This window comes from Danio rerio, chromosome 16, assembly GCF_049306965.1.
Source record: "Danio rerio strain Tuebingen ecotype United States chromosome 16, GRCz12tu, whole genome shotgun sequence".
NCBI classification, from domain to species: domain Eukaryota; kingdom Metazoa; phylum Chordata; class Actinopteri; order Cypriniformes; family Danionidae; genus Danio; species Danio rerio.
In genome coordinates this window covers 6,774,545-6,846,633 of record NC_133191.1, presented here as the reverse complement: position 1 = coordinate 6,846,633, position 72,089 = coordinate 6,774,545, and the positions used below count along the sequence as shown (strand labels likewise).

Here is a 72,089-nt window from a genome sequence, read left to right as displayed (position 1 = left end):
GCAACCACTTAGGACACCTTAGCAACCGCCTAGCAACACCTTAGCAACCACCTAGCAACCACTCAGGACACCCTAGCAACCGCCTAGCAACGCCTTAGCAACCACTTAGAATACCCTAGCAACCACCTAGCAACACCTTAGCAACCACTTAGGACACCTTAGCAACAGCCTAGCAACGCCTTAGCAACCACTCAGAACACCATAGCAACCGCCTAGCAACGCCTTAGCAACCACTTAGAATACCCTAGCAACCACCTAGCAACACCTTAGCAACCACTTAGGACACCTTAGCAACCGCCTAGCAATACCCTAGCAACCACCTAGCAACCACTCAGGACACCCTAGCAACCGCCTAGCAACCACCTAGCAACCACTTAGGACACCTTAGCAACCACCTAGCAACACCTTAGCAACCACCTAGCAACCACTCAGGACACCTTAGCAACCGCCTATCAACACCTTAGCAACCACCTAGCAACCACTCAGAACACCCTAGCAACCGCCTAGCAACACCTTAGCAACCACTTATAACACCCTAGCAACCACCTAGCAACCCCTCAGGACACCCTAGCAACCGCCTAGCAACATCTTAGCTTCCACCATTTATTACCTTTCCAGTGCTATTGCCCAGTTTAGTACCATTTTTTACCCCATCGATTTGCCACGCAAACCCCATTCACATTTCCTTTAGGAAATGTACAATTCTAGTGTTATTATTACTGTTCACTTTTTCAAAACTTCGGCGCGCAACTCCGCCCGCAATTTTTGCCCTAGCCTGATGAGTGAGGTGTCAAATCGCCCGGCCTGTTGAGGAGAGGTGTGCTATGATTTTTCAAAGAGGGTGGGGGTACACTGCCCCCATGAGGGGCAAGAAAGTAACCCCCAAAACCCCCATAGACTTAACATGGACACAAAATGGCTGACATTGATATCTACATTAGAGAGTCGTAGAAGCTTGGGAGTGGGCTCATTTTACACCGCCTTTCAAGTCGGTATTAAGTAGTGACATAACAAGTTTGTAGACACTCCCTAGCAACCACTTTAGGCCCCCTAACAACCATATAACAACATAAACAAGCCATATTTCAGCACAGGAATATCGTAGAAAGACAGGGTTTGGGTTCTTTTGATGAAGGTTGATCAAATCTCTATCGTCTTCACCTATTACAAAGGTGTTGCAACACCCTAGCAACCATTTACATTACCCTAGCAACCACATAAACACATGAATTTAACCATTTCTTACCTTTCCAGTGCTATTGCCCAGTTTAGTACCATTTTGTACCCCATCGATTTGCCACGCAAACCCCATTCACATTTCCTTTAGGAAATGTACAATTCTAGTGTTACTATTACTGTTCACTTTTTCAAAACTTCGGCGCGCAACTCAGCCCGCAATTTTTGCCCTAGCCTGATGAGTGAGGTGTCAAATCGACCGGCCTGTTGAGGAGAGGTGTGCTATGATTTTTCACAGAGGGTGGGGGTACACTGCCCTCACGAGGGGCAACAAAGTTACCCCCAAAACCCCCATAGACTTAACATGGACACAAAATGGCTGACATTGATATCTAGATTAGAGAGTCGTAGAAGCTTGGGAGTGGGCTCATTTTACTCCGCCTATCAAGTCGGTATTAAGTAGTGATATAACAATTTTGTAGACACTCCCTAGCAACCACTTTAGGCCCCCTAACAACCATATAACAACATAAACAAGCCATATTTTAGCACAAGAAATATCGTAGAAAGACAGGGTTTGGGTTCTTTTGATGCAGGTTGATCAAATCTCTATCGTCTTCACCTATTACAAAGGCGTTGCCACACCCTAGCAACCATGTACATTACCCTAGCAACCACATAAACATAAATTTAACCAATTCTCCACATTTACTGCTATTTTGCCCAGTTTAGTACCATTTTGTACCCCATCGATTTGCCACGCAAACCCCATTCACATTTCCTTTAGGAAATGTACAATTCTAGTGTTACTATTACTGTTCACTTTTTCAAAACTTCGGCGCGCAACTCCGCCCGCAATTTTTGCCCTAGCCTGATGAGTGAGGTGTCAAATCGACCGGCCTGTTGAGGAGAGGTGTGCTATGATTTTTCAAAGAGGGTGGGGGTACACTGCCCCCATGAGGGGCAAGAAAGTAACCCCCAAAATCCCCATAGACTTAACATGGACACAAAATGGCTGACATTGATATCTAGATTAGAGAGTCGTAGAAGCTTGGGAGTGGGCTCATTTTACTCGGTTTATCAAGTCGTTATTAAGTAGTGACATTACAAATTTGTAGACACTCCCTAGCAACCACTTTAGGCCCCCTAACAACCATATAACAACATAAACAAGCCATATTTCAGCACAGGAATATTGTAGAAAGACAGGGTTTGGGTTCTTTTGATGCAGGTTAATCAAATCTCTTATCATCTTCACCTATTACAAAGGCGTTGCCACACCCTAGCAACCATTTACATTACCCTAGCAACCACATAAACACACAAATTTAACCATTTCTCCACATTTACTGCTATTTTGCCCAGTTTAGTACCATTTTGTACCCCATCGATTTGCCACGCAAACCCCATTCACATTTCCTTTAGGAAATGTACAATTCTAGTTATTCTTCTTCTTCTTCTTCTTCTTCCTTCTTCCGTCCTATTTTTCGGCGCGTAACTAGTCCCGCAGCTTTCGTCCCAGACCCTTGAAAGTGGGCTCAAATCGTGCGGTCTTATCGGGAATGGTGTGCTATGACTTTTATAAGGGGTGGGGGGTTTTTTGGCCCCGCAGGGGCCAAAAAACCCCCCCCAAAATCCCATAGACTTAACATTGAGCCAAACTTTGACGAATCACAGCGCCGAGTGTGAATTTCATAGAAATATGGGATTCACAGCATCTGTAGGGGGTTGCAGCCTAAGTGAGAACATACCCCGCAAGGGGGTATAAGTTGCACCCCTGGGGCTCTAGGACGTCCCAAAGTCGTCCCATTGACTTACATTGGCCCATTGACTCCCATTCATTTTTCTAGAAGAGCACTAAACGCGCCGCGAAATGGAAACACCTTTAAAGCGTTATAGCGCCAAGTGTGAAATTCGTAGAATTATGGGATTCGCAACATCTGTAGGGGGTTGCAGCCTGTATGAGAACATACCCCAAAAAGGGGTATAAGTTGTACCCCTGGGGTGCTAGGACGTCCCAAAGGGGTCCCCATTGACTTTACATGGCCCATTGACTCCCATTCATTTCTTGACTCACATGTCAATCACATTACATAGCAGTGTCATACAGACTTGGGGGTTGGCTTACTTGACTGAGGCAACCAATCAGCATCTCAATATGATTTTGAAGCTCACAAGCCACGCCCCCCAAACCATTTAAAGACCCTTAATAACTGCCCCATTGACTTAACATGGGGTGGGATGTCCCATTGCAGATCCCATTGACCTCCATTATAAAGGTCACACATCTATGACATTACATAGGAGTGTCATAGAGACATGGGGGATGGCTCATCTGACTCAGACAACCAATGAGCATCTCAGTATGATAATGAAGCTCACAAGCCACGCCCCCAAACTGGTCCCATAGACTGCCATTATAACTGGCCTACATGCATATCTTTGCTTAGCAGTGTCCTATTGGCTTGGGGGATGGCTCATCTGACTCAGACAACCAATGAGCATCTCAATATGATAATGAATCTCACAAGCCACGCCCCCAAATTGATCCCATAGACTGCCATTATAACTGGCCTACATGTATATCTTTGCTTGGCAGTGTCCTATTGACTTGGGGGTTGGCTCATTTGACTTGGACAGCCAACCACATTCAAGTTCACTCTGTAACCTCGCCCATAGCAACAAAACAGAGTACCCTAGCAACCATTCATCAACAGCTATATCTCGGCATCAGAACATCGTAGAGACTTGGGGATTGGCTCGTTTGACTCATGCTAGCAAACGGAACTTCCTATATGCTACACATGCTAGCAGTGACTAGCTACATGCTAATATTGACTAGCCATGTACTGTAACTTGCTAGAAATGCTCACTAAGTATAAATATTTCATCAGGCATGTATGTGAGGCTTGCCTAGTAACCACCCAGGGTACCCTAGCAACTGCCTAGCAACCACCCAAATTACCCTAGCAACCGCCTAGCAACCACCTAGTAACGCCTTAGTAAGGGCCTAGCGACCACTCAGGACACCCTAGCAACCGCCTAGCAACTCCTTAGCAACCACTTAGAATACCCTAGCAACCACCTAGCAACGCCTTAGCAACCACCTAGCAACCACTCAGGGCACCCTAGCACTGTTGCTAGCATGATGCTAGCAACTCGATTAGCATGTTGCTAGCATCATGCTAACACGATTAGCATAACGCTAGCTACATGCTAATCATGCTAGCATTATGCTAGCAACTCGATTAGCATGTTGTTAGCATGATGCTAACACGATTAGCATATTGCTAGCATGATGCTAACACGATTAGCATCATGCTAGCTACATGCTAATTATGTTAGCATGATGCTAGCAAGTCGATTAGCATGTTGTTAGCATGATGCTAACATGATTAGCATCATGCTAGCTACATGCTAATCATGTTAGCATGAGGCTAGCAACTCGATTAGCATGTTGTTAGCATGATGCTAACACGATTAGCATCATGCTAGCTACATGCTAATCATGTTAGCATTATGCTAGCAACTCGATTAGCATGTTGTTCTATTGCCCAGTTTACTACCATTTTGTACCCCATCGATTTGCCACGCAAACCCCATTCACATTTCCTTTAGGAAATGTACAATTCTAGTTATTATTATTATTATTATTATTATTATTATTATTATTATTATTAAGTAGGATTTTTAAAATTATGTTTTTTTATAGTCTACTGTTAATTACAATCGTTAACGATTTTATATGATTTATATATGAGATTAAAATACATGTTAGCTAGTTCATGTTTCAGAATAGAATATGGCATACTATGATTAATATTTGTATAGAAAACATGCCCTATATATTCCTTTTACATGTAGTTTAATTAATATGAAAAACGAGTGCATATTTTGTACCAAAAAAAGGGCATGTGTGTGTAAAACAATAGAATTTGCACAAAAAAATTTTGGTTTTTTTACTTTTAAAGTTGATACTCATTCTCATTTACATTGACATTGTGGACATTTTACATTATAATTAACATTGTTCAAACACTCATCACTTCATCCATCTTTTTCCAAACCATGCATCATACTATAATAGTTTAGTCATGAGTTATGTCGTTGTTTGTGAAACGCGCTCCTGATCAGCTAAAATCTTGCAGTTAATGGTGTAATTTAAACATATGTCATGCTCTTTGTTTAAAACACATTTATCTGTAAACATACTAAAGCATTTAGAGTTTAAAAATACACATATCCCTTGATTAAAATCAGTTAATTCGGATTTTAATCCTACATATGGTCCAATTCTAATTCTGTATTCTGTAAGCTACCCAATTTAAAATAATTGAAATTCAGCTTTTGATTCAGCAACCTTTCAATGCCTCACATCACTATTAAATATAGCATTTGAACGTCAATAGACAGATTATATGTCTATTGCTCTATTTGAACTGCACCCCCTCCCAAACCCCCAACCCCTTCCCTTCAAAATGGAAATTGTTTACCAAAGTGTTGTGCCTCATTGGCTGCTGAAGATTGGCTCCTAATTAGCATTGAGTTTTCTGAACATGACAGAATCATGTCCATTCTGCTTTCATCTAATCTCTTCTCTTTCAAAAAATAATGAGATCATTTACACCTCATTAACATGGCCTGTAATGTCTGCGGATTTATAATAATGATTGCTTATCATTTCACTTTGCATTATTATCTCCTCTAATGAAACTGTTCACACAACTGTCAAGAGAGCCTTAATTGGTGGTATAAAATCACAGACAGTTAGAGGTTACGTGTGTGAAGTTTTAATTTGCGTTAGGTGGGCTCCCCCTGCACCCACCCAATGTAAATTACACCTTACATCTACCTTCTTCTAAGTACTAGCAGTTCTTTTTCTTTGCTTTTTTTGCACTGAATAGTACAGAACTCCAGTTTTAAAGGGATAGTTCACCCCAAAATGAAAATGTACTATTTATTCATCATCAAGTGGTTGTAAATTATTATGAGTGTCTTTTTTTGAACATAAAGAAGATATTTAAAATAAAGCTGAACGCCTGTAACCCCATTACACAATTTTCTGTAGAATCTGCAGTAACTTACTGTAAATCAATGACAGCAAAATACTGTATTTACATTTACAGCACCATTTATCTTGCTGTATATATATCTACATTATTGTAGATCTTTACTGTAAAATATAGTCATTTTTACAATGCATCCTTAAAATACAGTAACATACTGCATAACTGTTCAACAGTAAAGTTCAGTTCATATTACAGTTCGGTTGCCAGTAACTTACTGTGACTTATTTACTGCAAAAATTATGTATTTACATGTAAAGCATCATTTATCTTGCTGTATATGTATTTGCAGTATTGTATATCTTTACTGTAAAATATTGAGTAATTTTCACAATGCAACTTTAAAATACAGTAACATACTGCATAATTGTCCTACATTTATTTTTTTTATATATTAAAGTTCAGTTTGCCAGTAACTTGATTATGCAGTATTTACATTTACAGCACCATTTATCCTGCTGTATAGGTCTTTACAGTATTGTTTATCTTTACTGTAAAATATAGTCATTTTAACAATGCATCTTTAAAATACAGTAACATACTGCGTATAACTTTCCTACAGTAAAGTTCAGTTCATATTATAGTGTAGTTCGCCAGTAACTTACTGTAAATCAATTACAGCAAAAAATACTGTATTTGCATTTATCGCACAATTTATGATGCTGTATGTCTTTACAGTATTTTATATCTTTACTGTAAAATACACAGTCATGTTTACAATTCATCTTTAAAATACCAGTGGCTTTAACAGACCGGGTAATAGCCAAGAACCTATGGATAAAACTCGGTAAGCACGAACTGTATAAAGCCTCATTGGGCTGAGTTTTACAATAGTATTGTATATCTTTACTGTAAAATACACAGTCATATTTACAATTCATCTTTAAAATACAATAACATACTGCATAACTGTCCTACAGTAAAACTCAGTTCATATTACAGTTCAGTTTGCCAGTAACTTGCTGTAAATCAATTACAGCAAGAATACTGTATTTACATTTATGTTGCTATATATGTATTTAGAGTATTGTGTATATTTACTGTAAAATATACAGTCATTTTTACAATGCATCTTTAAAATACAGAAACATACTGCATAGATGTCCTTCATTAAAATATAGGTAATACTAAAGTTCAGTTTGCCAGTAACTTACTGTAAAGCAATTACAGCAAAAATGCAGTATTTACATTTACAGCACCATTTGTCTTGCTGTATATGTATATTGAATATTGTTCATCTTTACTGTAAAATATAGGCATTTTTACAATTTATCTTTAAAATACAGTAACATACTGCATACCTGTCCTACAGTAAACTTCAGTTCATATTATAGTTTAGTTCGACAGGAACTTACTGTAAATCAATTACAGCGAAAATACTGTATTTACATTTACAGCACGATTTATGATGCTGTATATGTCTTTACAGTGTAAGAGTTAAAAATGTGTTTAAATATAATTGGATTCTACTCTCGCGATATCTTGTGTACGGAGGGGAAAGGAAGAAGAAAGAGAACGAGAAGTGAAGCGGGAGAGTTGCACGAGAGAAGTCTGTGAATTCATGCAGAGATTATGCTGAATAACATTGTGAAAATAAACCATACGTTCCAAGCACAGAAGTTGAGTTGGACTCCTCTATCCAGTGGCTTTAACAGACCGGGTAATAGCCAAGAACCTATGGATAAAGCTCGGTAAGCACGAACTGTATAAAGCCTCATTGGGCTGAGTTTTACAATAGTATTGTATATCTTTACTGTAAAATACACAGTCATGTTTACAATTCATCTTTAAAATACAATAACATACTGCATAACTGTCCTACAGTAAAACTCAGTTCATATTACAGTTCAGTTCGCCAGTAACTTGCTGTAAATCAATTACAGCAAGAATACTGTATTTACATTTATGTTGCTGTATATGTATTTACAGCATTGTGTATCTTTACTGTAAATTATACAGTCATTTTATAATGGATCTTTAAAATACAGTAACATACTGCATACCTGTCCTACAGTAAAGTTCAGTTCATAATACAGTTCAGTTCGCCATTAACTTCCATGTAAAGCAATTACAGCAAAAATACTGTATTGACATATACAGCACAAATTATCTTGCTGTAAATATGTTTAAAGTATTTTACATCTTTACTGTAAAATTTACAGTAATTATCACAATGCACATTCAAGACACAGTAACATACTGCATAACTGTTCTACAGTTTAGTTTGCCAGTAACTTACTGTAAATTAATTACAGCACCATTTATCTTACTGTATATGTATTTACACTATTGTATATATTTACTGTAAAGTATAGAGTAATTTTTATAATGCAACTTTAAAATAAAGTAACATACTGCATACCTGTCCACCAGTAAAATTCAATTCATATTACAGTTCAGTTCACACGGAATTTACTGTAAATCAATTACAGCAAAAATACTGTATTTACAGCACCATTATTGTTGTTGTATATTTATCTTTACTGTAAAATATAGTCATTTTTACAATGCATCTTTAAAATACAGTAACATACTGCATACCTGTCCTACAGTAAAGTTCAGTTCATATCATAATTTAGTTTGCCAGTAATTTACTGTGACTCAATTACAGCAAAATACTGTTTACAATAACTGTACAGCACCATTTATCTTGCTGTATATGTATGTACAGTATTGTTTATCTTTACAGTAAAATATAGAGTAATTTAAAACAGATGTAACATGCAACTTAGCATACTGCATACATGTCCTACTGTAAAGTATGGTTCATGTTACAGTTAAATACAGTGTAATTTACAAAAATTGTTAACAGTGTAGGAAAAACAATGCAAGCAAATGGTTAGAAGTTTTCAGCGTTCTTCAAAATATTTTATTTTGTGTTTAAAATAAAAAAATAGAATAAAAAATCCAAGTTTTGGAAGCACTTGAGGTTGAGTAAATAGTGAGCAAATGTTTAATTTTGAGTGAACCATCCCTCTAAGGAAACTTTTGCTTTCACAAAAAAAATCTCTATGGTGTTTATGTTGAGCTGATGTTTTTCTAGGCTGTTACTAATGGCAGTCATATGGAAAGGAATTTAATTGGTGGACATGCTATCGAACTGAACCAAATAAGAGCAGGGCAAAGCGTGAAAGGCCTTTATCCCATGTTCCATTTTTGTGCTGCATGAACTGGTGTGAACGCTCATAACCAAAAGTTCTCTAATATAGGATAAAGTGAGCTCAATCCACTGACCGTCCTGACAGAAGCAGCCATGCCTCGCTAGGGCAAGGAGAGTTAGACGGGCTTGGTTGGGTTTGAGGGACTTAGACGGCATTGGCTTGCTGCTAATTGTCGCGTGTGCACAGTGAAGTGAGCAGCAGAAGGGCGTCTGTAAATTAAAATCTCACTCTCCGTGTCTGAACAGCCCACTAGAAAAGCAATAGCTCACAGTTCGCTCCCTTTTGACCCCATCCGACTGTCAGCTGCGTCTACAGTTGAAGTCAGAATTATTAGCCCTCCTGAATTATTAGCCCCCCGGTATATTTTTTCCCAGATTTCTGTTTAACGCAGAGCAGATTTCTAAACATGATAGTTTTAATAACTCATTTTTAATAACTTCTGCAATATGAATGGAATATGAGACTGTACATAACTCTAGAATTACTTTACAAATTTAATCCAAGTATTCCTGATCAATGCGTAACCTGCAATAAAGAGATAGGAACTCTATATCATTGTTTATGGAAGTGTCCTTAGACATTTAAACATTTTAGTGGGATAATTCTAAACTTTTTTCGTTCATAGCATTAAAACAGGATATACCCAAACGTCAAAAACTATGTATTATATGTATTAACTATGTATTACACTCCAAAAAAAAAAAATCTGTATTTTTATGGTTTATTTATTAAAAAAGTCTTAAAACTAATAAACTATTTATTAAAAAAGTCAAATGACAGCTCTTAAATTACAGAAATTTACTGTAAAATACCAGAGGTTTCATTACAGAAGTTTTTCAGAAATTTAAAATTATTCTTTAAAATTTCTTTAATTTAATCTTTTTTTTTTTTTTTTACGGTAATTTTCTGTAATTTAACAGCAGTTGTTTAACAGTTTTTTTTTAGCACCTTAGCTGCCGGAAATAAACCGTAAAACTACAGATTTTTTATTTTTATTTTTTACTTACGGTTTATTACATGTAAAACTTATGAAAAAATAGCTTGTTTTTGGAAAAATACAGAAAGCCGCATTTTGCACAGTGATTGCAGGAATTGTCTTATTGTTTGGCTTTAGAAAGATTAACTTTTATAGTCAGGAGAAAACCTGAAAAGCTTTTCAAAATTTGGAATCCCTTTGTGGGTTTCCTGGAGAAAGCTGATACAAATCTTGTCTCTGTATAACTTGTATTACCTGCTACTGACATACCATTGTTGTACATTTATATTATATGTGTAAGTACATGCATTTACTTATATGTTTGGATATTTTTAATTTTTTCTATTTTTAGTGTTTTCATTTAATTTTATTGTTATTATTATTATTTGTTTGGATATGAATTCTGTTGTACATGTTAAAAGTGACTAAAATGAATTAAGACCTGCTTTTATTCTAGCCAAAATAAAACAAATATGACTTTCCCTAGAAGAAAAAAAAAAAGATTATAGGAAATACTGTCAAAATGTCTTGTTCTGTTTAAAAGAGCAATGAATTTGTCACAGAATTTCCTATAATCTTTTTGTCTTCAATTGTACATGTCTAATCATATTTCAGTATAATCACTGCTGTGTGTGTGTGTGTGTGTGTGTTTTCGTCTTCTACATTTTTCCCAGTGATAACTCTTTTGCCATATTTAATGATTCTTGTCCCCTGTGGGCAGTCTATTGGACACAGTTCTATAATAAACATCCCTACAGGCATATTAACATGAAATGTGAGGGGGGGTTGACCCAATGTAATATGATAACTGCTCCGTCGATTGGCCCTGTCATATGCTAATAGTCTTCTCCACGAGTGCCTCGAGCTGCTGTACTTATTTATGAGCAATAATCGGCTTTAGGCTGAATGCTCTCGACCCCGCAAGCGTTAGAGCTAGTGATTAATGGCTAACACACTCTCCGGCTCAGAAATTGACGGTTTCTCGCTGCATGAAATGAGAGATTTATGTAAACAGCCCTGTGTGTGCTTTTGCACGCTTGTTTGTCAGGTCCACATATCATCGCGCTGATCATTTAAGCAAATATTAAACAAGACAAGCCCAATCAAATCTCTGAGTACCTGTCAATATGCTCAGAATTTGCCCTGTCATTACAAACGTATATAAAATATTCACTGATCAGCAGTGCCGTTAAACAGCAGGAGATATTTAACAGCATAACCATTCATCTTTTATAGTAGTTTTTAAGAGTTCACACTTAGCTAATGATTGATTATAAAGCTTGTTTGGCGTGCTGTCACTGAGCTCATGAGATCCTCAAACCCGGGGCTCCCTCACGTTTGCAAGGCAGGAGGGGAGTTTGAGCTTAGGTAGATCTCGAGAACTCCCCTGCTGTAGTAGCTAATGAACAGATAGTGATTGCTCTTAAGAGATGACTACTTGCTAGGAGCATGTCTATGGTGCCGATTTGGATTAGTCAATGAACTTAAGTTGCATGTTTTTGGATGGTGGAAGGAAACTGGGGAACCCAGGGGAAACCCACGTGAGCACGAGGAGAACCTGTAAACTCCGCACAGAAACGTCATCTGGCATGGTAAGGACTAGAACCAGCATTTATCAGGGGTCGCCATAGCGGAATGAACCGCCAACTATTCCAGCATGTGTTTTACCCAGCCGATGCTTTTCCAGCAGCATCCCAGTGCTGGGAAAAGTAGTCCTAGCAGTTCTAAGTAAATATGCTTTAAAAATATGTGTTTTGTAAATAAACCATGTCTGATCATATAATAAAATGTATATTAATATTATACAGTGTACATAATCTTTTACTCAGCGATGCATTGAATATACACTCACCGGCCACTTTATTAGGTACACCTGTCATACTGATGGTTAACGCAAATTTCTAGTTAGCCAATCACATGGCAGAAACTCAATACATTTAGGCATGTAGACAATGTCAAGACGATCTGCTGCAGTTCAAACCGAGCATCAAAATGGGGAAGAAAGATAATTTAAGTGACTTTGAACATAGCATGTTTGTTGGTGCCAGAGGGACTGGTCTGGGTATTTCAGAAACTGCTGATCTACTGAGATTTTCACGCACAACTATCGCTAGGGTTTACAGAGAATGGTCTGAATAAGAGTAAATATCCAGTGAGCGGCAGTTCTGTGGGCTCAAATGACCTGTTGATGCCAGAGGTCAGAGGAGAATGGTCAGACTGGTTCCAGCTAATAGAAAGACAACAGTAACTCTCAAAACACACTCAGTTTCCTTATATCCCTACTACCTCTTCATGTTCACTGTCTATGTCTGCTTTTTGTACTGGACTTTTTTGTGTAAACTGACTATTCAATTTGTAAATTGAATATGATTATTTGAGATTAAATGATTTCTTTCACCTCACAGCAAGAAGGTTGCTGGTTCGAGTCCGGGCTGGTTTCCATTTCTGTATGGAGTTTGCATGTTCTCCCTGTGTTCATGTGGGTTTCCTCCGGGTGCTCCGGTTTCCCCCACAAGTCCAAAGACATGCGCAATAGTCAGTGGTTTAAAGTGATAAATTACAAATACTCAAACTATTGAAATTGAGTAGTTTTTCTTACTAAATAGTTTTAAAAATGTATATTTACTTTCCCCTGAGTACATTTTTAGTGCTGTATTGATACTTTTACTCCACTATTTTCCTTCAACCTGCAGTCATTACTGTATTTTATTCTTGTGTATGGGAATTAGAAAAATCTGACCTGTGATTCCCGTCCAATCAAATCGCACATAGAAGGTAAATCGCATCATAATGAACTACCTCTAAACATGGGTGATTTATAATTGCAGCAAACTGTTTGGAAGCATTAAAAGTGTCCAAGAAGATGTCCAAAGTCTTTACAGGCATTGACCCAGAGACTGTTTAGATGCATGTCACTTATGATAAGATGATAAGAAGTTTACTGTATGATGACCGAAAGGGCCTTAAATACCCAGCAGGCACAAGACGTCAGCATGACGCCAGATTGACGTTGTACCCCAACGCTGTGGGGATGTTGCAATTTGTTTGGAAATGAAAATCTGCTTGAAATCGTCATGTCAACGTCAATGTCCAATCTAAAATCAACCAAATATTTTGGTTTCCATACCTGATGAACAAATGTAAGTATTTAATGTCAGTATGATGTTGTTTTAAGATGTTGGCTCGACGTTGGATTTTGGTCACTTTCCAACACAACCTAAAATCAACCAAATATCAACGTAATTTGACGTTGTTATTGTACATCAAAATAAAGCTGACCTTAAACGCTGGCTAGACATTGAATTTTGGTCACCTGACATCACAACCTACATCTAACCTACTATTAACATCTTATGACGTTGTGTGGCTGATGGGCAATCACTAAATGCACTACAGAATGTTACGTTTACACACATCCACATGTTAAATTACATGTAGATGCATCAGCTTTTTACAGCGTAATACTCACTTCTCTTGAGTACTTTTGAAAGGGCTACTTTTTACTCATTCTTTGAGTAATATTTACAACAGATACTTTTACTCTACTGAAAATAGATTTTTGCCTGGCACACCTGTCTTTGGGAATTTTTGCCCATTCCTCTTTGCAGTACCTATCAGGTTGTATGGGAAGCGACGGTGTACAGCCATTTTCAGATCTCTCCAGAGATGTTTAATAGGTTCAGGTCTAGGCTCTGCCTGGACCACTTAAGGACATTCACCGAGTTGTTGTGGACATACTCCATTGAAATTTTGGAGTTGTGCTTTGGGTCATTGTCTTGCTGGAAGATGAACTGTTGCCCCATTCTGAGGTCAAGAGCACTCTGAAGCAGGTTTTCATTCATGATGTCTCTGTACATTGCTGCATTCATCTTTCCCTTTATCCTAACTAGTCTTCCAGTTCCTGCTGCTGAAAAACATCCCCACAGCATGATGCTGCCACCACCATGCTTACTGTAGGAATGGTATTAGCATGGTGATGAACGGTACCTCGTTTTCTCCAAACGTAACGACTGGCATTTACTCCAAAGAGTTCAATTTTAGTCTCATCAGACAAGAGAATTTGGTTTCTTATGGTCTGAGAATCCTTCAGATGCCTTTTGGAAAATTCCATGTGTGAATTGGCTTCTGTCTGGCCACTCTACCATACAGGCCTGATTGGTGGATTGCTGCACAAATGGTTGTCCTTCTCTAAAGTTCTTCTCTCTCCACAGTAGAACGCTGGAGCTCAGATAGAGTGACCATCTGGTTATTGATCACCTCCCTGAGTAAAGCCCTTCTCCCTCGATCACTCAGCTTAGATGGCCGGCCACAGGGGCAGACTGGGACAAAAATTCAGCCCTGGCACTGTAGCCACATCAGCCCACATTACCACACCGACACAGTCCCACCGGCGGACTCGCATATTCACTATTTATTTTGGTGTACAGATGGTGAAATAAGATGACATTCTTGCCAGTTTTTGAACCTTTGGGTCAGCCCATCTTGAAATCAGGCGGCCGTCACCGATTGGGCCAAATGCTTAACATTTATTATTATGATCATTATTTTTATTATCATCATCTGAATATCACATCTAGCAAGAGATAAAAGCTGCCTCTACGTAAAAACAATACATATTGACAAAAAAAACTGACCGGCCCACATTTAAAAATTGGTCCAGCCCTTCTGGCATTTGCCAGAATTGCCAGATGGCCAGTCCGCCCTAGGCCGGCCAGCTCTACCAAGAGATCTACAGACAATTCCTTTGTCTTCATGCTTGGTTTGTGCTTTGACATGCACTGTCAACCCTGGGGCCTTATTTAGACAGGTGTATGCCTTTTTCAAATCATATCCAATCAACTGAATTTACCACAGGTGAACTCCAATTAGGCTGCTGAAACATCTCAAGAATGATCAGTGGAAACAGAATGTACCCGAGCTCAATTTAATGCTTTAAAGCAAATGTACATGTTATTTTTCCGGCTTTTTATTTTTAATAAATTTGCAACAATTTCAAAAAATCTTTTTTTCACATTGTCATTATGGGGTATTTTGTGTAGAATTTTGAGGAAACACTTACACTTTACAATAAGGTTCATTAGTAAATGCATTTACTATCATGAACTAATCATGAACAACACATGTACAGCATTTATTAATCATAATTGAACATTTACTAATGCATTGTTAAACATCCAAGTCCATGCTTGTTAACATTAGTTAATGCACCATGAGTTAACAGGAACTAACAATGAACAACTGTATTTTCATTAACTAACGTTTATTAACATGAACAAATACAGTAGTATATATATTGTTCATCATTTGTTCATGTTAGTAAATGCATTAATTAACATTAACTAATTAACCTTATTGTAAAGTGTGACCAATTAATTTAATCAATTTTGGAATAAGGCTGTAACATAAAAAATGTGGGAAAAAGTGAAGCGCCATGAATACTTTCAGTGTACATCTATCACTATTCCTGACAAAAGGCTACAATATAAAAAGCTATTATATATCAAATTTAGACATATATGCAATACTCTGTTGGATAAATGTGCAGGGTTGTGTGTGGAGTGGAGGTGGGAGGAATACGGATGCCTTCAGTGATGCGGCCAGTGTGCAATAAATCCACAAAAGGGTCTTTACAAATGAGCGAGGCGAAGCCCCTCTCATCTCTCTTACAGTATTGAGCGAAAAGCGTCTCTCTATCTCTCCCTTTTACACATACTCGACTTACACTTCTGAAATTCTAACCCAACCTGAGTAAACTTAAAGCAGGAGCGATAAGGAAATTCCTTTCTGTTGTCCACTAGTTTTTGACTTTGCAAGGAACTTTTCTCTTTGTTGAAGGAGAATAGTGTAACAAGTGTGCAGTGTAGCAGCTTTTTTTCCACGGCTGAAAGAAAGTGTGGGAAAAGGCTGTGCTGGCAAAGGAAACGGGTCAGTACTGAGCCCCCACACATCTCGAATCCCGCTGCACCAGGTGTCCGAAGCATTGAAAGGATGCTCTTATTCATAGACAGGACCAGAGTATTAAAACTCAAAAATTTGCAAATGAATGCTGATATAATCCTGGAAATATATCTCCATTAAGAGCTCGCCCATTACCAGAACAACGAGGCCTTTGTGCGAAGCTTTATGTATATTTATCAAGAATGCCGGGCTCTGAATGAAACAGGGGAGTGTGTGTGTTTTATGAGGGGAGGGGGTTCCCAACTGTTTACATGTTAATTTCACACTTAACAGTCCTTGTCCCTGGCTATTTATCCTTAGAATGCTAATCATTTTCTTCCTTTACCTTCCTTCCTTGTTCGCACTTGACTGTAGATATGCTAATGCCAATATGTGTGTGTTTAATAATGCGACAACTTGAAGTCCAGAGGAATTCCTTGATTGCAACTTCAGATTAAAATATTCTTTTGTTAATTCACACTCCCTTTTTTTGTCTAGATCTGGTTGTTTTGAATGACAAAAGAAAGTCATGAAAGAATCACATTCACATCTGTTGAAACACATCCAAACAAACAAATGCATTTGAGTGCTTTATATTAATATATGCTTTAAGAATAGGGATGGAAAGTTACTTTCAAATTGCATTTTTCCTTATTATTAACAAATACAGACTGTAAAATCACCAATTTGTCAAGAATAGTGAAGTAATCTAAATACTTTAGCATATATTTTGAAAAACTAATAAAAAGAAATCCATTTATAATTGTTTTCCAGTGCTGGGTTGTAGCTGGAAGGGCATCCGCTGTGTAAACCATATGCTGGATAAGTTGGGGGTTCATTCCGCTGTAGCTATCCTTGATGAATAAAGGGACTAAGCTGAAGGAAAATGAAGAAATGAACATATATAATGACATACATAAAACTCCAGAATTATGGTTTGTTCTTTTGCAATTTATCGAAAAGTACACAGTAAATTCAATATACTTATACGGTACTTTGCGTGTTGCATATCTGGTTGTTATCCCCTTATTACCCAAGCAATCCTTGTTCCCACAGGACTGTACAGTCCTGACGTCGACCTGACAGAACACCTTTGGCATACCTGTCCCCCCCCCCCCCCCCCCCCCCCCAAAATCCAGAAAAAACTAAATATATTCATTTGGAGCTGTTTCATTGTAAATAAACAGTTAAATGGTCAGTAATAAATGTTATTATTATTATTATTATTTAAGTAAGAAAAAATGGATATATACATTAGCAGCAAATAAATTAGCAAACAGTTCAGCTAATAAAATCAATAGCTATTATAATAAAATAGAATCAAGGTATCAAATCTCATTAACCTTTTCATCCTAACTTACACATTCTGATTAAAGAGCAACGAATGAATCTTATTTAATTAGTTTCTGTTTGATTACATTAAATAACAGGTCTCACTTTAAAAATGCACAAATCTAACAATATAGGCCTAATGGAAGCATTCAACTGCTTTCCTAACTTATGCTTATGCTCATTTAGGATGAATTTTGATGTGTTTGAAAAAAAAAACACACCAAGATCGACATCTTTAGATATTGTTATTATTAATTATGTGTATATGTATGTTCAAACACGCACCCAAAAGCCAGACTTTCCCTCCGCTTCAAATCGCGCGAACAGAATCCGTTTGGGGAAACAGCCTCTGTTTATCACTATGGAGCACGTCAGCTTACAGTCATTCACCATTATATGACTGTTTTGAGGATTGCATAGGAGTGGTGACGGCACCTGTAATGAAAAGGAAGGGGAATCAGGCCGTTTTTATATTTTTTTTTCAAAGTGTTTTCGTGCCGAAACAAAGCAAAAGCACAGAACAGACTGGCATTTAAGAGCAAGGGCGGCCTCCGGTGGTTCGGTGGTATGAGTTGCGAATAGGGAGGCTCAGCTCTTTAATGTTTCTTGCCACCTTTCAGAGAAACACTGAAAATATGGGAGAAATACGGGAAATACCTATACGGGATGATAGCAGAAAAGAACTGTAAAATACGGGAGAATCCCAGGAAAAATGGGAGGGTTGACTGGTGTGACCTTTGGGTTGAGATAAAGCAGAGTCTGCAAGCCAGGCTTTCTAGGAGCATGGTCAAAGATTCCCCAAAACCCTCCTTAACCTTGTGGAAAGCCTTCACAGAATAGTTAAAGCTGTTATAATTGCAATGGGTGGGCCAGCTCCACATTAAACTCAATAGATTAAAAATGAGATATCATTCAATTTCATGTATGGGTAAAGGAAGATGTCCTAAAATGTTTGCCACTATGTGTGTGTGTGTGTGTATATGTGTGTGTTTGTGTGGTGAGGGGTTAGATGCATAACAAAAATACTTGTCCACAAGTCACGTCACGTCACTTCACTTTCACCTTTCCTTTCACTGAACAGGCTTAAAAGCAGCAGCGATTCAGTAACTGAATAGAAATACCTATTTGCTTGATTTGAGAGACTATCAGATGATAATGCTTTACCACAGTTGCAGTTTGTGGCGAGGGGGCGGGGCCGAGAGCCATGGGAACGGAACGAGGCCAAGATACACCAGCCTCGAATCCCACGGAAGGAGTTCTGGACTATAAGTGGAGGAACAATGGCAGAGGAAGCTAAGAGAGGTCCAGGCCTGGACACAGTTATGTTGTGTTTGTTTTGGTTTATATGGCAGTCTCCGTGAGGAGATACCATTCATTTGTTTTATTTTCTTCATTAAAACGTATTGAAAGATCGTTGGTTTTTTGCCTCCTTCTTCCTGGCGGCCAGGTGGTCGTAAACTTCATTACATTGGTGCCAAAATCCGGGAAAAGGAGGGACAGTGTCCAGGTGCCCTTGCGGCTGAGAGGGGTGAGTGTTTGGGATTGAACCTGTCCGTCTGCTGAGAGCGCTGAGGTAGCCAGGGGTTGGCAGGGAAAGAGCCTGCCTGATGCATGGGGAGGAGCAAGGGACGCAAGGCTCACCACCGCATGGGAAAGAGCTAAGAGGAGCCATCCCAGGAAAACAGGGAAGTCAAGATACTGAGGCCTGCTACTGGCCAACAAAGCAGAGCAGGACAACATGAATGCCGCCACATGGAAGAGCCACCGCCGGTAGCCAAAAGACGGGTGGATAGATTCCTTCACAGGGACCCAGCACGTCACCGACCTCTCAGCTGGTGGAGGACCTGGCGACAACTTTTCAGGAGAAACCATTCCCAAGAATATTTTTTAAAGGTTTTCCTCTCTCCCCTCTCTGTCTTTCCTCCTGCTTTTTTTCATCTCCTTTTCTCTCGGCCTGTCTCACATAAGCCTTGTGGGTGCTGTGGCACCAAACCCACCCACCCAGAGTATGCACAGACACAGAGTGCCCCTGGCCTGTGATGGGCGATGGTGGTATGGGGGTGATGACCGTAAACTTCATTACATTTATATTATTAATTTATTTTCTTTTCGGCTTAGTCCCTTTATTAATTTGGGGTCGCCACAGCGGAATGAACCGGCAACTTATCCAGCACATGTTTCACACAGCGGATGCCATTCCAACTGCAACCCATCACCAGGAAACATCCACACATACGCTACTGCCAATTCAGTTTACCCAATTCACCTATACCATATGTCTTTGGATTGTGGGGGAAACCGGAGCACCTGGAGGAAAGACGGGGAGAACATGCAAAACTTCACACAGAAATTCCAACCGAACAAGTCGAGGCTCGAACCAGCAACCTTCTTGCTGTGAGGCGATTGTTCTACCCACTGTGTCATTGTGCTGCATAATATTATATTATATTATATTATATTATATTATATTATATTATATTATTTTATATTTTATTATATTATATTATATTATATTATATTATATTATATTATATTATATTATATTATATTATATTATTTTATATTATATTGTATTATATTATATTATATTATATTCTATTAAATTATATTATATTAAATTATATTATATTATATTATTTTATATTATATTATTTTATGTTATGTTATGTTTGTTATATTATATTATATTATATTATATTATATTATATTTTGTTATTTTATGTTATATTATATTATATTATTTTATATTATATTATATTATATTATATTATATATATTATATTATATTATATTATATTTTGTTATTTTATGTTATATTATATTATATTATTTTATATTATATTATATTATATTATTTTATATTATATTATATTATATTATATTATATTATATTATATTATATTATATTATATTATTTTATATTATATTATTTTATGTTATATTATATTATTTTATGCTATGATATTTTATGTTATATTATTTTATATTATATTATATTATATTATATTATATTATATTATATTATATTATATTATATTATATTATATTATATTATATTATATTATTTAAAAAGCAACACTCATTATTTTTTTTTACGAAATGTATTATTGACAGTGCCGAGTTTCAGTGTGTACTGATAAAGAAGCCATAGGAAAGCAGATGCTTTGAGGGACAAAGCTGCAGGAACGCTGTCTAAAACTATATGAATCACACTGCTTGTTTTCTTCTCCCTGTAATTATGATGCTAATATCGACACTCTGAACAAAGTAGCAATTTCAATGACTGATGTGAGTGAATTAGGCCATTCTCTACAAAGGCTGGGATAGCTTTTGCTATTGTAATGGCTATAAAACTGAGCCGTGAAAAGCCAGAAATGATTGTGTGATTTTCATCCGCGTGCTTATACCATCACCTGAATTGTGCGTAGCTTATTGTGTTGAAATATCATAACTTGATGAGTGAAAGCCCTCAAATGAACCTCTTTACAATGGCACCCGAAATTACCATTTATGCCAACATTGCAAATGTAGTCGAACAATTAGTCATGTTCGTATGCAAAAATTAATTTAGAGTGAGATGCGGGAAATGGGACACCAGAACAAAAGGCAGCTTTTTGTGAGTTCTTTAGTCTGACAGGGATAATTAGATATATGAAATTGAAATTCCTCTGTGGGGGGTCCTGTTGACAAGGCTGTTGTTGTGTTGGAGCACTCGGACACAGCCTGATCCTTTTGTGCGTCTGTTTACGCTACTGCCGCTTCTACATCCCTCACACACCAACTCTCACATCCTCTTTGATGCCGGTGTCAAAATCAAATGTACACAGAATAGTACATCAAACAAAATGGAGTGCCTTTTAGAAACGATTTATTTTCATTTTTACACATTGTTTTGGTTTGATTTTGCAGCATTATTATCTTCTTTTTAATTGTACTTGTGTATACCTGACAAAATTCTTGTTGTCTATCCAAGTTTTAGGAACAACAAATAATAACTTGACTTCTAGTTGATCATTTGGTATCAGAAGTGGCTTATATGAAAGTCAAAGGCCTCTAGATTATACTTATTTTACCAAAATAAAATATGATCATGCCTTGATTTTTAATTATTTCATTAAGACAGTAAGGTCTGACTTTGCTTAGACAAAAGTCTTGTCACTTAACAGAAACAATGTAGAATATAAAGTCATGATGCAGTGGAAACAGAATGAATACTGTGTATGACTCTTATGAGCTTGGAGGACTGCATCCATACATCTCTGCAATGACTCAAATCACTTATTAATAAAGTCACCTAGAATGGCAAAGAAAGCGTTCATGCAGGACTCCCAGAGCTCATCAAGATTCTGTAGATTCATCTTCAATGCCTCCTCCATATTACTCCAGACATGCTCAATAATGTTTATGCCTGGGGACTGGGCTGGCCAGTCCTAGAGCACCTTGACCTTCTTTGCTTTCGGGAACTTTGATGTGGAGGCTGAAGTATGAGAAGGAGCGCTATCCTGCTGAAGAATTCACCCTCTCCTGTGGTTTGTCATGTAATGGGCATCACAAATGTCTTGATACCTCAGGCTGTGGATGTTACCATCCACTCCAACCCCAAACCATGATTTTTCCTTCACCAAACTTGACTGATTTCTGTTGGAATCTTGAGTCCATGCGGGTTCCAATAGGTCTTCAGCAGTATTTGTGATGATTAATGCAGTTCAACAGATGATTAATTGGAAAAATCTACCTTCTGCCACTTTTCTAACATGATCAACTTTAAGTCAAGTTATTATTTGTTGCTCTTACAACTGGGATCGATGAAAGGACCTTTGTCAGGTAGAGTATTTTTCTCTATTTTGTATTCTGTTTGCTCATACTAGTGTTATGTCTGCTTTGTTTTATTTAATTATACTTCTTAAAGGGTTTAACGCTATGATGATTACCCTATGCTGATGTTGTTTTTAATGTCTGTTTATGCATGTTAAATATTTTGAGTTGCACTTTATGGATGATTCTATACAAAACTAAAATGATTACTATTATTATTAGTAGTAATGGTAGTAGAATGGCTAATTAGTTTATTAAAGTTTTTGAGTTTATTAAAGTTAATTTAAATATATGTATGTCTATGGGAAATTGAACAGCATTTCTGTTAGAGAATATATTCTAAAGAAATAACTTGTGTGTAAGTTCTGTAATTAACTTTTATGCCAATTAATGGGTCATTTTCCTCAAAAAGTGTTACATAAATATATACAGACTTGACTTGTATCCAGCTCTTTTATGTCAACAGATGAAAAAATACAAATTAATGTACATTTACCCCATTGCCAAGAAAAAAATCTATATACTTTTAGAAATTATTTGCTGGAAAACCGTTTAAATTTATTATAAGGACATTGTTTCAAAATAATTTGTATTGGTTCTCATCTGCTACACAATCTAATTTTGCATTGCTGAGCTCGACTGGGTTGAAAAATCAGATTTCCATAGTTATAAATGCACATGTTTAGTAAAGTGCTGAAGTGTGTGTTTGTAGATCTATTGATTTTAAAAGAATTTAAGCCCTAGTTTGCCTTTAGGCCTGTTATGCTCTGTTGGCCATGTTGCCTCAGACCTATAAACAGAAATAAATAATAACATAGTATAGTGTGTTTAAAAAAATAGTTCACCCAAAAATGAAGAATTGCTTTTAATTTCTCACATTTAGGCTATCCAAGAATGAAAAACTGCTTTTAATTTCTCACCCTTAGGCCATCCAAGAAGTAGGTGACTTTTTCTTTTTTCTTTTCTAGGGCAGTTTTTGGATATCAACAAAATGAATACTTGACTAGCTGAAATAATAATTTTTTTGTCACTTGCAATTGATTAGTGTTTATTTAAGCTTTGTGAAAGCAAGGTAAATAGTGGAGCAAGGTAGTCCATTCTCATGAAATTTCCTGAATATGCCATTTAAAAAATCAAATATGATATACAATTAATTGCTGATGGAGAACATTTAGGATTTAACATAAAGATTTTTTTTTTGCTGAAATATATGCATTCCACTTATACAGTATATACATATATGGAATTTGAATGTCAAATTATTAAACATACTTATTGCAGTTTCAATTGCAGTCTTGCACATGGTCTTGTGATATTCTTAGTGCTGTCAAAAGACAAAGGGTTAATCACAATCACAATTAATTGTATCCAAAATAAAGTATATATATATATATATATATATATATATATATATATATATATATATATATATATATATATATATATATATATATATATATATATATATATACACACACACACACACATACAGTGTATGTAAAAGTGTATATTGTAGCGTATATATAATGTTGCAAAAATGTTTATCTTGCTTAAACTTATTTTTATAAATGAATCAGGTTACAACTACATTTATTACGTTATACAAAGTTTAAATCAATATTTTTGTCATTTTTATTGATGTAAGTTGAGATGACTAGAAGGGTTCATTTGATTCAGCTAAAAAAAATGTAAGGCAGCAATAGATTTTTGAGAATGACCACTTAATTTCATACCGTAGTTGATTTGTATAATACATATCAATAATCTAAAGGTGTGCATTATAGCTGACACATATATGAACCCTTTACAGTTTTATGACTGCAAGTCATTCTTTTCAAATGCTATTAAGGTTAATTTTCTTAACAATCCCTAAGTTTTGTAAGCTGTTAAATTGCTTATTTATTTATTAATTTATTTATTAATCAATTTATCAATTAATTAATTAATTGATTAATTAATTCATTTGTATGTAAGTTTGTTTATTTATATATTTGTTTGTTTGTACTGTGGATTCAAGTAATACGTACAAATTTATTTGTAAAAACTTGTGCGGCTAGTGAAATTGCTATATCTACAAGTAAATTAAATGTCCTAATTTCATCCTACAGTGTTGGACTCGAACCTATTCTACTTATGCTTATCTTGAACTTGGCAATGGTAGACTTGACCCAGGCTCATTCTGAAAAAGTACCTCTATAAACATTTCTAGAGATTGTGAAATACGTCCCAATGAGCTACGTTTTTTTGCAGTTTTTGTTTTGTTTTGAGGCCACTGTGTATGCTTTTTGTAAGCTCAAATTTCGCTTGTGAGTGCCATTCGCGCCTGTTGTTCTCAAGTACATCCACCAGAGGCCACTGTTGACTGACTGACTGACTGGGTAATTGACTGACCCACTCTCCTCCTTCCCTAAACCCAACCGATAGTGTTTTCTAAAGCAATCCGGAAAAAGAAAAGCCCTCATCTGATTTTTACCATATTTTCAGATTTGACCACATTCTCACCCTTTTATTTACTTGTTTATTTAAATTTTTGGCTTCTGTTTTTGTTTTACCTGCTTTCTAGTACTCGAACCCCGTCGTCATGTTCAACTCTATCTACATACATGGCGAGCTAGCTGGACAAACTGGTATCAGCAGAAAAGCCATCCATACAGAGGTAAGCGGTCACGTCTGGCTACATAATTCACGATCTCCAGAAATGCATACAGGGTTACGTTTTCAAAATAAGCCTATGTTGAAATCAAAAGAACCCAGACAAATCCAGTCTAGAGGAGCAAAGGGGGTAAAGAGCCTGAAAAACAAACACAGCAGAAGTCATGCGCTAACACAACACGAGAGACAAGACAGAACAGCACAAAGCAATTGAACTCCAACATCAAATGATTCAACAGAAAACATGACGCAAAAGACAGATTAGAAGAGCACATGGCAAGAAAACAGAAACTGAAGCCATGCATTCATGACAGTAACACGCACTGGACATGGAGCAAGAGGAACAGCAAGACTAATGTGTCAGGATCCATCACGCTTCGACATAAAAAAAAGACAAAGCAAAGACAGGAATTTCTTTTTTTCTTTTTCAAATATTTCCCAAATGATGTTTAACAGAGCAAGGAATTTTTCACAGTAAATAAAGTCTTATTTGTTTTACTTCAAGCAGAATAAAAGGAATTTTTAATTATTTAAAAAACACCTGAAGGTCAGTATTATTAGACCACTTATTTTTTCAATTATCTACAGAAAAACTATCGTTAAGCCTTTAAATTCCACTTCAAGCTGAATACTAGTTTCTCGAAAAATGTTTGGTAAAGTATGATGTACAGTCAACATTTCAAAATCAAAAGGAATTAGCTATTAGAAATGAGGGTTACACTTTACAATTAAGTTCATTAGTTAATGTTAATTAATGCATTTACTAACATGAACAAACACTAAACAATACATTTACTACAGTATTTATTCATGTAAATAAACTTTAGTTAATGAAAATACATTTGTTCATTATTAGTTCATGTTAACTCATGGTGCATTAATTAATGTTAACAAGCATGGATTTGATTGTTAATAATGCATTAGTGAATGTTCAAATATGATTAATAAATGCTGTACAAATGTTGTTCATGATTAGTTCATGTTAGTAAATGCATAAACTAATGAACCTTATTGTAAAGTGTTACCGAAATGAGTTATTAAAACTATTATGTTTAGAAATCAACCCAGGCTCATTCTGAAAACGTTGTCCAGCGGACGTTTCTGGAGACCGCGAAATACGTCCCGGGAGGTACGTATGGCTGCATTTCATTTTTTTAAGTGAACGCTACGGGGCGTGTGACGCCGCTCCCTTTTCGCGCTTGCCGGCTGTTTACCTCCGTGTGGAGGGCTTTCCCACTGCAGTCAGTTTGTCCGGTCAGCTCATCGTGTGCGTTGGCGGACTTCAGATGCAGAGAGGAGGAGTTGACAAAGGCATCTGGGTTCGAGTCCGGGGAAGAGTGGTTTCAGAAATCAGGTAAGACAAAAACAGAATCCAAAAAATAAAGCGAACGAGTTCATAACAGTGTGAGAACGTGGTGAAATCCGAAAAACAGACGAGGGTTTTTTCTTTTTCTAGACGGCTTTTCTAAATTGTTGCTCGGGTTTAGGGAAGTGAGCGGGCGGGCGGGTCAATCGGTAAAACTGGTTGGGTTCAGGGAAGGAGGAGGGTGGGTCAGCCGATTGGCTGGTCGCGCAGTCAATCATTCGGTCAGTCAGACAGCGGCCTCTGGTGGGTTGACGCGAGAACAGCGCGGGCACGAACAGCACTCACAAGAAACGTTCGTGATACAAAAAGCGCACACAGCAGCCTCTCGCAGATTCGCGAAAACAAAAACTGCTCAAATACGTACTTCCCGGGACATATTTCGCGGTCTCCAGAAACATTCGCTGGACTACGTTTTCAGATGAGCCTGGGTTGTTAGAAATTCTTCTTTCCATTAAACAGAAATTGGGAGAAAAATATACAGGGGTGCTAATAATTCTGACTTCAACTGTCTATATATATATTTAATTTTATTTTTTAACAATTATTAATTTACATGATGGTCTGGAATTATGACACAACAGTCCATTACATAACAAAATAAAATATGAATATGTTCAAGCTGTTAAATATTCTTAAAGAGTCATTGAAGTCATTCATATGATTTGTTCAAGTGGCTGATTCATTCGAGAATAAGGTAACTTTTTAATCAACTATTGATGCACTTGATACACTTGATTCATTAAAAACTCTCAGTCATTCGGAAATGAATCCCCCATGTGTTGATTAAAATATAACATTTCGAGATTTAGAATTAGCTGATTATCTGTCAGTCTTCTGGTCAATTCCAGCTAACGCATTCTCACGCGCTCACACTTGCAGCTGCATGTCGTTGGTGCAAAACGTTATTCCACAGTGTGTAAAAGAGACACTATGTTCACAATTTGCAGCCATGAGCACAACGTTTTCTCCTACACATCTATTCAGCTCACCCATCTGAGTATTTAATCTGAAAAATGACCTCTACCTAAATCCACATGTCAGAGTAACATTGAGTTGTTCTTTTCTGACAAGGCATTACTTGAGTTTTTAATCTCAAGCTCTGTCACACATGCAGCTTGACACAAAGCGATCCTGTGCATGATCAAAAATTCTGTCAGAGAAAAAAATTCTGTGCAGGTACAAAGCAGAACTGCTCCTTCTGTCCTCTTAGAGTCAGAGCGGAGATGCCCAGCAGTGGAAAAAACACACTGATCTACTTGTCTACGACTACGAAGCCTACGACTCCATGCTAGGGATGCTCAGTCAGACCTGTTTACTGACAGTAAGAATATGGACCCATTTCACAAGACTCTTATGATGTGTTTAAGAGTCATCAGCATTGTAAATTCTTAAACGTTTTAAATATTTAGTTTTTTCAAAAAACGTATGAACATTCATGTGTATTTATGTATGTATTATATCATTTTAGCATCAAATTACAAAAAATGAATTACCGCTCATTTAAGGTGTTTGTAATGCAGCATCTCTTGGGGCAGGACAATAAATCCAACCCAGGCTTTTGTCAAACGTACCTCTATATACATTTCTGGAGCCTGACAAAAATACGTCCAAGGAGCTATGTTTTTTTTTTTGCAGTTTTTGTTTTCGCTAATTCACCAGAGGCCATTCGCCATTCGCGCCTGCTGTTTTTACGTTAATCCACCAGAGGCCACTGTTGGCTGACTGACTGTATGACTGGCTGAATGACCGATCGACAGACCCACCCTCCTCCTTCCCTACACCCAACTAATAGTATTTTAAAAAGCACAAAATGACCCGGCCACCCACTTCCCTAAACCCAGCTGACAGTTTTAAAAAGCAATCCACAAAACGAAAAGCCCTCAGCTAATTTTTACCATGTTTTACCACATTTTCACCCTGTTATTTACTGGTTTTATTTTTTGTATTTAGTTTTTGTCTTAGCTCTTTTCTGGAATTGTTCTTCACTGGACTCAAACCCCATCATTGTGATCATCTCCTCTCTGCATCTCAAGTCCATGGCGAGCTAACTGGACAAACTGGTGACAGCGGAAAAGCTGTCCATATGGAGGTAAGCGGTAAGCAAGAAAAGGAGCAGTGTCGTAGCGTTCGACTGTGTAAGTGAAAGGGGAAGCAGTTGATCTTTCAATCCTGTTTTACATGTACACCAAACAGGGTAATTACTAGATACTATCCCTGAACTTAACCTTAACCAATGTAGTTACCATATATGACCCTGTACATTGTAATTACAGGTTAAGTACACATACTGCAAACAAATTGCAGTAAATGTGAAAGGGACTATTACCTACTTTTGTTACCTTTAGAAAACACACACACAACCACATACAGAGATGCAATGTTTATACTTTCAAGTACGCAGTTAAAGAAATGTTGAGGTTATTAAGCTTCAGTGGATGAACTTGTGCCAAATCATTATAAGTATACGTATTTTATATAATGAGTATACTTGACTTAAAGCAGTTTGTCAAGTCAACTTTTCAGACAACTTAAAGGGTCATGAAATAGGAAAACACATGCTGTTGAGCTGTTGACAGTCATATATGTGTCCCATTCTGCTAAAAACACTGTTAGGACACATATATTTCACAAAAAAAGTGAAAATTTGTTGTTTTTTTGCGTTATTTCGAGCAAATTCGTACTTCTGGTTTGAAACGAATTTCTGAAGCTGCGTCACGGCCATGAGATCTTAGCGTGTATTCCAGCGTGTAGACTTGACGTCTGTACCTGGGAGTACCTTATTACGCTGCATTCATTCATAAGTAAGACTTGGTTCAAACAAATCAGCGCGCTCTATTGTGTATGCGCTGCAACTTCAATAATATGCATGATAGCTTCCAAGACAGTTTGTACCTGAAACAGTGTTCAAACGGCAGAAAGACGAGACATTGTGCTGCCAAAAGAAGTGGGAAAATAATAAAAGTTGTTTGGAGATACGGGTCGTCAGTGTTGCTTTTATAATGTGCTGCAACGAAGGTTTTGTTTTGCTATGAGAGCGCAGCTGGACTCACGTGTGGATCAGTGCAATTAACACATTGCAGAAATACGTTTGTACAGAACATTTTTTACTCTAAAGCTTTTCGCATCTGGAAATGGTGAAATCTGGATTTGCTGCTCGTCTCCTTTAAAAAAAGACGCAGCTCCAGTATGTGTTGATTGTCTTGTCTCTACAGATTCGGTAAGTGTGTGCGATCAGTGCCCTTTCTTTGTTCATTCAGATGGCAAAGTTATTGTTCGTATCATCAGCAGTACTCTTTCAGTGTTTAAAGACAGGCCTTAGTCAAAATGATTTCTAAGTTACTTAGTTAACGTTAATATCACTACAATATTATGGACTGAAAGATCTGCTGTAAATGCTGCTCTTCGAGTGTAAACGTGAACACTGCAAGCAAACTATTGCTGACCGTCGTGTTTAATTTTCGCTGCATTATGTAACAGGATAGTCTACATACACATTTCTGACCTACTGAGTGCATTTGAGGTACAGAGAAATGCAGAGGTTTTTTCTCTAATATGACGTGCGATATCAAACATTCCGCCATCATTAAACACAGTCACTGTTTTTCTCCTCTGTGTCTCTGTGTTTGTTTTTCCTCTGTGAAAACCAGCGCGTGCCCAAATGGAAAATCCCATTTTTATACAAATCCTTCCCATTTTCCCTCCCCCGACACTCCCACCTAAACAGAGCTAGACACACCCACTTTCCTGACTTTTTCTAAACTAGAGGTGTGAAAACACCCTGCTGAAATAGGGGGTTTCATGGCCCTTTCATGGAGTTTTTTTGTAGCTGGTTGCTTTAAAATGTTAAGTTAACTCAACTTTTTTTATTTTTTACAGTGTAGTTATTTTTCAAGATACTATAGTATTCAGCTTAAAGTGACATTTAACAGCTTTACTAGGATAAAAATGCTAGTTAGGGTAATTAGGCAAGTCATTTTATAATGGTGGGTTGCTGTGTACACTATCAAAAAATCGCTGCATCCCAAATCGCATACTTATGCACTATTCTACGCCATTTTGTAGTATAAATAGTGTAAGTAGTGTGTTCACACTGAAAACTCTAAAAATAATAAGTGCACTTTAATTACCCGGATGATGCACTTATTCAGCCGCTAAAATTAAGTGTGTAATGATGGACACTTCACGCACTCAACGACCGCAGGTTTGCTTACGTAGCGGAAGGGCGGAGCTATCAGGCGCACATGTTGAATAACTTTATTTATTTTGGATGGTGAAAGCAAAATTCTTCTATGAGAGTGATTATAGCGCCTCCCAGTGTTGAATGCGGCAATACTCACGGAAGGTATTATTTGATAATTCGGTCGTTTATTTCACTGATTTGGCAACCGTCAAACGTCGTCAGGGAAACGGTTTGAATTTCCGCTTAAAGTAAAAAAACATTAGTGTGCCATTTGGGACGCCACTACATACATATACTATCCTGTTGAGTGTGTAAGTGCATAAGTACATAGTGCATGAGTGCATAGTGTATAGTGTGCCATTTGGGACGCAGCTAATATATTGCTTAAAAGCAGGCTAAAAATATTGACCTTTAAATGGCTTAAAAAATGCTTTTATTCTAGCCAAAATAAAACAAATAAGACTTTCTCCAGAAGAAAAAACATAGTAGAGGAAATACTGAGGAAAACTCCTTGCTTTGTTAAACATCCTTTGGGAAAATTTCTTTTAAAAAAACTATAATTTTGGCTTACTGTATGTGCATTTATCTTACATCATATATGAAATGCATCACTTTATTGCAGCTTCTTTTGTTAGGACATTTGCAGGGCGTTTCACCAGTGGATCAAACACTGGTAACAGATAGACAGACAGAGAGAGACAGATGATGAGTGAGGTTGAAATGGACTTGTTGTGCTGCTAATTACTGCAATTTTTAGGATGCGGGACATTGATGAGTGCTGTGTTCATTTGCGTTGGGGCATGTTGTGCGCGTGTGTGTGCTTGGGGGGTGATTAAGAGCAGGATTAGCCGGCTGTCCTGAAGAGGGGGGCGGCGCATCCAGAGACCAGCCTGACCTTCTCATTTCATCCTCATTAGTATCTCATGTCAACACAACAGCGGCTCCTTAATCATTTGCTATCATCATTGGCCCCAGTTCAAACACACACACACACACACGCTGCTCCTTAAATTCCCTGACACAAATATAAACGCACACAAACACAGGGCAGGCATAACCAAACATCCCCAAAGAGCAAAATGATGAAAAAAAGGTACATGTGACACAGATTTAGCATTTTGTTGATCATGGCTTCTTGTCTTAGAGGTGTGTTATTATTAGTGTTGTGCTGGTAAACCGGAAGACCGCCGCTCGTCTGTCTGTGTCAAAGTGTGTGCCATGGCCAGTCCCACGCAGGCCACAGCAAATGAGCTCTATTCATTTCCCCCTGTCGACATATGGCGGCCTATTGTTTGTCCTGCACATGTGATGCTATTTGTTGGCATGTTGTGTCATTTCACAAACCCCACCAGAGGAGAAATTCAAATAGTCAACCTTATCATTACTATAGGTTTAGATTCACACTGTGATTTAGCAAAATAGTAAATGTTTAGTATGATTTACCATCAGACATTTTTTTTAAAAAGGGTTATGTTCCTTTTTTTTTTTAGAGTTTATGTAAGCTTCTGGTTTCAACTGCCTATATACAGATATTCTAAGTCTTTCCCGGAGGTTCCGCAAATGCATAGAGACTCCCGGGTGCCCTCAAATGAATTATCATCACCCAGAAATTGCGCACCTCCCACCAACACACTTAATCCTGGTTTATACTTCTGCGTCAAGTGACCAGCATGACTCACGGCGCATGCAACGCCCGTAGCTGTGCATTTATATTTCTGCACGCGGTCTCTGTTGGTCTGCATTAACACTTCCGAAACGCTAGTTGGCAGTGAGGTGTAAATGTTCCTCTGTGTCGAGTTTATTTGCTGCTGTTTTGCTTTTCCTGAACACTTCCTGGATGTATAAGTGGCTCAAGCTCGCTCATTTTGAGACAGGAACCGGCGGACGTGCAACAACTTTAACTATGAGGTAAACACAAAACAAAACTTTCCATCCGGAGCTCTTTCACGGGACTCCACACTTGTAAACAATCGCTCCATTGGGCTTGCGCCATTCGCGCAGCTCTCGATCCCGCCCAGACTTGTCAGCTCTCCCAAGCCGACCAGTCACAGAGCTTGCGCTACGCGTTGTTGCGACGTGTAGTTACATTTTTTGAGAGGTGCACGTCAGTGACGCCAACGGCCACGGAGAAGGGCTATGCGTCAACGCCGTAGCATACGCGTGCGTTTGACGCAGAAGTATAAATCAGCCTTTAGACACGCTGATAGCAGCCAATGCACAGAATCTCCAAATTTATAAATATTTTTTAAACATATATTTTTATTTAGCTTTTATGTGTAAACTGCGCAGTAGAGATCTGCGCGGTACTGAATTTTTAATCCCCCTCCCGTGGGGGTGGGGGGTTGTGGGGTTTGAACAAAACCAAAAAACAATTGAAAATTGACTATAAAGCTGACTGTGACTTTGACATACAAAAGCAAGCTCGCTCACTCGGGAGTCAGGATTGATATTGTTAGACCGCCTGCTCCCGTTCAATTTACACCAGAGTTACCGACCGCTCCCGTGCTTTATTCAGAAATTTATTTCTGTGGCGCAAGAAATCTGGTTGGGTCCCGTGGCTCCTGCAGTACAGGTGCGGGAATGCAAACCTCTACTGCGCAGTTGCAATCTAAACAGCTACAATCTCTCCTCAAAAAGCCTCAAAAGTACATTATGTTGTCCAACAGCAGCAATATTTGTCAAACTGGTGTCCTCTGCTTGTCGCTGTATGTGGACAGAGTAATACACAAGGGTGAAGGGGCTGTATGAGTTTGAGTTTCTGGACACTTAAAGCACTTTACACATTTTTGGGGGGAATCTCCTCATCCACCACCAGTGTGCAGCATTCACCTGCATGACACAACGGCAACCATATTGCGCCAAACCGCACAAAACACAGCAGTTGATTGGTGGAGAGGAGACAAAATGATGAAGCTTATTATGATATGCGGAGGGTTAGGAGATCCTGATGGACAAAGGCCAGTGAGCAAATTTGGCCAGGATGCCGGGATAAACCCCTACTCTTTTTCTAAGGAAATCCTGGGATTTATAACGAACACAGAGTCAGGTACCCTGAAAGACAGAGCTCACTGAGCAGGATAGAGACCCCATCAATATACTGGGGCATTAGGACCCACACAGACCGCAGGTTGAGCACCCTACTGCTGGCTTCACTAACACAATATAAAAGGATCCAAGTTTAGTACCTTAGTGTACAAGCTAAGTAAAAAACAAAAGTAAACATGCATTTCAATAGAACTATTTAATTAAATATGAAACGAAATTATTATTAGTGTTATTATTATTATTATTATTATTATTATTATTATAAAAAACAATAATGATAAAAAGAAGGAATAAATGATGTTTTAAAGCATTTATTAAGCATTAGCAAATAGTGAATTCATTATTTGTTGAGCATTAATTCTACATTAATAAACGTTAGTGAGCAGTTTATAATTGTATTTTCATACTTTGTTAATGATTCATTTTTCATTACTAATTTAAGTATTGCATTATTTACAAACCAGTTATTTAAGTGTAGATGTTGTTCTTTTAAGACCATTCAAAATAGGTTAGTAAATGAATATTAGTAAAGTTAGTAAATTTCCTTATTAACCAGGCATATATTAAAAGTTAATTTGTATGTTAATAAATGCTTTAATAAGTCAATTTCAGCCAGTTTTGTGACCTAATCTAAAGTGAAGACTATTTATGCTTTATAAATCCCTTTATTATTCTTATAAAATCCCTTATGAATGACAATTAAAGGCTCAGTTATATTCCAAACAGGAAAAAATAAATAAAATAAAGGACTTTATTCATTTCTATTCATTTGAAGATGCACAAATGAAACTGTATCAAATAAAAATGTATATTTGCAACCTTAACTAAAATAAGATTACTGTACAGTTTAAACATTGCATCCTATTATATTGTTAAACTATTATATTGTTGTTTTAGCCAATTTTATGTTGTATTTGACACTTCTGTTATTCAGCAATGTTTAAACTTTACAGTAATTTTACTTTTAAGATAAGATTGCAAAGATTATTGTCCATTTGATACCAAGCCTTTAATTGCCTACGATAAGGGATTTATAAAGCATAAATAGTCCTCATTTACTAATCATTTACTAATCTTTTCTGAATGGTTGTACTTTCATAATTTGTGACTTTTTTATCTTTTATTATATATATATATATATATATATATATATATATATATATATATATATATATATATATATATATATATATATATATATATATAATAAAAAATAAAAAAGTCACAAATTATGAAAGTACAACTATTAAGCACAATATAAATGTGCTTATAAGTCAAGAACACAGCATTTGTAGCTGCAGTTATAAACTGCTTACTAACATTTATTAATGTGGAGTTAATGCTTAATAAATAATGATTTAACTAGATGCTAACACTTAATAAATTATTCATAGTGTGTAGTTATTATAAAGTATTAGCTACCAATTTTTTTATGGTTTACTGCAGCAGAAATTCTCTTTCTGTCTGCTACATTAAACAGGAAGCAAAAAAAGTTCAACTTCCTTGAACACAGAACTTTCACCAGGTTTTAGACACTAACAAGCAGAAAAAAAGAGGCTGTCTAGACATAAAGAGGAAGTCTGATCAGACGTCTGTTCGAGATATCACTTATGACTGACAATTTTGGAAACTCTCTATTTCTAAAAATAAGTAGTAAAAATAAGTTAAAGGAAAAAAAAACAGAACTTAGACATGTTTTAGACTGCTTTCTGCTGATTGCGGTTTTTCTTTGATGCTGGTCTGTTTATGCAATGATATAGATAGATAGATAGATAGATAGATAGATAGATAGATAGATAGATAGATAGATAGATAGATAGATAGATAGATAGATAGATAGATAGATAGATAGATAGATAGATAGATAGATAGATAGATAATATCAGCAAAGTATTAGCTTTTGCCAATGTGTCTATAATCAACTGAACTATTCATTCATTAATTTTTTCTTAAGCTTAGTTGCTTTATTCATCAGGGGTCGCCACAGCGTAATGAACCGCCAACTTATTCAGCATGTATTTTTACACAGGGGGTGCCCTTCCAGCTGCAACCCAGTACTGGGAAACACCCATACACACTTATTTACACACACACACACACACACACACACACACACACACACGCACACACACACACACACACACTCGTACACTACAGACAATTTAGCTGTTCAATTCACCAATAGAGCATGTCTTTGGACTGTGGCGGAAACTGGAGGAAACCCACAACAACACAGGGAGAACATGCAAACTCTACACTGTAATGCCAACTGACCCAGCCGGAACTCGAACCAGCGACCTTCTTGCTGTGAGGATAACAGTTCTAGCCACTGACCCACTGTGTCACCCCTCAACTGAAATATTCACATATAAACCATATGTTTTTAAAACAGTGGGTCCCATATGTCCTATCCCATCTCTGACGCTCTGCTCTGTCACTCTTCAGCTTCTCATGCCAATCACTGAGTGATGTATGAGGTTAGAGGTCGCCAGATCCTCTCCCAAGAGTCCACATCTCTGACCTCCAGAGACAATGTCTTCCAATGGCTCCTTCAAAGCATGAAATCAAAGTCTCGCTGTTCAAGCAGGCATGCTAAATCTACCTAAATATCTACATGAAGAGTGGGGTGCAAAAACATTAACAGAACAGTTCACTTCAGATACAGAGCTGAGTCTTTTACAATGAATAACACATTTCTTGTTACAAGTTCACTACTTTAAACAACATAGGCTCAATCAGAAAACATTGCCCTATATACATTTCTGGAGATCGTGAATTATGTAGCCAGAAGTATGTATGGCTGCATTTCATCTTTAAAGCAAACGAAATGGGGCAGTATGACGCCGTTCCTTTTAACGCTTACGTGATGATCACTTACCTCCGGCTTCCCTGCTGTTGCCAGATTGTCCAGTGGCTCACCATGTACGTCGGTGGATGCAGAGAGGAGATGAGCACGACGACAGGGTTCGAGTCTAGCAAAGAATGGTTCCAGAAAGCGGGTAAGACAAAAACAAAAGGCAAAAAATTAAATAAACAAGTAAACAGCAGGGTGAGAAAGTGGTTAAATTTGAAAAAGGTGGTAAAATTTAGTCGAGGGCTTTTATTTTTCTGGGTTGCTTTTTAAAAAAGTGTTTGTGTTTAAAGAGGAGAGTGGGTGGGTCAATCTGTGCTTTTGAAAACACTATTGGTTGGGTTTAGAGAAGAAGGAGGGTGGGTCAGTCAATCAGTCAGTCAGTCAGTCAGTTAGTCAGTCAGTCAACTGATGGCAGAGAACAGGCGCGAATGGCACTCACGAGAGAAATTTGAAGTCTCAAAAACAGTGGTCTCTGGTAGATTCACACAAAATAAAAAACTGCAAAACAAATGTAGCTCCTGGGACATATTTGGCACTCTCCAGAAATATGTATATTAGTAAGTTTTCTTAATGAGCCTGGGTTGACTTCAAAGATTTTTGTGTATTTGTATAATGTTTTAGTTTGTTTGTTTGTGTTGTTTGACAGACCCTATATCATTTTATTTCAATTATATAAAGAAGAGTGTTCAACATATAAAATATTTTAAGAATAGATTTTTAAGATTCTAAGAAAGTAAAACAAGATTGAAAATGAAAGTGTGCACATGTTGATTATAATTATTTACCTATTCTGTTATAGACCATTTGAGGAATGTAAACAATAACAATGGTCCTATTCTATTTCATGTTTTAAATTTTTAATTTTCATAGCTTCTGAGAATCCAAAATGGTCCCCGTATTGATAAATAATGTCATAATAGCTGTTAGTATGTTAAGATAGGATTGAATTGCCTCTTGTTACAGTTGTAAAATAGTTTGACAGCAAGCAGGAAGCGTTGGTGGACCAATGGCATCGTCACATTGAAATGGTATATAATAGTGTAGGTCTTTTAGGTTTTATAACCTAAAACTCTACACATTTTATATATCTCTCATATCAGAGACATCCTCTCATATCATCTCATAAAGTACAGATCATAAAGTCAATAAGCTAATGATAAAGCTAATAAAGAGTATTAAAGGGTTAGTTAATAAAAATACTGCTATTAATTGCAGGGTATCAGAACAACATTCACTCGAATGTTGTTCTGATACTCTGAAACCCTTTCAGAACACAAATGAAAAATTTTAGATTAAATCCGAAAGCTCTCTCATCCTCCAAAGACGGCAACTGTCCAACATAGACTCATTCTGAAGACATAGCCCTATATAAATTTCTGGAGATCGCAAATTATGTAGCCAGAGGAATGTATGGCTGCATTTTGTCTTAAAAATGAATGCTAACGCCCCATTCACACGGGTCTTCAGCATCAACGCTTGACTGAAATTGGGGCTGAAGCTATCGTCATAGAAGTGGCGCCTACAGATCCACAATGCAGTTTGGCAATGCTTGACGTCACCCATTCAAAGTGAATGGGAAGCGTTGATGCTGATGCCCCGTGTGAATGGGGCGTAAGGGGCGGTATGGCTCTGTTCCTTTTCTCGCTAACAGCTTACCGCTTGCCTCAATATGGACAGCTTTACCGCTTTTTTGTTTGTTCAGTTAGCTCGCCATGTACATCAGCCGTCTTGAGACGCAGAGTGGAGTTGACCACGATGATGGGGTTCGAGTCTAGTGAAGACCAGACAAGTAAATAACAATGAGAATGTGGTAAAATCTGAAAACATGGTAAAAATCAGGTGAGGTTTTTTTTCCTGGATTGCTTTTGAAAACACTATTAGTTGGGTTTAGGGAAGTAGGTGGTAAAGTTGATTGGTCAGTCGGTCGACAGTGACCTCGGGTGGATTTACGCGAGACGGACAGGTGCAAATAACATTCGCAAGAGAAATTCGAAATATTAAAAAGCATACACAGCAGCCTCCGGTGGATTCCAAAAACAAAAACTGCAAAAAATGGGATGTATTTGACACCCTCCAAAAATGTATACAGAGGTACATTTTCAGAACGAGTCTGGGTTGTACTTGTCTGTTGCACTGCTGAATGTAAATATGACTTATTACCTCTTTTAAATGTGTACCTTGGTGACATGACGAACATAATAAGTAATTTTTAAAGCTATTTTGGTGCACAAAAGTGTTCTTGAAACTTTGTGTGTTACAGTTGAACCACTAAAGTCACGTCAACGTTTTTGACAATCTTTTGGTTTCTTTTTCTAGACTTGTATTTGGACTCTACGGAGTATTTGGACTCTTGACATCTATGGAGGATAAGGGAGCTCTCAATTATTTTTTTTAAATTTGTGTTCCAAAGATAAACGGAGAGCTGAGAAGATTGGACCAGCATAAGGGTGACTAATTAATGAAATCATTTTCATTTTTGGGTGAACTGACCCTTTAAATGAGGTAGATTTATTAAGCGTTGTGTTATCAGGACTGGAGATTAGCATGTTTAGCTAAACTACCTGACCAAATAAACAGTTTTTATATAATCCAGACATGAACTAAAGCACAATCAGCCTCACACACACAAAGAAATCATCTTATTGAATCATCTTATCTCATTTTGAGCAACAGGATATTCAGTCTCACACTACCCACTGCGCAAGACACGTCCAAATGATGTCCAAACAACTTTTATTACACTGAGCGCAATATAGACATGATATGCATGTAATAGCCAAGTAAGCAAGCTAAATTATTTACCGTTAATCTCTGAAAGAGTTCTAAAATACACAGTTCTGAGTATAAAATACAGAGTAACTAAAATCTCCACAGCATATTTTGCCTCAATATGACAGGTTAACAAAACACATTGATCTATGACAAATATGCTGCTTTTGCATTGCTACCTGAGACCCTGTAGTTACCTTAGAGATGACATTAAACTGTGTGAAATTGCCTTATTATAAGCCATAAAAGCGTAGAATTATGATGTGCTGCACCCAGTAAGGATATCTAAGAAATGAAAAGGAAATGTCAAGTATGTCAACAGTCCCTGAAGACTGTGCTTATAGGGGAACATAACACGTCTCTGACTGGTTGCAGGACTAAAGATGAATGATATGTTGGCATGGTCACTCAGTGCGCGCGCGTGTGTGTGTGCGTGTGTGTGTGTTGGCATGGTCACTCAGCATCAACTCCAGGCATGCAGATACCTACTTGTTTCACTTTATTTTGATGATCACTTTAACACCTATTGTTGATTTTAAGTTACATTGCATCTACTTGCATACTAATTCATTCATTCATTTTCCTTCAGCTTAGTCTCTATTTCAGAGGTCACCACAGTGGAATGAACCACCCGCTATTCCAGCGTATGTTTTGAGCGCCTTTCTAGCTGCAACCCAGTACTGGGAAACACCCACATACACTCATTCACATACACACACAATCATACACTATGGACAATTTAGTTTATTCAATTCACCTGTAGCGCATGTCTTTGGACTGTGGGGGAAACCGGAGCACCTGGAGGAAACACACACCAACACAGGGACAACATGCAAACTCCACACAGAAATGCCAACTGGCCCAGCCGGGACTTGAACCAGCAGCCTTCTTGCTGTGAGTTGAATGTGCTAACCACTAAGCCATTATGCAACCCCTTCTAATTATCATTAAAGTATTAATAGACTGTAAGGTGAGGGTTAGTGTAAGTCAACATGTACTAGCAAAGTTTCCTATTGTCAGGGAAATGCATTGGTGGAGCAGCATATTAAGCAGTCAGTCTATTAATAATCTAATCAGAATTAATTTGCACATAGTTATAACTATATAACTTAATATGAATATAACTTAAAGTCAACAAAATGTGTCGTTCGAACCATTAAAATAAAGTGATACCCTTACTTTTACTTACTAAGTTTATTTTGTAAAGAGCCCTGATACAGTTTCAGTCCGTGAAGTTGGAAACTGAAACCAGAGATGTCTCTAAGCTAATTTATGCTTAGCTTAGCATAAATCATTAAATCATATAAGACCATTAACACTCAAAAATGACTAAAAAGGCTTAATATTTTTCCTATTTATGCCTTGATTCTTCCATAATTGCATCATGTTACTCAGACCGATAGAAAGGCATACTGATATTGTACATTTTTTGGTCAGTTCTGAGCAATGATCTAATCCACAGGCGCCCAAACTCGGTACTGTAGGGCCGGTGTCCTGCGTAGTTTAGCTCCAACTTGCTTTGACACACCTGCCTGGATGTTTCTCATATAAATATAAAGAGCTTGATTAGCTGGTTCAGGTGTGTTTGAATGCGGTTGGAACTGAACTATGCAGGACATCGGCCCCCCAGGACCGAGTTTGGACACCCCTGGTCTAATCTGATTCAATAAAGCTTAAAAGTGCTCCTGACAGAACTGAAAACTGCCTGAATGGATTGAAAATGTGTAAAACTCAACTGTTTAACTCTAGAAGTGTTGTAAAATCAATCTATTTTAAAATTAGTGAAGTGTTTCTTTAACATCAGTATGAAAGACCATTGAAAATATATGGTATGCAGGGTTTCAATTGATGTTTGTTCATCTTTATTCCTATAGCGCTTTAACAATGTAGATTGTGTCAAAGCAGCTTAACATAGAAGTTCTAATAAATTGAAACTGCGTCAGTGTCAAAATGCGACCAATTGAATAATGATTGACAGAGAGGTGGAGAGTGGACCTGGAGGCTGTGTGTGCTAGAGAGCATCGGAAGGGAACACTCCGCCACGTCCAAACACACTTATAATGTTTTTATATTTTTCATAGTTGGCCTACTACACTGCAGCTGAAACATTAGAAGCACTCGTTCGGAGCATCACACATTTAATAGCTTGGGTTCAAAATCCCTTGGGTACATTTTCACATTTGCTCTTAATTGAGAGTGTTCTGGAAAAATCATTACTATATTAATGATTTAACACAAAGTAAGTAGCTGCTGTTTTCTGAGCAGAGGGGAGATTTGTTTCAGATCAATAATCACGTATTATAAAGTTACTGTAATTAGGCAGAAACTGATAACTTTAAATTATCTTTGGTTGGAATTGCATGTGGACGAGATCCATTTTTACCAGGGAAAAAATGCTTTGTTCGGTTATTTCACACTTTTTAGTACCATCTCCCATTCTCATAAGTAAATAATTGCGTATGGGTAAAGATATCAGTTACCTCATTAATAATTCTCCCTCATTTGTTTTTAAACCTTTATGATTTTCTTTCCTCTGCTGAACAAAAAATACGATATTTTGAAGATTATCGTATGGCCTATGGGCTGCACAATATTGGTAAAGTCTGACATATTTTATATTGCTGTATTTTTTCAGCGATTTATACTGTATTGTGATATGAATACAATTTCACCAGAGGGCTTGAATAGTTCTGTTTGGAAATAATTAGTTAATTTAGATTAGCTGGAAGGATCTAGTTTTTTTTAATGCAGTGTATTGGCAAATGATATAATTCATTAAATAAGCATATAAACTCACTGGTCACTTTATTAGGTACACTTATCCAACTGCTCACTAACGCAAATTTCTAATCAGCCAATCACATGGCAGCAGCTCAATTCATTTAGGCATGTAGACATGGTCAAGATGATCTGCTGCAGTTCAAACCGAGCATCAGAATGGGGAAGAAAGGTGATTTAAGTGACTTGTGGCATGGTTGTTAGTGCCAGACAAGCTGCTCTGATTATTTTAGAAACTGCTGATCTACTGGGATTTTCATGCACAAAAATCTCTAGGGTTTACAGAGAATGATCTGAAAAACTTAAATATCCTGTGAGAGGCAGTGCTGTAGGTGCACATTTTTTGTTGATGCCAGAGGTCAGAGGAGAATACATAACTCTATCAACCTTGAGACGGATGGGCTACAGCAGCAGAAGACCACACCGGGTGCCACTCCTGTCAGCTAAGAACAGGAAACTGAGGCTACTATTCACACAGGCTCACCAAAATTGAACAATAAACGACTGGAAAAACATTGACTGGTCTGATGAGTCTCGATTTCAGCTGCGACTTCGGGCCCATTGTGCATCGTGTTAACGCTACAGCCTATTGAGCATTGTTGATAACCATATCCATCCTATTACGACCACAGTGTACCCATCTTCTGATGGCTATCTCCAGCAATATAACGCACCATGTCATAAAGCACGAATCATCTCAGACTGGTTTCTTGAACATGACAACACATGGTTCACTTTACTCAAATGGCCTCCACAGTCACCAGTCCTCAATCAAATAGAGGACCTACGGGATGTGACGAAACTGGAGATTCACATCATGGATGTGCAGCCAACAAATCTGCAGCAACTGCGTCATGCTATTATGTCAATATGGACAAAAATCTCTAAAGAATATTTCCAGTATCTTGTTGAATGTATGCCATGAAGAATTAAGGCAGTTCTGAAAGCAAAAAGGGGTCCAAACTGGTAATAGTAAGGTGTACCTAATAAAGTGGCCGGTGAGTTTATAGCAATGATAAAAAAAGAATAAACAGTGATTTATTGTTTTGACAAATATCTAATTATATTTGTATAAATGATAATAAAAATAAGTCTTCATTAAAGTTGCAAATGGTATGATTTTTTTGTGTCTGAATGCTTTACACCAGGGGTCACCAAACTTGTTCCTGGAGGGCCTGTGTCTTACAGATTTTAGCTCCAACCCTAATCAAACGCACCTGAGCAAGCTAATCAAGGTCCTACGAAGTATACTTGAAACATCCAGGCAGGTGTGTTGAAGCAAGTTGGAGCTAAACCCTGCAGAGACACCGGCCCTCCAGGACCGAGATTGGTTACCCCTGCTTTAAACTATGCTATGTTCGACAGATCACGCTATCATGTTTTTTCTTCTTTTTTCATTTATTTATAACCTGTTATAACACATTTTATCTGTTTTAATCAGTTTTTTTTAATTTATTTATTTATTTATTTTTTAGCATTTTTATTATTTTTTTTCTCTTATACTCGTCTCTTTTTTTTTCCTGTTTATGTAAAGCACTTTGAATTGCCACTGTGTGTGAAATGTGCTATATAAATAAACTTGCTTTGCCTTGCCTAAACTCCTGAAGAGACTCACGCTGTCAAAAAGTCTGGTCAACTATAATCCAGACTCAGCACTGAACATCATGTGATGTGACTATTGCTGATGCACACATTGTGATATCCATGAAGAAACAATCCATTGTGCAGCGCTACTTCAAAATAGCTTCCTATGTGTTTAACAGACAACAGATAACTCATATAGGTTTTAAACAACTGGTGAAATATCCCTTTAATGGTGGCACGGTAGCTCAGTGGTTAACATTGTTGCCTCACAGCAAGAAGATTGCTGGTTCAAGTCCTGGCAAGGCCAGTTGGCAATTCTTTGTGGAGTTTGCATGTTCTCCCTGTGTTTGCGTGGGTTTTCTGTCCAAAGACATACGATAAAGGTAATTCTGGTGAACTAAATTGTCCGTGGTGTATGTGTGAATGAGTGTTTCCCAGTACTGGGTTGCAGATAAACGGGAATCTCCCTTTAATGTGAATACGAGCTGTTTAAATAATCATTTTGATAAGAATGAGGAAGAGAATAAATAATAAAACCTTTATGAAAATTGTGATCACAGCCTCAATGACCTAAACACTTCAATAATGACTGTTAAAAGCGACCATCTGTTAGCTTTGTGGAGAAGTGACCCCTCTCCGAAACACACAGAGAGACAGACAGCCAGACAGACGGAGGGGTTGATGCTCAGGAATGCGTGGTTGGCACTTTTGCTTGGCGTTGAGAGCGTGTCAGCCAAGAGTGCCGCCCGGTTATTCGACTACATCCTCCAGGGCTCTCGAGGACGCTGTGGCAGATTGCAGACTCAATTATTCCCCTGTCAGGTGATTATCGGGGGGTCTTAATGTAATCTTCTGTTCACACACGTAGGACATTTCAATTACGCCCGCCGCCGCCAAACAAGCTGCTTATTCAAATGGCCAGTCACCTCATCGCCACAGAACAATGTCAACTGTAAAAGAACGGCAGCTGAAGGCAATTACACATGTGTTCAGAGCCAATTATGATCACTCTCACGGCGGCATTTATGCCATGAACAAGGGGGTGTTTGAAAAAAAAATATTTAATGACAATATGCTTGCTGTACAAATCCCGGTGCCCCTTTAACCGCCCCCTCCCTGCTGCTGTTGTCTGTTCGTCCAAGCTGAGGATCATTAAACCTGATAGGAGCCCATTATCAGCCTGGCGAAGGGTTGTACTGGGCCCGTGGAGAAAGTCAAATCTCCTTGTGCTTTTACTAATGCTGCCAACTGAAGCATTGTTGTGCTGCAGCGCCACTCGAAGTGCCGAGCGGCCAGTGCCCATTCATATGGTGTGCGGATCCTTTGGGGAGAGCAGGGATGTTTTATTTCCCCCCTCCAGTTGGATGTAATACCCCCACTTAAATTAAGCATAAGTTAATTAGCGTGTTGATGTCTGCAGTGAGTTTTTAGCAGGGAAGGTGGGGGGGTAAATATCTACCTGGAAACAAGAATTGAGCCATGTCCCCATAAAACACAATAAACCAACATTTGTGTGTGTGTGTGTGTGTGTGTGTTGTCGCTCAGTCCCCACTCAAAACACACTTGCTGTGATTTTTGATACATGCGCACTGTCACAAGAGTATGACCAAAAGCCAATGTGGTGCAGGTGCTAGAATCACTGACAACATGCTGCTTTGAAAATTAATAGGGAGAGTCGTGTCAGATGTTGTGATGTCATATAATGATATGCTGCATGCCGATAATGACTGTAATACAAATAACATAATAGTATTTATTGTAAATTCATGTTCTGTGCTGATACACTTACTGGGGTGATAATCCGTTTCAAACGACCTGCTATTATGATGACTTTCGGTGAAGATACAATTTTAGACTGACCAGCTCATTGTAATCTTTTACCCCTGCGATATGTTCAAGGCTGGAAATTTTTCAGATTTAACATAATTGATTAGAAATATGGACACAATCAGTTTATACATTTAAGCTCTTTGATTGTTAGGACTTCAGGTACTCTATCTATTTTGTGTTCATACACTGAATAAGTATGAGGATTCATTTCTTTGCATTTTTTTCTGTGATATTACAGCTTGATCCTAGCGTAAAAGAAGCAGGGAGGGGGTTAGGGGGGTGATTGGCACATCACAGCACCTGCGAGACCTGGCGAGTGAAAGGGAGATGGAAAAATTAGGAGAGACATGGAGAGAGGAAAAAAAAAGAGAGGGGGTCGGTTCTCAACACACGCTGCCTCTTGGTCTTCTACTAGCTGAGAGATCCTGAATGGCGGTGGCCTTTGTACGTGCTGGAAGCCCTGCAGTGGAATTTATCCTGGAATCTGTGGCAGATGACGGTGACTTCCCTGGCATTGTCCATAGAGGTAATCCCTCCATCTCCTACTCGTCTCCTTGCGGGTGGATGGTTGTAGGCTCCGGCCCTCACGGACAGTGTGTTCCTCCCTCTCCTGGATTTTTGCACCACTGTAATAAGTTTGATGACCCCCTGGCTATCGAAAAGAAGGAGACGGAATGGAGAAACAATGGCTCAGTGGTTAGCACTCACAGCAAGAAGGTTGCTAGTTTGAGTCCCAGCTGAGACAGTTGGTATCTCTGTATGGAGTTTGCATGTTCTCCTTGTATACATATGGATTTCCTCTGTGTGCTCTGGTTTCCTCCTCAGTCCAAAGACATGTGGAATAAGTGAACTGGAGGAATTAAATTGCCCGCAGTGTATGAGAGTGTGTAAATGAGAGTGTATGGGTGTTTCCCAGTATTGGGTTGTGTCTTGAACTACTCTGGCTGCAAAGAACATATGTAATTGGGGATTTCTTCTGCTTTGGCAACCCCTGATAAATCAGGGAATTCATGATTGGCAGCTCCTCATGGTGACTAACACCAAACTGAATACCAAGGGTGTCAAACAGATGTAAATGTAGGTTTAAAACAAGTACTCAATTCAAACAAGGACTCAGTTACTTTATTCAGGCGTGTTTAAAGGGTCACGAAAAACCAAAACACATTTTTTGAGCTGTTGACAGTCGTATATGTGTCCCACACTGCTAAAAACACTATTAGGACACCTATATTTTACTAAAACGTGTAAATTGGTTGTTTTTGCAATATTTCAAGCAAATTCGTACTTCCGGTTTGAAACGAATTTTTGAAGCTGCGTTATGGCCATGACATAATAGCGTTGTATTTCAGTGTGTCTTATTACGTCTTACAGTGTGTTGCATTAATGCATGAGTAAGGCTTGGTTCAAACCAATTAGCACGCTCTACTATGCAACTTCATTAATATTCATTTCTGTCATAGTGTTTAGACGACAGTGACGCCATGTTGTGTTGGCAAAACCAGCGTGAAGTGTTGCTTTTATAGTTTGCTGCAGTTAAGTTTTGTTTTCGTTTTCTCCCTGTGAGAGCTCAGCTGGATCACGTGTGGATTAACAGTGTACGCAACGCTCGACAACAATAACTTACGTGTCTAAGGAGGATTATTGTTTACCTGAGAGCTGTTCTCATCTGCAAACGCTGAGATCCGGATTCGCTTTAGTCTCCTCTTAATAAAGACGCGGCTCTAGTTGCTGGTGATTGTCCTGTCTCTATAGATTTGGTAAGTGAGCGACCAGTGCTCTTTGTTTATTCTGTTTGTTCGTATCGAACAAACTATTGCACAGAGTGTAAACATGTTAGCACCACAACCAAACTTTAACCTCGTGTAGGATTTTTGCCGCATTTTGGAATAACACATGTGGCTTTCTGATGCTACCTGCTGTGTGCATCTAAGTTTCCGAGAAATGATGAGTTTTTTTTCTCTCATTCGCCGTGCGGTATCAAACATTGCATGAAAAATACACGCTTACAGCAGTTCCTCGCACCAAATATCTCGTTTGTCGCGAGGGACATGAATGAATTCTCTGAATGAAAGACAGTTAAAGTCCATCATTTAATAATTTGGCAAATAATTTGACTACAGATGCCCATGTAAACACAGTCGCGTGCCCAAATAGACACTCCCACACCGTGCCTCTTTTCTTCCTCCGACACTCCCCCCTAAACAGAGCTGGACACGCCCACTTTTCTGGCCTTTTCCAAAGTAGAGGTGTGAAAACACCCTGCTGAAACAAGGGAGTTTCATGGCCCTTTAATGAGGGTTAAATCTTCTGTGTTGAGGAGGACCTCAATAGCAAAACCATCGACCAAATGCCCAGTACACCATCTTTCCGCTGTGCAAAGAAGTGCCCTGAGCCCATGACAGACGAAGAGCCTGGTTCAGTATTAGCTTCAGTCCAGCATTAGCTTCAGTCCCTGAGCCTGGTCTAGCGTTGTCTCTAGTCCCTGAGCCTGGCCCACCATTGGCTAGTCTTTAATTTCATTCAGTAGTTTCAGTCAATAGTTTTAATTTCATGTGTCTAAAGCAGGTCGCACACCAGAAGCGCCGCTCGGCGCCGTGACACGGCGCGTACATGACAGTTTAAAGTATCACACACCAGACGCGCACATTTGAATGATATTTAACATGAAACTAATCAGATGGCGCTCTGTGGCGCGGCTGAAAAATGAACTGCGTCCTGAGCCATCGCCGGGCGCCGCCGACAGCCGCCGACTTGCGGCGCCGGTGTGTGTATCCTGATAGAAACCTATGTTTAGAATTCTAAAATACATGGCGCTGCGTGGCGCTGCGCGGCGCGCCGCCGAGCGGCGCTTCTGGTGTGCGACCATTGTAAGGGTGCACTAACACTAGACTATACGAACCATGCGTTTCCCAGTTCGTTTGGCAAGTGTGAGTGCTCCAAATCATGCCCAGTCATGGTTCAGTTGGCCGGCCCTGGCCTGGTTGGAAGAGGTGAGGCAAAGTGCGGTTCAGTTGTGCTCTGGCGCAGTACTATTATAGTGTGAGTGAAAAGCGTGCCTGAGCCTGAAACTGAAGATGCAACGTAATTTTTAAGGGACTGTTTGATATATTACTTTTCAATGAACACAAACTGTCATAGTTTATTAAATGCAAACCCCTTGCTGCACATCAGCTGCACCTTCAGCAAACCTCCCAATACGTGCAGCATGAGGACTTTTATGATAATTTGTAACAGTTTTTCTTGTCACTATTTGAGTAAGTTTCTAGCTCAACCATTAGGGGGTGATCTAGGTATTGAGTCCTCAACATGCTTAAAAGGAGGTAGAGAAGAAGCAGTGGACAGGAAGTATTGTGCTCAGCACGGGGAATGGCTTCTTCACTTCGCTGTGCTTTGTTGGGGCTCTCATTTGAGAAACATTTTTGTTCTTATACTCAGATGTAAGTAGGCCTGTTATTTGTATATATTTTGGTTTTGTATATATGTTTTGTGAGGTGTTGGCAATGTGTTGATTGTATGTTTGTTTATATGCGGAGGGTTTTTGTATGATGCAGTTTAAGACCTCAAAACAGGACCTGGACAAAAAAGGGACAATCCATCTTCGTATCTGCACACTTTCATCCCATGGCCAACCCTTGATGAACTGTTTTGCTGAAATCAACGTTTCATGTGTTTCACTTAAGGACTGATGGTATCTGTTTTGTTTGCTTACTAGTTTCTTTTTTTGTTTTTTTTGCTTGCTTTAAAGACTGGTTTACATCAGAAGGACTGTTATCAAATGCTCATATCTATTGTAAAATGAGTTTTTAAAAGTGAACTCTGCTGATTGTCATATTCCTAGTGTGTTCCAGAATTATTTATATCCTGTTGTCATATGCACTTTTTTTAAATACACATGACTCTCTGAAAGTTATTTTGTGGTCCCTCAATTTCTTTAATGTAGCTTCAAAAAGGTAGTTGTTACAAATTTATGAGCGTTAAAAGTGGATCTGTTCTGCAAAATATAAGACTGCATGTCACTGCATCCCACAACAACTAAAATAGTACTAAACGATATAACTAAAGCAATCTCTACTGTGCTTAACGAGAGCGCTTCTTTTCCTGTAAAACTGAACAGTTGCATCACCAATGACATAAACATGCTCCGGCTCAGAAGGTAAAAAATGAATTCACGTGCAGGAAAATTGCCAATCCCTCTAGTAAACAAACCGGCATACAAAATGTCGCGATAAATGTCGAATGGAGGTACGATAGCACTAACTAATTGTAACCCTGCTCATAGTATACTATATTATTAATATACATCACATTAGACAAGCTATACATTTGGAGAATGAAGTATTAATGCATCGCAAACGACGAAGGTGCATTGTGCGACACTTCAGGAGAAGGCGTGAATTAATTTAGCTAAACTGCGACATGCTCATCTTCCGGAAATATTACCAACAATCCCTCTCTCTCTCTGTTTAAAATTGTTGGCAAAGCACTGTCAACAAATATTTTTCCTCCACATTCCATACTGCACAGTGCATTGGCCTACGGCAGCTGGATTAGTCCAAAAAGGCACGGTACTTTTTGCTGTTGGGTATATTTTAGTTCAGATCATATTCTCATTCTCCTCTTCAAGGAGGTCTTAGTAGCTTTTTTGGTCTACTTTTGGTGCGCACTTGAGTGTGATTGCTACATTCACACCTGCCAAAACGAACCGCACCAATAGGGAAAACGAATTCTAGTGCAATTCAACTGAACTAAATAGGGCAGGTGTGAAAGCACCATAAAGGCTGATTTATACTTCTGCGTCAAGCGCACGTGTATGCTATGGTGCAGCTTCCGCTTCGAAGCATAGCCGATCTTCGTGGCCATCGGCGGCGCTGATGCGCACTACTTAAAAATCTAACGTGTAGCACAAGCTCTGTGATTGGTAGAGCTGACGAGTGTGGGCGGAGGTGAGAGCTGCACGAGCGTGATGCAGCAGGTGTTTACAAGTGTGGAGTCCCGTGAAGGAGCTCCGGATGGAAACTACTGTTTTGTGTTTACCTTATGATTAAAGTTGTTGCATGTCCGCCGGTTCCTGAGCGAATTTGAGCCACTTTTACACTAAGGAAGCATTCAGATAAAACAAAACACCAGCGAAGGAACTCAACACAGAGGAACAAACACCTACTGCCAGCTAGCGTTTCGGAAGTGTATTGCAGAGCAACAGAAACAGCTAGCAGAAGTATAAATGCACGGCTACGCGCAAGGCTTGCGCCATGGGTCACGTCGATCACTTGACGCAGGCTTTAGCCTCAAGGCACTGCTGTGAGACTGATCCCAGGTTGTCGCTCAGGTAAAAATCCCTTGAGCCCCCACTTCAAGAGTCTGATGTATGTCTCATGCCTTTTTTGTGGAATTCAGCTCTGATCTAGCTAGTTTATTAATGACGATTTACATTTGTTTAAAGTTGCTATTATTTGTACAATTTATTTGTTGCAAATTTTTATTAGTTTTTATTATTGTTTGTTTAGATAGAGATGTATGCATCCCCATTCGAACAGGCTCTTCATGCTTTTGCACACAGACTGTCGAGACTTTTTAGACCGTAAGAATGCAGGGTTCCACACAATTCATATATGCTGTTCCAACCCAAATCAATTAAGTTAGCTTAGATGTTTTTACAGATATAAGTGGATTGAACCTCAAATTATTAAGTTTAAAAAAAATAAATCATAAATTGTGTTGATTCCGCTCATTGCAAATAAGTAGTTTGAACAAGCAACAAAAATATTTTGTTTGATTGTTGTTGATCAATTAAATAAAGGAATTTGATTAGCGGTGCCACTTAATATCTATATTATTAGGAAGCGTGTCAAAGTTTGCCCTCTGGGGCTTTTCCACCTTGCCTTCATTTTTGACAAATACACAATCAAAACAAGTAATAATGTGTTGTTGCTCATCTGAAGTTTTATTTTGCAAATTATAAGGCCTACTATGGACCCCATGGGATTTAACATTGTGTTCTTTATTTCACAAGTGTATATTTTAAATATTAAATAATAAATTAAGCTAAATCAAAGTTTTAGATCTATCTAAATAGTTTTAGGTAAATAGCGAACAACAAATTACAGTCATTTTCTGATTCCTCAAAGAGCAAATATAAAGCAGCACAGATGTGTAAAGGAGATTTTGCCAGTCGCTATGATGTATGGTATGGTATTGCCTGTCGAGCTAGCCTGCCGAATTACAACCCTTACATTGAGAAATGAAGGATGGGTGCCTTGTAAACAAGTGGCAAGTGTCCTGAATGACAGTTCCTAATCCATCATTGTGCTGTCAGAGTTGTTGGTCCGGGTGCCTGACGTCCCTGAAAGAAACGCTGAGAGACATCTGCTACATGTCAGTCAACATCATGGACTATCAAAAATCATACAAGCACCAAATATGCAGTCAGCTGCCTTAGAGGTGATTACAAAGATCTGTCCTGCATGACAAGAGTGTTATGTCGCTGCCTCCTGACTTGCTAGGAAGTAATGGCATTGCTGATTTGGTTGTACAACCCATTGTGATTACATGTGCTTTATTTTGCTTCATGTCAGTATGTCTCACACTATTTTAATATGTATAAATGCATTTTACATGTACAAATGTTCATTTTGAAATTAAAAAATGCAGTCAGCGATTGTAAACGGCAAGTCAAGGATTGTAAATGTATTGTTCTCACTCTCAGCACACCATTCAGCCATTTAGTTAACTGGCTCTTTTTATATACAACGTCATGTAGCTGTGAACCATATGGCAACCATGTCTCTTGTTGCATGATTGATGCGTGTAAATAGTAATTGCAACCCTGAAATAAATCATTGTGTTTCCGCCATTTATCCTGAGCTCATTAAAAATAAAATTGTATTTTATTTATTTTATTAAACAATACAATTTAGAAATATCTACCTATTTATCAGCATCCCATGATATTATATCAATGGTAACATACCAGTGTATATGTGACAAACAGACAAACAGTGACCTCATGTTTATACAAAACAGAGCATGTATACCAAGCTTTGGTGGTATTGTATTACTCTAATGCTAATATATCTGAATTGAGAGAGAGAGAGAGAGAGAGAGAGAGAGAGCATGCATGGGATTAAAAAAGAGAGCAGTTATGTATGTGTGCGTGTGTGAGGGAGAGGTTTGTGACATTTTGTTTGATGATGAATTGCACCCCAGTATCAAACTGAGAGTCAAAAGCATAGGAAGATCCACTGCTCAGTCGAGGTCAATATGACCCATGGCATCACTTGTGTGTAGTCGTGTCATTGCATTATTATTAATGGCATTACATGATACAATTTTTTTTTTTCAATACTTAAAGAGGGTCTAGGGTCACGCAAACCCCCAATGAGAATGTCGATGAGAATAACAGATTAAATTTAGAATGATCTGTCAATGTTTTAAAGTTTTGCAATGTATAAAGACAATTACTGCTGTTTATAAAATTATATTTTATTTAAGATCCACAAAATAATATACAAGGCTCCCTATTTACTAATCTATTTACATATGCATTTTTATTACAAACACCCACACTAGTGTTTTGTCATTATAAATATTGCAATAAAATTTATTGGTCCGATGTAAAGGTGTAACATTTTGTAGTGTCTATTTAGGCTAAGTGCAAAAAGCGCACCTTGTTGGAATGAGCTATTTGAGGGATTGTTGTGAGACAACAAAACTAAAGAGCGCAGCATACAGCAGCAAGAGTGGCGTAGCTCGTAAAGTGCAATGCAACATGTTTTGACACGTTTGGTCATGAACTTGGTTCGAATCCAGCGTCTGGTTTTTTTTGATTTTTTTGATTTTTAGATTTTGCCTACTCTTCATCACAAGGAAGACAAGTAGGAATCATTAATAAGTGTGTGTATTTTGTTAAGCGCATTTGAGCATCACATATTATTTGCATATTTATTAAATGGAAATGCTTCCAATTCACGTATGCAAATTCGTCTTCAGATGGCGCTTTTATAGCAATGTGCGTGAAGTCGATCGCTCCGATTAAACCGGGAAAACCGGCGATCGCTGCAAATTGCGCTTTAATATTTGGCTGGTCAGCTGTATGGTATGGAAATCTTATATACCTGCTAGACATGCCCATACAGCTGCCATTGCACGACTCAAAGATACTTTGTTGTGTGCAATTTAACATAATTCCAGTAGTCGCCAATGGAAAATAAAACAAACACACACAAGAAATGCACGTACGCCAGGCATGAAGTTTGCGTGGACCAGCGCCCATTCTAACGTTTTTTTCATTGTTAATAAATCCAAACGTGAGCGTGAAATCTGGCGTACGCAAAGTTTTTGTGCATATGCAGCATTGATACTTGAAGCCACTGGTGTTTAACTGCATTGCTTTATTGCATTCCTGCATTGGGCTCTCACATACTCTGTGCTACTTTATAACCATGGTGGATGTTTCTCTCTGTCTCACGCTGAATCCAGTCGACCAATTACAACAGACTGAGTCATGGGACCAATCACAGCAGATTAGCCTCATGCAAATGAGGGGTTTGGGAACAAATTAATCACTTAAAAAATCATATGGGAGTCGTTGGGAATACCAGGTAAAAATAAACTGCATGTTATAAGACAACGAAAGTGTTTTTTTGATCTTGCATGTAAATCAAAGGTTGTTGGAGACCTCCAAAATATGACTTTTTAACGATGCATAACAGGGGCTCTTTAAATCTCATTCAGCAAAATGAACACATCTTTATTTTGAGCCATTTGGTTCATTTCACCAGAATGTAATTAAAATGTTATGCTAATAGGCCAAATATACTTAGCAAACATTTCAAGCAAAACTACAGCAGCCAAGTCTGAATTAATTGATACAGAAAAAAAATTAACTCATTGTTTAGCTGGGTCTTGAGGCTATGCATTCTGTTCAAGTCCCAATTGCTTAAAGGGATACTTTGGCAAAAAACATGTGCAGACTCACCCTCAAGCCATACAATATATAGTTAAATTATTTTCTTCAGTAGTACATTAAAGAGGATTTTTAGCTGAATGTAGTGTGTGTAGTGTCATGGTATTTAGCCCATGATAAGCTTCGGTATTGGTTTAGTTTGCTAAGGGGGCAGGGTTTGTGCTGTGGCACCAGCAATGTTATGGAACTCTAAATTCACTTTTAATAACAGCAATAATCAAACATAAAAACTTTATATAATAAATTTATACAGTGGCTTTACATGTTTCTAGTCAGCTCCAATTTGGGTAAATTAAAACTAAATAACTCCACTGCAATCAATTCAGCTTGGATATCGTTACACACATGATAAGGTCTCATTAGGAGTCACGTGTACTGATTTTGACTTGTTTGTGTTTATTTTTATATCAACTATTCACTTGCATTAATCAACCACATTAATCACATCAAGACCACAAATTCAGCAAAAAAAGTCACCAAAATCTTGAATGGCGAGAGCACAAATTAACAAAAATATACATTTTGGGCTCAAATAACCCTTTGATAACTGTAATGTGGCAACACGGTGGTGCAGTGGGTAGCACGATCGCCTCACAGCAAGAAGGTTGCTGGTTTGAGCCTCGGCTGGGTCAGTTGGCATTTCTGTGTGGAGTTTGCATGTTCTCCCCGTGTTCACGAAGGTTTCCTCCAGGTGCTCTGGTTTCCCCCAGAAGTCCTAAGACATGTGGTGTAGGTGCACTGGGTATGCTAAAACTGACCATAGTGTATGGATTTTCCCAGTGATGGGTTGCAGCTGGAAGGGCATCCGGAGCATAGACATGCTAATCTAAAAGGACATGTAGAGACATGCACATCCATGCATAGCATTTTGTAGTTTGTTTGGCCAAGGATTTGTTCACTAGCCCCCCTCCAGTCCCAGAGCCCAGCCTGCTTGCACCTGCAGATTACACGGAGTGACCGCTTGAACCAAGCCTGATATTTTGTCCGACCAGGTGCATGAGCTAGCAACATCGCCCGGCCAGTTCCATCCAGCTCGATGTCTCCAGAACTCTTGCTCAATCTCCCACTCTATTTGGTCCCATTTCTGCTGGTTCTAAGGATTGCCTCTTGGTTGTCCCTGGGTTGTCTCTCCTGCTTCTTGCTGGTGTGTCCCTCAAACTCAAGTCTGGCCCCCTGCTGGGGCCCCTGACCCACTGAACCTGCCTTGGACTGTCCCTCCTGTTCCTCCCTGGTTCTCAGCCTGGACTGCCATTCCTGCTGCCCCGCCTTTCTTGTCAGCAAGGGTCCCTAACCTACTGACCATGCCTGGCTTTGCCCTCCCTAGTTTGTCTGTCTGAGCTTGGTTTGTTTTCCCTCCCTCCATTTCTATATCTTGTTTGGTGTTTCCTTTAGGGTCGCCAGGTGGTGAGTCTTTTTTGGGTGGGGGGGGGGGGGGGGGGGTGGGGGGGGGGGGAGTCAGGATTGTTTGGAGTCTCGACCCTGGTCCTGTCTTCTCTAGTTTTGTCAAACAGAGTTGAGCCAGAGTGACAGTCCAGGGTGGCAGAGGGACACACCGGGAAGGAGCAGGAGAGACGACCCAGGGAGGATCCAGGGACGACCTAGAGGCAATCCTAATAACCAGCAGAAATAAGACCAAAGGGAGAGGGAGATTGAACAAGAATTCTGTAAACTTCGAGCTGGATGAACCTGTCTGAGTGATGTTGCTGGCTCATGCACCTTGTCAGACAAAATATCAAGGTTGGTTGGTTCAAATGGTCAAATGCTAGCTGGCTGGGGGGTGGGGATTTGTGGTATGGGGGTTGTCTAGTGTCAGGATTCTTGTTGTGAGTCCAGACCCTAGTCCTGTCTTCTCCAGTTTTGTGCTCGTCTCGAGATTTCATCTTGGTCACACTCGGGCCAAGTGTTTTATTCTCAGTACCTCAGTGTAGTTGGTTTTGGTTTCAGTTGGTGCGGGGATGGAACATGCATGTTGCATATGTGAGTGTACGGTTAGTGTTTTCATTTTTCGTGTGCTCCTGTATTGCGTCTGTGTTGTCAATGTTTCTTGCACCTGTGTTTACACTCGGCCTTGTGCTGTTATGTGTGAACACATGGTTAAGAGCTCTCATTGGCTGCATGTTCTAGCACATGGCTTATGTTTTGTCTTGGTACCATGTGCTCTCCTGTCTATTGTCTTGTCCCACTCACCTTGTGATAATTTGATCATTATGCTCATCTGCCCGCTTGTCAGTTTATTGGTTTTCTTTTCCTATTCTCTCAGTGTGCTCTGTCCTGTGCTGGTCCATCGATGAGCCCTGCCCAAGACAAGTCAGTTGTGTTATGTTGCTGTGTTTTTCCCCCATGGGGTTGTTTTAGTGGTTTTTGTTTCTTTTTATAATAAAATCCTTAGTTATTTGCATTTTGGTCCTCACCTCATCCTTCCCAACACCTAAGCCTGACAGTAAACAATAGGTCTTATAATCTGACTAACAGTTTAGATGTTGTATTCATAAAATAAAGTATATGGTAGAGCCATTGAATGCATAATTTGACTGGTTACTCATTGCTTACTTAATCTGTTCCCACAGGATCAAATTATTGAGAACACCGAACAGCTCTGACCTTTCTACCGTAATCCAAGTGGTTTACATGTAGGAACAGTACGTTTGTTGAAAGTTTGAGAGAAATCAATCTGGACCATTAGAATCTGTTTTTTTTTTATACATCGAAAATGGTTTATTTAGAATTTAATGAAAAAAAGGTCAATTTATTTTGTTTTGTTTCATTTGTTTGGTGGCCATGGCTTTAAGATCAGCTTAATTTTAATTTAAATATTTTTGTGTTTGGATAAAAAATACTAACATTTTTTTGTAATTGACAAATTAATAACTTTAAAACGGAATACAACTGTACTTACCTCAACTTTCTAGGATTAAATCACATACACTGAGCCCTCGGATATTTTAATTTTGCTCAGGATGAATCGTCAACTAACACTGCTAGGTCAGCCGTGCGTGTCCAGTAAAATCTGTCACATCACTCTGTTCATCAGAAAGCAGGTTTACAAATGGAAAATGGAAACAGGACAGCCCTCGCACCCATTTCCACCAGTCTGAAGGTCAAGGCAAAAGCCGGAACAGAAAGCAAAAGGCAGAATGAAAGCAAAATGTTTTGATGTATTGTTTTATGTATGTATGAGGGAGCTCAGAGGAGAGCAGGGCAGAAAAATCAATAGCAGCATAAAACTGATTTAGTGCGTGTCATAAAACATAAGTAAGTGTTCCGAGATGGAGTAAAGCAAAGTCTCAATTTAATCTACACAAAAGCTGCACTGTACTGATGAACTGATACGTTAGAGAGAGAGAGAGAGAGAGAGAGAGAGAGAGAGAGAGAGGCACAATAAAATCTATAGACAGACACATAATTGTCATATTAAGACTTTCGCCGTGTGCTGTCAGGGGTTGCTAGTGCTCATTTATCATCTGGCTAATGGCCAGGGGAATCAAATCACAATTAAAATGTGCTCAATATTGTCCCTGAGATGTTTGGCAAGCGTTCTTTTTTTTTTCTTTTTCTTTTTATCGATACTCCGCCCCATAAATCAGAAATGTTGTGACGCATGTAATGGTTTATGGGGAATGGATTATGGTTTTATGGAGCTAATGCCGCAGAACCACTCATTTACACAGATCAGCAGTGGGCCACATCAGGCTTTTCTCGCTTGCATGCTCTTAGCTGTTTGTGCCACACACATTTATCTGCTGTGGAGCTGTTCCTGTATGCTGCCTAAAAGGGAAATGTGTCATTGTCCATTCTGGTCTCACACTTCACTCACAATTACCGCCATACCTTCCATGAAAAGGGCAAATTAGGAAACTCTTTTGACAACATTTTGTTGTCAGATATTTCAATCAAGTAATTATGATTAAATTATGATATACTACAAAAAGTCCTCTTGATTTGAGAACCATTCAGACAGTTGCGTGGCTATTTTTTATTTTGATAATACCTTAATTGCCTTCTATATCTGAGTAAAAGTTCAAATTTGCGATGGACACAAGTTTAATATTATGTTACATGCAATAACGCATTATTAGTACTAGCGTTATTGTAACGGCATTACTTTTGATAGTAATTAATACTCAGTGTAAGGCAAGCTACTTGAAAAATGTAGTGAGTTAAGCTATTAGCTACTGAACTTAAAATGTAGCTTAACTACACTAAAAGCTACCCTCTGGGAAATGTAGCAAGCTAAGCTAAAAGCTACATGGCAAAAGTAGCTAAGCTACCTCTAAGCTATTTTTGCAATTTTTATTTTTAAATCGAAGCAACTTAAACCCAAGTCAATCATATCTTAGTGATCAATAAAACTGTCAATGAAACAAATGAGGCATTACAGTTCAGTTCAATTATTCTCAGCAAATAATATGCTGTACACAAAAAATTCAATAAAACCAGGTGTTACACATTTAAAATGCTATAGTAATTTATAGTAAAGAGAAATATTTAAGAAGAAGTATTATATTGTGTCTGTGTATATATGTGTATATATAACTCTTCATTCTTTTATAATTACCACAACAAATTTAAGGACTTCACTATTTTGCAGTTCACAAATATTATAGTACATACTATAAACAGTGTTGCCAGATTGGGTTTGGTTTTGAATTGGATTGTGCAGGTAAAAAATGACATGTGCTACCCGTTATTGCGGGTAGTGAAAATTTGGGCAGTTTTGCAACGGCGTGCCCACCAGCCCTGGGGCCTCATGTACGAAGACTTGCGTGGAAATCTTACTAAAACATTGCGTACGCACAAAGCTGTAAATGTGCATAGGCAGAAAAAATTCAGATGTAAGAAACACTGCGTACGCCGAATCTCATGCATATTCTTTTGTACATCCTAATGAACGTGAAACTGAGCGCAACATGCACGAGCACAAAATCCCTTCCTGCCTCCTCCCCCGGATGAATATGCTAATGACTATGCTAATGGCAAAACCCAACGAAAAAGAAATGGCAAAATCAAGCAAAAAGAGAAACTTTGAACAGAATGTGAAATGGAGGTGCTGCTTTCGGAGGTAGACCGGAGAAAAGTGGTGTTATTTGCAAGTTTGTTCTCCGGAATTAACAACAAAAGAAAAAAAATAGAGTGGGAAAGTTTAGCTGATGCGGTTAACACAGTTGGGTCTGAAAATCGCACTGAGTGCATTAAAAAAAGAACTAGTGTGGTTTATATCTGTGAAATATTGCAGTACTCTTAGTAGTCTCTGTGGCGCACCTCGTAAGACGTATGAGATCATGTTTTGACACGTTTGAGCATGAACTCGGATCGAATACAGTGTCTGATGATCTCTTTCTTCTTTTTTTCCCCGCTACATATCAGATTTTGCCAACTATTTATCACGAGAAATACAAGTAGGAATCATTAATAAGTTTGTGCATCATATCTTATTTGCACATTAATTGAATGGAAATGTTTCTGATTCACTCATGCAAATTCATCTTCAGATGGTGTCTTTATAGCAATGTGTGTGCAGTAGATAGCTCAGATTACATTGGGAAAACAGGCGACCGCTGCAAATTGTGCTTTAATGTTTAGCGGGTCAACTGTATGGTATGGAAACCTTATATACCTACTAGATGAACCCGTCTCATACAGCTGTCATTGCAAGGCTCAGACACTTTGTAAAGAGCAATTTAACACAACTGCCTCTAGGAGTCGCCAATGGAAATAAAACAGACACGCACAAAAAATGTGCGTACGCCAGCCAGAAAGCTGCCGTGGAGCTGCGCACATTCCCACGTTCAGTCCATCGTTAGTAAATCCAAACGTGAGCGATTCTGAGCGTGAAACCTGGCGTACGCAAAGTTTTTGTGCGTACACAGCGTTGATACATGAGGCCCCTGGTCTTCACTTACAAACGCTTAGAACGATTGTGATCACCCAAGGACACAACATCTTCATCTTCTCAGGCCCAACTTCTTAGCCCCAACCTCAGCTTCCCAGCTACTCAGCCCTAGCCCCCACCCCCATATAGTTAAAGTTAAGCTAGTAGCGTCACTACTTTTAGCAATGCTACTGCTCAACACTGCTAATAATGTAACCAGGGGTGTAGCAACTGGGGACGGGGAGGGGGTGTATCCCCCTCACTTTTAGAGACAAACCATTTAGAAACAGTTGTTTAATAATTATATCAACGTAAACTATTGGATCTCATTCAAGTGTCCCCCCATTTTTAAAATGTCGGCTACACCCCTGACTGTAACGCATTACTTTTTAAATTATTAACTCAGTTTTCGTTACAATATGATGCGTTTGTCCATTACTTGGTAAATTCATTCAGTTTTACATCTTGTATGCATCGGAGACATATTAGTCAGAGTTTTTCCTTGGAGAATCGTCAGTCTAAATCGACCAGTCATTGGCTCCTGTACTAGTAGGCGGGGCTTCATTCGCCATATTGAACGTTACACTTTTCCGCATTAAAAACTATACAAGTGACACGTCTTGTACAGTTTCAGAAATACAGGTACATGAGCTGTCACTGGGGTGGTACCTTTTTAAAAGGTACACATTTGTACTTAAAGGGTACATACTGGTACCTCAAAAGTACATATCAGTACCTAAAAATTTAAGAGTAACACTGTTGTACTTTTTAGGAACTAATATGTACCCTTGAGGTATTAATATGGAACTTATAGGTACAAATTTGTACCTTTTAAAAAGTTAAAAATTAGGCCCGATAGGGCCCGAGCCCGACAGAATTCGACCTGAACCCGAACCCGTTTCATAGCCTGACATTATTCAAATCTGCACTTGCACACAGCTCTTTTGCCTTTTTTTCAAGAATGAGTCATTTATATGTTTTAACATAATTTCTTCGTAAAAAAAAAAGCGTAGGCTATAGGCCACTTGGAAGTTGGAACAAAGAAATAAAAGTCCTCTGTAACATCAAAACATGTCAGCACTCTAAATAGGCCGAGGTACATACACGTAGCCTTTAAATTGGCCAACATACCAATGAAAGGAAGTCTTAACAAATTAAATTAAAATAAATTATAAATTATGACGGGTATTCTGCCGGATTTGTTTCGCCACGTCTCTTCACAATCTGGCCTTAAGGTGATGGTGAAGCTGAATATTAAAAGAATAGCCTAATGCCAACATTAGCATGTATACTCTGTCTACATTATGATTTTATGGTTTAATTAATATTTATTTATCATTTAAAAACCCTTTACTCACCAAGTTTAGGTGGGGAGGAGGAACATTCTTAAATCCACTGTAGATGGCTTTAGCGCAGTCCTGTGCTCAGGATGGTTCGTTCAGCATCACCGAACAACTTTTCACTGCTGCTACAGGCTGAGATATATAGTTCTGATCTGGCTAATTTTGCAAGTTTTGGGTAGGATTGTTTGTTCATCTTCTACCAGCCAAGAACATCCATTTAATTTTCCACAGAGGTTTTGATGTCACTTGTGACTTCGTCATCTTCCCTGTCATCTTGCTGTACATATATTGCTGTTTAGCGCTCTACCGTAATACGCAGTGTAGAGTGACCGCCGAAATACCTTGGTGGCTAGAATGATCTTTTTTTTTTTGGACTGGCATCTGTCCTGATCGCAGTCAAAATTCGCTCTTTTTGACTTCTCCGTCACCTTTTGTTTTAGCTTTGCAGGAAGGATTTTAATGTTGTAACAAACGATTTGATTACTTTCTCGCGCTAATCAAAATGCATCACTTGACTGTTCATTTACTGCGTAAGCCAAGCCTGGCCCCACCCCAACTAACATGATAGAATTTGAACCCGAACCCTTTGGTACCCGTCGGGTTCAGGCAAATTTCTACAGCTCTAACGTCTTGTGTATTCTATCGTCTTTGTCCTAATGTAACATTCAAATGATTTTTGACATAAAAGAAAAAATCAATCATTTTAACTGGTACAATGTATTTAAGGCTATTCCCAAAAATATATCTTCGCAACTAAGACTTAAGATTTTGTGGTCCAGGGATACACATAGGGTCTCTAATCCACCGGAATGTCTTTTTATTGTGTGATAAGCTCACAGCACCCAGAGGAAATACATGACAGCAAGGGAAGCACATGCAAATCAACAATAAGGTCTCCTAGCTCGGATGGAACTTGAACCAGTAACCTTACTGTGTGGCAGCCCTGCTAATATACTAAAGATGTGTGTGTGTGTAAATAAGACAGTTGCATTGTGTCAGTCTCGCGTGTGCATGTTGATCATGATAAAGCTGTAAGCTGTGACATCCTCCAGCTCGGGCCTGTAATTCAATCTGCACTTGAGATTTCTCTGCGCGAATTCTGGCTTTCAGCATCAGCATCAGATAGCCTTGCATCTGCCTAATAAATTCACATGACAGTTCATGAAACGCTCCCATAACCAGCGACACCAGATGATTTTCCGCTTCTGACAAGCTCTTGTATTGAGTATCATAACAGTTACTTTGTCTTCATCCAGAGAAGGAGAGTAATATCAATCCATTTGATGATCCAGCAAAGCGAGTCAAGCACTTCTGTATCAATCTTCATACACTGCTGCCGGTTGTCTAACAAAAAGCCCAGAAATGGGATCATTCAATCAGGGGCCACTGGCTGCCTGACTGCCTCTCTCTGCGGCTCAAGTGCTTATAGCTTGCTGTCAGGTTTGCTCTTGTGTTCCTTTCCTGTCTGTCTGCCTCTCTTTCTCTCTTTTTCTATCTGTCAGCTTATGTTTGGGAAGACCCGAATACAGCTGTTCATTCAAAAAACATGAAAACACTATACTTGTTTCAATGCCTGAAATCAAATCCAGTTTTAAATCCAGCACTTTGCATTTATTAAACATATTGTTGACTTACAGGTCAAACATGACTAAATTATGTTTTATTTTAATGAAGTTTAATCACTTTCTAAAATGGTTGTCGTAGAGGGGTCAGTTTTGACAACTATTGCCAGCTATAAAACCATTTATTCCAACAATCTCATGCCGTTTCTTAAATTTTTCATTTAGTGGCTAACTCGTATGAATTCGTACGATCTAATTCGTACAATTTGCTCATCCCCCAATGAAAGTTGGGGTTAGGGGTGGGGTTAGGTGCCACGCCTTCTTTTTAAAATCGTAACATTTCGTACGACTGAACTTGTACGAATTCGTACGAATTAGCCACTAAACTGGCAAAACGTAAAATACTAACGTTTTCTTGTGAGATCAGGCTGTTTATTCTGTGTGGAGTTTGCATGTTCTCCCTGCCTTCGCGTGGGTTTTCTCCGGGTGCTCCGGTTTCCCCCACAGTCCAAAGACATGCGGTACAGGTGAATTGGGTAGGCTAAATTGTCCGTAGTGTATGAGTGTGAGTGTGTGTGTGGATATTTCCCAGAGATGGGTTGCGGCTGGAAGAGCATCCGCTGTGTAAAAAAACTTGCTGGATAAGTTGGCGGTTTATTCCGCTGTGGCGACCCCGGATTAATAAAGGGACTAAGCCGACAAGAAAATGAATGAATGAATGAAGTTTCATAAACTAATTTCGAGAGGAGCATGTGATATGATTGAGCACGACTGGCTGGTCATCTGTAATCAGTATGAATCCGATCAGAGTGATCCTAGTTTACAATAAATGGATCGGTTTCTCCATACTGCTCTATTTTTGTTTTGGAAGAATCCCCCCTTCCACCCCATCTCCTCCTTTTCCTCCTTTTTCCAAGAGGAAGCTCTTGAGACCTACCTGATCTCGGATCTCCCAAGATCCTTATTTGACCGGGCGGGGGTGTATATTTTTTTATTTCTTATTTTCATATCCCAATGTTGACAGGTATGGCTGAAGGTAAATACTGTATATCAAGCTGTAGGGATGCAACAATACAGTTAGCCCACGGTTCAATACATACCTCGGTTTTCATTTCGGTTCTCATGGCTTGACACGTGTGTTGTTTTTTTTTTATTCTATAGGCAATAGGAACAGTTGGAGGTTAAGGAGAAAAAAAATTAAAATGATTTATTGCAATACTCATTTTGTTTTACTTAAAAGCCAAGAGAAGGACACTAGTTCCTAGTGTATTGTAAAAAAAAATTAACACTGAAATCTCACAGCTGCTGGTGGTAGCCCATGTACAAACTGGGGAACACATAAAAGCCCACATCTCCAATCGCCGAAAACAGCTGCAAATCTTTAGCAATAAACACCCGCAGTGCCTTTGTTATTTTTATGTGTCTCTCACAAACAGTTGGGTATGTTTGCTTATTGACATTATACTTACCGGCAAAACCGAAATGTACTCATACCGTAGATTTAAAAGACGCTGGCGCTTTCTTGTACTGTTGCCTCAGCCTCACTTCACCGCCGCTCGCAATGTTAAAGTGTGGAATGATGTTCAAGCGCCCCCTAACTTTTGAGCATAGTGATTGGATATTTACTCGGGGGGAGGAGTTTCCTCATCTCAGCTCATGGATTTAAAGGCACACACAGTCAATTCGGGGAGATATAAAATGCACATAAATTATTTAAACACAAAACTGAGAAAACCGCAATTCACATGTGCGTATTGAACCGTGGAGGTCGTACCTTATGGTTCAATATTATATTGAGAACTGTGGCATCCCTATCAAGCTGTATAACAAAGTTGCCACGGATAATGTCCTCGTTTATTTCAAAATTAATCGAAAACATGACTCTAATCAGATTAAGGAATGCTTTTTATGTTTTTTTTACACTTTATAATTAACCTATTCTATTGAAAACATAGGAATTTTATTAAAGCACATTGTAGTTTAATGCCGAATACACTAGTCAAGCTGCACCTGCCTTTGCCTTGATTTGCTCACTGAGGATTTCTGAGTTGTGGCATATCCGTTGAGCAACAGGATGTTCATTACAAAATAATAATAACAATTTAAAACATACCATTAGGCACACAACATAAGATGTTAATATTAGGTTAGATTTAGATCATGATGTCAGGTGACCAAAATTCAATGTCCAGCCAGCGTCTAAGGACAATATTATTTTGACTTCAAATAACCGGGTCAAATAACGTTGATATTTGGTTGATTTTAGGTCGTGTTAGAAAGTGTCATAGTGGTAAAGTCCACACAACGTCAAGGTGTAACATGATTAGACATTGATATTTGGTTGATTTTAGGTTGATTTCAGGTTGGACATTGACGTCGGCCTGATGTTGGGTTCTGACGTTCAAACAAAGTCCAACATCCTCATGAAGCTGGGATACATTGATGTAACCGAAACATTTAATCAAAGTTATTTTTTTGTACCTTAAACAAATAAATTTACAAATATAAATTAGAAATGACAATGTGTATTAAAAGTATTAACCCCAACCCTCCCTAAAATTCTCCCTCTCTTCTCTGATGGGATGGCGGGCCAAATCAAAGGGTGCCATGGGTCAACTTTGGTCTGCAGGCCCTAGTTTAGGCTTCTCTCTTTTAGCGGTTTAATGATGGCAGGTAATTTTTGACCCGTCGGACAAAGGGAATACACAGAATTCCAAGACCACACAAGGGTTAATACATGATTGTTGTAAATTTGTATAGAATTTTGAGTTCTTCCAATCGAATTTTACGGCAAGTCGTAACTTTTTGATTTAGTGGCTAAATCGTATAAATTCGTATGATCTCATCCATACAATTTAGTACGATTTGCTCATCCCCCAATTACGGATGGGTTTAGGGGTGGGGTTGTGTGCCACGCCTCCTTATTAAAATCTTACATTTTCATACGACTGAACTTGTACTAATTCATACGAATTAAGTGACAAAACGTAAAATAGTTACGTTTCCTCATGAGATCAGGCTGTTTTTAGAGTTTTCCTGCTTCATGGAATGATTGTTTCTGGTTTCCCTATCCTTTGTCCATTGTACAGGAAAACTGTGCAAAGATGTGTCCGGGTAAAATACGACTCAATCAACAACAACAACAATCAAGTTTAACCCTTCACTGTAGATAGATCTAATCATGACCTAATGTTCTGTGAAGATGGGCCTCTCATATTCTCTAATGTTGGTCTCTTTTCCACAAATCACTGGATTATTTTTTTGCTGTTGAAACCACAGGCTAAAAGAATAGATGGGATTTGATGGAAAAACTGAAATTGAAACCCCTCTAATACATAAAAAGCGCTTTAACGCACTCCGTCATTTGTTGGCGGGACCTGAGGGCTGCACTCACATCAGCAGAGCAGTAATTGGTTCCTCTAAATCTGCTGACTGCAAAAAAAGCTAACTATTTTTCATCAGAGCCTAAGTAAAAGAAACATCAAAAAAGAAGCTGTTGTCTTTATGGTTGTCTTTGCGCTAAGCGGACACATAGCACAGGTCCGTGTTGGTAATTGCACGAAGCCCTCATGGTCATCCGGAGAGATTTAATATCTGGTTTAGATGGAGAGCACCACAGTCGCTCGGCATTTTTCACTTCATAGAAACTCTCAATGATATGACCCCTGCGATCAGTCAAATATCCAGGGCTTTTTAAATTGCAATGTCTTCTTAGACTTTTAAGTACTTGTGGATTTTTTTTTTCTCCGCCAGTCTGCGCTGGCCTTTGAAAATCTCTGATTTAGCACTGTGGTATTAGCTCATTTTTCATATCTATTGTTGGCTTGTCATGGTGTCATAGCCGCTCCGCCAGCCTGTTAGATCAGTCCAAATGTATAAATCACTGCAGATCTGACACACTCATTTAATTTGTGCGGCTCTGCTGTGGTGGCGCAGTCTTTAATTGAAAAATCCCTGCTCCACCCGCTGAGTGAAAATATTCCCTCCTTTTTATTTTATTTTTATTAACAGATATTCAGCATGATTTCCCTCAGTAGCCTATCGACTGCCCGCTGGGCACTTTGTCATCTATCATTGTATATTGTATTAGTCAATTGCCTTGACTTTCTTTGAGCTCAAAAGTTCTTAGGAAAATCACTTTCCATATAAAGACTTCATGGATATTTATAGAAATCTACATTCATGCAATCTTCTATGCTATGCTGGTTCCGAACCCCAGAGCCTGCATTATTTTTTTCCATCTGTGAAATAAAGTAACAGGTACTTAATGTAGCAAAAACAATTTGTCCAGTGGTTATTTTCCCCACTGAAGGCGTGCGTCACTCGCTAAGGGCTCTCCTTATCACAGCGAGGCTAATACATTTTCTCACTGTGCTCCGCTGCTTTCATTTTACAGCTGAGGAACTCAGTGGCTTCACGCTGCGGCTGAAATAGGACCCCAGTTACCACAGCAGCCCCACAGAGTGTTTAGGTAAGTGTGCAGAACAAATGCTGAAGTCTTTCAAAAAGTTTTCAATCGTTTCGATCACTGTTCTTTGCTGGCTTTATAAGCTGCATGCACCTACACTGCAATACGAACTTTCATAACACGGGTAAAGGAAAGCAAACCTAAGTCAACCTCCTGACACAAAACTAAAAGTACATACAGCTGAGGAAATAAGAGACTACTTGAGAAATCTCCCTTGAATAAAAAATGAAAAATAATGTCATGATTATGAAAAAAAAAACATTTTACATAAACTCTTACATACACACGTATATTCATTACACATAACAATGGAGGTTTTTAATATTTAAAGAGAAAACTAAATCCAAAACTACATAGCGCTGGGTGAAAAAGGTGTTTGCCCCCACAACAACCCAGAGTGTGATGGTCTGGGGCTGTTTTTCTGCTTCAGGACCTGAAAGATTTGCTGTCATAAATAAAACCATGAATTCTGCTGTACACCAAAATATCCTGAAGGAGAATGTCCAGCCATCTGTTAGTAACCTCAAAGTTCTGCAGTAGGACAATGATGCAAAGCACTCCAAGTCCACTTCTCAATCTCTGAAGAAAAAAAGAAGACTTTGGTGTGGCCTGGTCAAAGTCCTGACCTGAATCCAATTGAGATGCTGTGACATGACCTTAAAAGGGTGCTCAGAAACCCTCCGACGTAGCTAAATTAAAATTCTGTAAAGATGTTTGAGCCAAAGTTCCTCCAAAGCCCTGTATCAGACTCATTGCAAGTTATCAAAAATGCTTGATTGCAGTTGTTGCTTCTAAGGGTGGCACAGCCAGTAATTAGGTTTAGGGGCAAACAATGTCTTTGATTAATGTTTACATTTGTTTGATAGTATGAAATTTTAAAATGTGAAAGACATGGTCAAAAATACAAGGGACAAACACTTTTTCACACCACTGGATGCATATATTTCTTGGTCATACTTTATTTTAATGGTCCGTTTGTTGAGTTTAAGTTACATTGCATCTAAATGCCAACTCATTCTCATTAGATTATACTGTATGTAGACTGTTAGGTTGAGGTTAGTGTAAGTTGACATGTACTTGCAAAGTTTCTTATAGTCAGTTAAATGTCTGTTGAAGGAGGAGTATTAACAGATATTAAGTAGACATTCTACTAATACTCAAATGCAACATCAAAATAAAGTGTTACTCATATCTTTGAAAAAAAAAAAACTAATTTGTCCAATTTTGAATGCTATGCCATCATAAATAGTAAAAATAACCCATCGAAAAAGGCTTTAAGACCAAGGGGAATTCAGGAGTGACTTCAGTTAAAAGTTTTGGCAAATGCAATAATGACGTAAGTGACATCTTTCGCTAATGTATTGTTTTGAAATAAAGAAAATATTTGACAAGTAACTTTTATCATAAATTTTGGACCTTATTATTGAAAGAAAACATGAACAATAAAAAAGTATGAAGCACATTTACAAGAGAGGCTAGAAAAATTGTGTAGCTCACTTTTTATTATTATTATTATTATTATTATTATTATTATATCAATTATTATTTAGAATTGTATTATTTATATTATTATTATTATTATTATTATTATTATTATTATTATTATTATTATTATTATTATTATTTTATTCACATGGCCAAATTCTGACTGAGAAAAGTTGAATGTGCTGGCCAGTTTGTTAATTGCCTAATAAATTACCATTTTTAAAAAAAACTTTTTTCTAATGATTTATGATGTAATTCATTTGTATTTTAAAAAATAAATATTCGTCATTTCTTTATTTTAAATATTTAGTAAATATTTTTGGTACAACAAAAACTGTGGTTATGATGACAAGCTAATGCAGCTAAAAGTGAGGCTTAAAATGTCACCTAAATGCAGTATTTAAATCTCATGATTAAATAGAAAATGAGGTGAAATAAATAGAAATAACGGCAAAAAGGTCCACTTTTTGAGAAAAAAGAACCACCCCTTTCACCAAGCTGACTACAGGCCTGCTATTAATCTATGTCTTTATGTAAGAAGAATACAAGAGAAGCAGGTACAGTATGAGTACAGTAGGTTTTAATTAGCACAATTAATTATGCCCATAACATTATTTAATCAGTAGTTTTCATATCGATGTTTTAAAATTATCACATAAAAGCTTCATAAGCCTTAATTAGCAGACTATTTGAGAGTAAAGGCATGTCATGGTGGACAACTTTTTTTTAAAAGTCAGAGGCCTGGACTGGATTATGGAGGACTGCACTAAATGTTGCCTTGTATCTCATTTGTAACATAATGTGTATTTATATAGCACATTATTGTGTATGGCCAAACACCCAAAGCACTTCACAATCACGAGGGGGTCTCTCCACACCACCACCAATGTGCAGCATCCACTTGGATGATGTGACGGCAGCCACAGGACAACAGCGCCAGTGCTCTCGCCACACACCAGCCAGCTATAGGCCAGTTGGGTGGATGGGGATGATTGGGAGGTCATGATGGGTAAGGGCCGACGGAGGGAACACCGGTGTTACACCCCTACTCTTTACGAGAAGTGCCAAGGGATTTTAATGACCACAGAGAGTCAGGACTTCGGTTTAACATCTTATGCGAGAGATGGTTTAATCTCTTTATTAATCTGGGGTCACCACAGTGGAATGAACCGCCAACTTATCCAGCATATGTTTTACGCAGCGGACGCCCTTCATTGACTCTACGGTCAACTTAGCTTATCCAATTTACCTATAACACATGTCTTTAGACTTGTGGGGCAAATCGGAGCACCTGGAGGAAACCCTGCACGAACACGGGAAGAACATGCAAACTCCACACAGAAATGCTAACTGACCCAGCCGATACTCGAACCAGCTACCTATGGCACCAACGTGACACCTCATTTGATCTTATTTGAATGAAATAAAAATCTTAAGGTGCATCCTTTTTCCTTTATTCTCAGCATGTATTCACACATGATCCCAAGAAATCCCACGTCTCTCTTCTCTCCACAAGGCATTTTGGCCTGTGCAGAGTTTCTCAGTCTATTTTTTTTTTCTTCTCACTGCTGTTAAGGTGTTCTTGGATGGACGATTTATTTTGGAATGGAGCTCCCCTCTCTCATCATGTCAACTAATTTCTGGCAATTTCTGGCATCTGTGTCCTTCCTCAGTGAAGTGGAGGGCTGCTGGCAGCTGTGTTTTACACCACACTGCCCTGAATACTCTATCAACCTCCTGCTGTGCCACACATCATCACATGATCACAAAGACCCGAGACCTGAGACTCTTCATCTCTCTGTGTCTCTTTCACCTATGAACACAATATGATAAATCTCGTAGTAAATACTACATTTACTAAAAGAAAGTCAAGAAGTGCCCCTAGATAGATGTGTTTACCCATTGTAAGGACCACCCATTGGCCCAAAAACAAAACCCAACGGTTAAGGTTAAGGTACGCTGTAAGGTTTAAGGTTTAAATTCACTCCTTTTGTTTATTTAGGATCAATTTAATTTCATGATTTATTTGACTCCATTTTTAAATTATTCTCAAATTTAAGTTGGAATATTAGTTTTGTTGCGATTTTATTAAGATTTGCCTGGTGGTTATGCATGCACTGCAAAAAATGCTTTTCTTACTTAGATTTTTTGTCTAGTTTCTAGTCCAAATATCTAAAAACTCTTATATCAAGAAGAATTTTCTAGACAAGCAAAACATACTGTCTTGTTTTAAGATATAATATGCCAAAATTAGGTGAGTTTTTCCTTAAAACAAGCTAAATAATCTGCCAATGGTGTAGGCAAAATAATCCTATGTCAAAAGGAAAAACAAGATTATTTTGCTTACCCCATTGGCAGAATATTTATCTTGTTTTAAGGAAAAACTCCCTTAATATTGGCATGTTATTTCTGAAAACAGCACAATATATTTTGCTTGCCTAGAAAATGCTTCTTGATATAAGAATTTTTGATATTTGTACTAGAAACAAGACAAAAATATCTAAGTAAGAAAAGCATTTTTTGCAGTGTGGTGCTGAATTATTTCTAGAAGCATATTACAGAAATATTTTTAAAAAGTCATATTATATCTTCTCTGTGGCTATTCTATTTTATTTCTTTCACATTTTAATAAATGAAATAACCTGTCTCCCAGTGTGTCAGTTTCTTTAGGGATCATTAACTTGTGTGTTTTTTCATTAACTGTATCCCTTTATGTGTAGTAATTAGCTCAGAGGTGGCCACAAATTAATTATCATCTCTTATAGCTTCTGCGTAACCGCAGTCTGTTTATATATTTAACCAGTGTTTAGGTAGCAATTAACACTTTACAAAATAAATAAATAAAAAAATACAATTAGGGAGCTATAAGTATTTAATCA

At 38.3% G+C, this 72,089-nt stretch overlaps 1 long non-coding RNA gene across 3 annotated transcripts; it reads left to right on the top strand.

The window, feature by feature from the left end:
• Window positions 1–48,861: 48,861 nt before the first annotated feature.
• LOC141378153 (uncharacterized) lies at window positions 48,862–71,858 on the top strand. Of its 3 annotated transcripts, XR_012391952.1 has the most exons (4): window positions 48,862–48,958; window positions 55,982–56,220; window positions 67,654–67,728; window positions 70,787–71,858. It is a non-coding gene; the product is annotated as an uncharacterized lncRNA (long non-coding RNA). The 3 variants fall into 3 exon arrangements; XR_012391954.1 differs by lacking the exon at window positions 55,982–56,220 and having other exon boundaries at window positions 70,787–71,857; XR_012391953.1 differs by lacking the exons at window positions 67,654–67,728; window positions 70,787–71,858 and adding an exon at window positions 56,744–56,881.
• The last annotated feature ends 231 nt before the right edge of the window (window positions 71,859–72,089 follow it).